Source organism: Lethenteron reissneri, chromosome 52 (genome assembly GCF_015708825.2).
Source record: "Lethenteron reissneri isolate LAM-NWPU_2019-01 chromosome 52, ASM1570882v1, whole genome shotgun sequence".
In the NCBI taxonomy this organism is placed as follows: domain Eukaryota; kingdom Metazoa; phylum Chordata; class Hyperoartia; order Petromyzontiformes; family Petromyzontidae; genus Lethenteron; species Lethenteron reissneri.
Window position 1 is genome coordinate 6,998,029 of NC_083830.1, and position 71,511 is coordinate 7,069,539.

The window sequence follows — 71,511 nt, forward strand, 5'->3', positions numbered from 1 at the left end:
CCAGACGTAGATGCCACGGGTTCTTCATGTTCTGCAGATGTAGATGCCACTGGTTCTTCATGTTCCGCAGACGTAGATGTCACGGGTTCTTCATGTTCTGCAGATGTAGATGCCACTAGTTCTTCACGTTCTGCAGATGTAGATGCCACGGGTTCTTCATGTTCTGCAGATGTAGATGCCACGGGTTCTTCATGTTCTGCAGATGTAGATGCCACTGGTTCTTCATGTTCCGCAGACGTAGATGGTAATTCCCTTTGGCGCTCGTGTTTCCTCTCAACTCTCTTAAAAAAACACTCGGTCCGAACAGACAACTGGACATACAGACAGGTTTGTTCCTATCTCTGAAAGTTCGTAAGTCGAACGCTCGTAAGTAGAGGAGTCCCTGTATATTATTTCGTTTTCAAGGCCACGGAAACACACACACGGTTTTAACTGTGACGAATGTGTCGAGTTTTACTCGAGGCAGATAAGAGCGATACCACAACGACAAACAAAACCCCGACACCGCTCGAGAGAAGCCGACTCGAGTCTCCTCCACGCCGCCGTGGTTCGCGAGAGTCGTCCCCCACTGGGGCAATGAGTCCACCACTAGGGGAGTCAGTCCACCACTGGAGGTGTGAGTCCACCAGTGGGGCAATGAGTCCACCAGTGGGGCAATGAGTCCACCAGTGGGGCAAAGAGTCCCCCACTAGGGCAATGAGTCCACCAGTGGGGGAGTGATCCCACAACCGGGGGATGGCGAGTCCGCAACTGGGGGTGTGGGCGGGGGAATGGTCCCACACTGAGGGAGAGTGAGTCCACAACTTGGGGGGGGGGGGAGGTGCCACAATGGGGGGAGTGAGTCAACTGAGGGGGGGGGTCCCACAATGGGGGAGTGAGTCAACTGAGGGGGGGGGGGGGTTCCACAATGGGGGAGTCCACTGAGAGGGGGGGTGGTCCCACACTGGGGGAGTGAGTCAACTGAGGGGGGGGGGTCCCACAATGGGGGAGTGAGTCAACTGGGGGGTGTGGGTCCCACACTGGGGGAGTGAGTCAACTGAGGGGGGGGGGGGGGTCTCACAATGGGGGGAGGGGGTCCCACACTGGGGGGGGGGGGGGGAGTCCCCCCCATCCCCCCCCCACTGAGGGAGTGTCAAGTCCCCCAGTGGGGGGGGAGGGGGGGTAGTAGTTCGTGAGTCTGCAACTGGCGGGACGGGGCGACTCACCGAGGCGCGGCGTCGCGCCGCGGCCGGGGATGAGAAGGAGGTGGTGGAGGTGGTGGAGGTGTTGGTGGTGGTGCTACTCACTTGCTCGGCCAGCACGTGTCTCGTGTGCATCGCGTTATTCCGCATCAGCACGAAAGCCTCGGTTAGACTCCGGGTCGCCATGGCGAGCGCGGGGTTCGGGAATCAAAGGGAGGGAGAAGACAACTTCGCGGGGTGGCGAGGAGGACTGGGAACTCGAGGACGGAGAGAGACTGGGACCAGCTAAAGACTGAGATTAACGACTATGGGACTTGGGGGTGGGTAACCTGGGAGGACCAGTAACCGAAATCTCGAACCCCAATGAGCCGTGGACTGGGAATTCGCGCTCAATATCTCCCTGGTCGAGGACTGTCAGCTCGGCACAAGACTTTAGAGACTAGAAACTGGGTCCTGGTGCTGAACCCCCGGGTCATCGGGAGCCCTAGGGGACCTGGGAACAGCCCTAGCAGCCTGGTCCCCTTTGCGTCTGGGGGGTCTTAGAACCCCGGTCTTGGGGTCCTACTCCTGGAGACTTTAGGATAACGAGAATCCTGGGGGGGGGGGGTCCTTGACCCTTGACCTGGACCAAGGGTCCTCCTAATCAATGGGGTTATAGGTCATAGAATCCCGGCCCTGGGGGTCTGAGCGTTCTAAGGTCGTCAACCTGCTCCTAGAATCCCTGTCGTGGGGGACGGGGGCCTGATTCTGGGGGGCCTATGGGATCCTGGGGGGTCTTGGTAAGTCCTAATCCTGGGGTCGAAGGGGTCCGATTGACTGGGGGGGTAGGAGGAGGAGGGGGGGTCCACCCCGCACTGACCAGCGTGGTGAGGTATCGTCCCCTGCGTGTTCCGGGAGCAAGATCGATTCTTTCCGAGAGATTCCTGATCACCCTGCGATCTTGGGGGTCCTGGGGGTCCCGGTCCTGATCCCCCCCCCCCCCGGTCTGCCGATCCTGGCCGCTTGTACCCCCGATCCTGGCCCCTTGTACCCCCGATCCTGGCCGCTTGTACCCCCGATCCTAGCCCCTTGTACCCCCGATCCTGGTCGCTTGTACCCCCGATCCTAGCCCCTTGTACCCCCGATCTTAGCCGCTTGTACCCCCGATCCTGGCACCTTGTACCCCCGATCCTAGCCCCTTGTACCCCCGATCCTGGCCGCTTGTACCCCCGATCCTGGCCGCTTGTACCCCCGATCTTAGCCGCTTGTACCCCCGATCCTGGCCGCTTGTACCCCCGATCCTGGCCGCTTGTACCCCCGATCCTGGCCGCTTGTACCCCCGATCCTGACCGCTTGTACCCCCGATCCTGGCCGCTTGTACCCCCGATCCTGTGAGGGGGGACCCCGTTCCGGTCTCTCTCCCGTCAGCTAACCCGGTTCTTGGGGGTAGGCGGGGGGGATGTCCCGCGCGCGTTACATTTCGTAGCCCGCACAGGCGCCTCGGTCGGCGTGGGAAGCGCCACCCCCGCCACCCCCCGCCACCCCCATGAAGGTCACGTGCGCGGCTGCGGACCAATCGCAGCGAGGCATCGGGTGGCGCTCTAGTCGCCTATCCGCGCTGGGAAATCTGGGAAGGGCGATATCTCGTGACGTCACGCGACCGTGTGTGTGTGTGGAACGTTTATTGACTCGGTGACGTCATCGCGTCCGTGTGTAACTTTTTTGTCTCGGTGACGTCACGCAACTGTGTGTGTGTGTGGAACGTTTTTGTCTCGGTGACGTCAACGCGACTGTGTGTGTGTGGAACGTTTATTAACACGGTGACGTCATCGCGCCCGTGTGTAACTTTTTTGTCTCGGTGACGTCACGCGACTGTGTGGAACGTTTTTGTCTCGCTTACGTCATCGCGACCGTCTGTGTGAAACGTTGTCTTGATGACGTCATCGCTACCGTGTTTGGAACGTTTTTTGTCTCGGTGACGTCATCGCGCCCGTAAAACGTTGTCTCGGTGACGTCACAGCACCCGTGCAACGTTTTCTTGTCTCGGTCGACGTCACCGCGCACGCGATGGCTTCGTGACGTCACCGCGGTGCGGTTGCGTAATCACGCGATGGATTTTTGTTTGAATCGATTGGTCGGTGTGGGACCACCAAACAGCCTCCGTCTTTGGTCGTCGAGTTAATGAAAACAAAAGCATCTGTCAGTTTAAGGGGCCGTCCATAAATGACGTCACGCGATTTTGGACGATTTTTTACCCCCCCCCATCGTCACACGGCGTCACAAAGTCAGACCCCCCCTCAAATATGACGTCACAAAGCTCTGCCCCCCCAAAAACATGCTTCAAATCGCTTTAAACTATTGTCATAGCGAGAATGATCGAGAAGGGGGGCGTGGCCTCGGTCGGTATAAAAGGGAGATGCGCGGGAGACTCGGGGCTGTTGCAGTGGGGGGTGTGTGAACGTGTCTACAGTAAAGTGCCATCTCAAGAGAAGTGTGTCAAGTAATCATTACATGAGTAACGCCTGGGCCACGTTCTGTTTACGTGACTCAAACCCTACTAATTGGCCGTGTCGGCTGGTGGCGGGTTTAACAACACATTTACATTTACGCGATCTAACCCAAAAAAAAAATAACCTGTAAAAACTGTTTTTCACTATAAATCCTTTATATGCGTGGCATCGGGGCGGCTAGAGTCCTCTCGTCCTCTGGCTTGAGATGGCTGCCACCTATGGGTCAGATGATTGTCTGGCAGCATTAAACAATTGGTAATTAAATATTTAAAAAATTTCCCCTAAACAGTGTAAAATTTTAGAATTTTTTTTTCACTAAAATGCATTGTCACGCACAACGAGTCTGTGCGCAAAATGTCAGCTCGATTGGATCACGGGAAGTGGGTTAAAAAACGACCGAAAGATTTGCACGGTCCTAAGCAAGCAAGCGAACTTAATATAAAGGATTAAAAAAAAACTCAATTATGGAAAACATAGCCACTTCCGTGCCCTCGTCGAGGAGGCCGCTCTCCTAGCTTACTTTTACATGCTAATTTCTCACATTAACATCATGCTAATGTTTCGATTTAAAGCTTTCGTGACTGCAGGGATTCATCTTCTTGGTACTTTCGGTAAAGTCACGTAGAAGGGAAATAATAAAAATAAAACATAAAAAAAAATTATCATGACGTTTCGGCCACAACGCAAGCAGCCGTCTTCAGGTGAAGAACAGGTCTGACAGACGCTGTCTTTCCGACAGACCTGCTCTCCACCTGAGGACGGCTGCTTGCGTTGTGGCCGAAACGTCGTGAGAATTATTTTATGATGTTTTATTTTTATTATTTATTATTTCCATTCTACGTGACTTTACCGAAAGAACCAAGAAGATGAATCCCTGCAGTCACGAAAGCTTTAAATCGAAATTTAACTTATAAAACCATTCCCCGTGTTTGGTGCACATGCCGTACAATGTTTCGAATCGACGGGAGTATAGTTGGACTTACGAACAGGCCTCTGGGAACCGAACTCGTTTGTAAGTAGAGGAGTCCCTGTATCTTGAACTTCTTTCGCACCGTACGTAGCCAACCGTGCCGATCGCAGGTGCGGGGCAAGGACAACAAACTGAGCAGCAGACAAGCAATGGAACGTGTCCCGGAGAAAGCACGCCCACCGGGGAGATGGAGCGATAACTAAAATCAGCTCGTAGGTGCAGGAAAGTTCCTGGGCGGATTGCTACACTGCAGAATCGCGAGAGGCGGACTTGGGGAGGCCTCCGTCCAGCAGTGGACTGACCGTGGCTGACGACGATTGATGATGACACAAGCAGCGGGTCGATGTTTATTCCGTCAGGGTAGAACGCGTGAACACATTCGGGGGGGGGGGGGGGGAAATCACATTAACAACAAATGTCTGCTTCACTTACAACTGGGGTCGCCGCGATAAGGATTCTTCACAATACGATACGATATTGAGTCCCACAATGATGACGATGATAGCAGCAATCTCCCATGGCGGTACGGTCTGTTCTCCTACAACGCGTGTTTTGATAATGCGATTTGGATATAACGCGACAATTGTATTGGGGAATGCATCTTTTTATAACGCAAATTTAGTGAACAGATCTACGTCACGCGTGTATAAGCGGTAGTACGGCTGCCTTCAGCGTAGCATCACACAAGGTGGGATGCTGCTGGATGCTTCTAGATGCTACCCACGAGGGCTGTCATTGTTCAGCCTGCGTATGCATCTCACGTCTGTGCTTTACCCGACATAATATATTATTTATAACGCTTTTTTCCACAGCGCGGTGTTCTTCAGGAACGTAACCACCGCATTATAGGAGAAGAGGAAGCTTAAATGTAAACCATTGCATCGTATTGCGATCCCTCTGTACAATGCCAATGTTGTGTCGTACACCCCTCCTCCACCCGACACAGCTGAATCATCAGCTGTCTGGGGTTGATAAAATGAAGTTGTCCTATGGACAGATTCGCCTCCCACCATAAGGACGTGGAATTTCGATCTCTAGCTCAGGGCTGTAAACAGAATTAAAGCCACATCAATGCATGCGCATTTGAGCCAGGAAATTACTTTTGACTTGAATTTAAATAACAGCTGTTTATTTGGACCTTCAATCATCGTTCACAACGTACGATTTCGTAGCCAACATCGCAATTCGTAATTTATTTTCGGGGTTACGTAATGACCTGCTCAAATTTGTGTCGCAAGATCCTCCACCACCCGACACAGATTATATTGTCAAATTCAATTGTCACGCGTACGAGCGTCGGACGTGCCAAATATTTTATTGTGAGAGAATCGTTCTCCCACGTACACCGTGAGCTGAAACCATGATAATTTGGGAATAGGGCTAGGAATAGAGCTTAGGGACATTCGACCTCGCAGAGGGGTGGTGCAGCAGTTAGTACGCTGCGCTCGGAACCCAGCGGACCCGAGTTCGATACCAGCTCACGAGAAATAACGGTGGCGAATATTTAAGCCGCTCCTGGGCCTCCCCTCAGTCGACTGGGCTTCAAATGAGTACCTGGTGCTGTGTGTAAATCATCAGTAGTGGGGGGTGTGGTGCTGGCCACCCACCCCCTCGTGCGCCGTGCCGACCTTTATAGGTGTTCGCTAACAGCACTTGAAGGCTGTTAAATGGGAATCTGTGTCTGCGTGTGCGCACATTAAACGGGCGACACTGGCGGTGGGTTTTCCCATTTACGTAAGGAAGCTGTTGGGTTTACATTGAAGTATCCTTACACCCTTGCCACGTGCCTCTCCTGGATTGGTGTTGCCCTTGGTGTTGCGCGTCGCACCACCATGACCACCCACGCGGTGCAGACACCGTCGAAACGTCGTAACGACGAAACGTTGTGACGTTTTTTGTGTGTGTGTGTTTAACTTGTCGGCCCTTCCCCGCACCTCCGATTTGCACGGTTGGCTACGTACGGCGCGAAGGAAGTTCAACATACCGTAACAAACACACGTTAGCAAGACGCAAATACGGACAGGTCGCTGCGTGGCTTCCCGCCTGAAAGAAAATAAAACGAATCCGAAAAAATAACAAACGATTTTTCGCGTTTGCAATTTCAATCGTGCTTTTTTTTTTGATCAGCAAGTGAAACAATTACGAAAGTAAACGAGAGAACAACCACAACGACACGACGACAATGCGGCCAAGCGGACGATGGGATCGGCACGGAATCGGCGCGGAATCGTATCGAACGAGAAAAATCGCGGGGGGCCCCCCCCCCCCCAATAAAACCCCGGCGACCCCCCACTCGACGCACCGATTTGTGAATCATCGATGACGCCGCCGCCGCCGCATGGACCGGAAATTAGGGGCCCCCCCTTGTGACGTCACCGCTAAGCAGGCTGGCAGGCGAAGGTTCGGCCTTGCCATCAGAGGGTCCACGGAACAAAAACCACTTGGCACGGTGGCACCACGACACAGGGGTTTTCTATACCAGCAATAAGGATGATAAATATTCTACTTCTTCTTATTATTATTTTAGTTAATCGCAACACAGTCATAAAGAGGAACCCACGTGGGCCAGGCGTGATATGGTGGGTGCAATAGCACGTCACCTCACATTTCCTCCCCACCCTGCCCCCTCCCCCCCAAAATAAAATAAAAACGAGCAGCGAATGAGTGTTGAAATGTAGTCCATGTGGTTGTTTATTTGTCTGTGTGCCTCGTGTGCCGTGTCGGCCTTCATAGGTGCTACTCGCTAACAGCACTTGCTCCAACAGTCTGTTAAAGGCTATACAGGGGATCTTTTTCTTTGTTTTTGTGTTCATATGTACTTTGTATACATATGTGCGTGTGTGTGTATATGTGTGTGTGTCTATAGCGCTGTATAGGACCTTCATCGATGCTCGCGAACAGCATTTAGTCTTTCTGTGTGCGTGTGTGTATGTGCAATTAGTGACGATGGGAGCGGTGGCGCAGCGGTTAGCACACTGGGCTGCGAACTCGGCGACCTGAGTTCGGTTCCCGCTCACGGCCCTTAACAGTGACAGCGAATATCTCAACCGGTCCTGGGCCTCCCCTAGGTCGACTCGGCCTTGCTAGAGTACCTGGTGCGGTGTGTAAAACATCAGCACTGGGGGGAGACAAAGGTGACCGGGCGTTGATCTTAGCCGCCCCACCCCACTGTGCATTGTAACAGCACCAACAATCTGTTCAACGCTAAACAGGGGGATGATCTTGCACGTGTGTACGGATGTAAGTTTGCGCGCGTGCGTGTGTGTGTGCGCGTATATGTCCGTGTGTTTGTGCGTGCGTGCGTGTTCATGCGTGTACGTTCAGCAGAGCCCCCCCGCATACTCATCGTCCTCCTCGCCCCCCCCGCCGGGGGAGGTGGCCCCCGCCTGGGGCCCATCGCCCCCCCCGGACCCGGCCAGTGGAGACTCCACTTTCCTCTTGGACGGCACCCCCACCACTTGCAGACTCCGCGCCAGCTTGGTGTACTGTGTGCACACGTCACCCAACGTCAAACACCCATCGCCACCACCATCATCGCCACCACCACCATCATCATTGCCACCACCACCATTATCGCCACCACCACCATCATCGCCACCACCACCATCATCGCTACCATCAGCATCGTTGCCATCGCCACTACCACCACCATCGCTACCATCAACATCGTTGCCATCGCCACGCCCGTCACCACCATCATCGCTACCATCAGCATCGTTGCCATCGCCACCACCACCATCATTGCTACCATCAGCATCGTTGCCATCGCCACTACCACCACCACCACCATCATCGTTACCATCAACATCGTTGTCATCGCCACGCCCGTCACCACCACCGCTATCGCCATCACCGGACTGACAACTAACAGCACCATCGTCATTACCACCACCCACCACCATCAACACTCCTGCCACCACCACGACCACCATCACCCTCCCCCCATCAACCACACCCTCACTACAGCCAGCATTAGCACCATCATCATTACTTGCACCACCACCGGCGTGCAAGTGCTGTGCGTGTGAACCCTGTGTGTGCGTGTGTCCCGCGTGCCGTGCGTGTGTACTGCGTGTCCGTGTGTGTGCTTGCGCGTGTACTGTGAGTGAAGAATGTGCTGCGTATGTGCCCCACGTGCCGTGCGTCTAGTACGCGCGTACTGCGAATGTGCTGCATGTGTGCTGCCGTGCGCGTGTGCGTGCGTGTGTGCGCGTGTGCTGCCGTGCGCGTGTGTGCGCTGTGTACGTTGCTGTGCGTGTGTCTTTGACGCGCGTACTGCGAATGTGCTGCATGTGTGCTGCCGTGTGCGTGCTGCGTGCGCGTGTGCGCTGCGTGTGCGCGCTGCGTGCGCTGCGTGTGCTGCGTGTGTGCGCTGCGTGCGTTGTGTGTGCTGCGTGTGCGTGTGTGCGCTGCATGCGCTGCGTGTGCGCTGCGTGCGCTGCGTGTGCGCGTGTGTGTGTGCGCTGTGTACGTTGCTGTGTGTGCGTCTTTGACGCGCGTACTGCGAATGTGCTGCATGTGTGCTGCCGTGTGCACTGTGTGCGCTGCGTGTGCGTGACGCACGTCGTTGTCCATGTACTTGAAGAGCGGGGAGCTACACACGGCGAAGACGGCGTCGGGGTCCTGCTGGTCGAACGCCTCCAGCAGCTGCTCCAGCGCCGCACAGTCCTCGCTCGCCGTGAAGCCCGGGATGCTGCGCCACAAAGACAAAGGTCGCGAATAGCACCTACGAAGGCCGACGCGGCACACGAGGGGGTGGGTGGCCAGCACCACGCCCGACCCTCTGTAGGGTGCCCTTTGTGAAGTGCGGTCTGTAGGATGCGGTCTGTAGGATGCGATCTGTAGGGTGCGGTCTGTATGGTGCGGCTTGTACGGTGTTCCGTCTGCACGGTGTTCCATCTACACGGTGTTCCGTCTACACGGTGCCGTCTGTATTTCATCTGCTCACCTGTAGCTCTCCCGCACGCACTTCTCCGCCGCGACGTAGTCGTTGCGGTGCAGGTGAACCAGCACTTGGGAGATGGTTTTCTGTGACGGCACAGCCACGCATCGCAACATCACCACAACGTCGCCGCAGCATCACCACAACATCACCATCACCGCAGCATCTCCGTAGCATCGCCACAACATCAACATCACCGCTGGATCACCAAAGCACCACCGCAACATCACCGCCGCATCTCCATAGCATCACCACAACATCAGCATCACCGCATCATCGCTGTCGCATCACTGCAGCATCAACGCAGGATCGCCAAAGCACCACGGCAACATCACCGCAGCATCTCCATAGCATCACCACAACATCAACATCAACGCAGGATCGCTAAAGCACCGCCGCAACATCACCGCAGCATCTCCATAGCATCACCACAACATCACCGTCACCGCAACATCACCACAAGGCACGGTGAGCTTTCTCCCGGTTCTCCGGTTTCCTCCCACACAAAGATAAACTCTCACGAATAGAATTCAATACACGGCCAAATATCCCAACGCAGCAAGACCCCGTTGAAAATCATCTCGAGACTCGAGGGAGGGAGGGAGGGTGGGGCAGAGGTCACAAACGGGTTTTGATTCCTTACCCGTACCCGGCCACACCACGGTCGCAAACGGGTACCCGTACCCTACCCGATACCCGGCTACCCGTAACCGGCCGGGTATCGGGTAGGGTACGGGTATCGGGTACCTGATTGCGACCTCTGGGATGAAGCCATGTTGCAGGCGCGGGTGGGTTGATTCTAGGAACTTGAATTGTGAAAAGAGACAAGACGTTGGGAAATGAGTGACAAACGGTTACTCACCAGTGACTCACGGCCTACCCGTACCCGTACCCGGCCGCACCAGGGTCGCAAACGGGTACCCGTACCCAGCCGGGTACGGGTAGCCGGGTATCGGGTAGGGTACGGGTATCGGGAACCCGATTGCGAACTCTGGGGTGGGGGGAAAAGGTGTGAAATGAGTGGGGGTGGAATGGAGGGAGGGAGGGAGACAGCCACCTTGTTGCAGGTGGCGTAATTCTCAAGGTCGCGACACATGAGCTTCTCCTTTTGCAGAGACACAACCGCCTCGTCCAGCCTGGACAAGGAGACGCGGGGAGCACGGACGCAAGGGGACGTGGGGATACAGCGGACACAGGACACACACAGGGGGACATGGGAACACATAGTTATAGGACAACGGTTGTACGGTGAAACAGGACCATAGTGAAATAAAGACATGGGGGCGCAGAGACACGGAGGCATAGGGTTGCACAGGTTCAGACATATGCAACGGATGTGTACATTGCACGCTCGTGGGCATGTGCGTACGTGCGCATGTCTGTGTACATGTTTGAACGTATGTGTGGACATGTGTACACGTGTATATGCGTGTTTGCAGGGGTGGTTGTACGCGTTGGGGGCACAGGTGGTACATCAACCAGTCATCTCAATCAACCCATGGCACCTGGGGGTCTGTCCCCAAGACCTCCTGCCACCAGCGAACCTTTTAAACTTCGGGTGATAGCCTTAAAGTACACCTAGCCTGGTACAGGCGCCGTGGTGATTAGTGGCGAATGGCGGCTGGTGTTGTTCTTGTGTATACGTGTGTACGTGTGTGTGTGTGTGCAGCAAACCGAGTTCGATTCCTGCTTCACAGGCCAACATCGGTGACGAATATCTGAACCGGTCCTGGGCCTCTCCTAGGTCGACTCGGCCTCAAATAATTACCTGGTGTGCTGTGTAAACAGCAGCATTGGGGATCTTTGTCTTTGTATGTCTGCGCGTCGGATGGGGAGCTGGCTACCCACCCCTTCATGTGTCGTGCAGGCGTTAATCGGCACTCGCAAAAAGCCCTTGCCCCAACAGTCTGCTAAAGGCTATGTGGGGGGGGGATCTCTTTGTCTTTGTGTTCACGTGTACCTCCCTCCTCGCACCAGGAGCCGCGAGATCCGGTCCAACATTTCTGCAGCTTGGCGCATCCTCTCCTCATTCTGACAAGAGATGGACACGCGGGGGGGGGGGGGGGGGGGGCACGCGGGGGGGGGGGGGGGGGTCACGTGCGGGGGGGGGTCACGTGGGGGGGGGGGTCACGCGGGGTCACGACCTCCAACTGGCACATCCCCGGTCTAACACAGACACTTCACCCACTCTACCGCACCCCACATCCCCCCCCCCCTCTCTCGACACCCCTCACCATTCATTCCTCTCCTCACCCCATCACTTCACCCCTCACCCCATCTCTTGACCCCTCACCCCTCACCTCGTACACCGCCCCTGCAGCCCGGAACAGCTCGATGGCCTTGTCCAGATTCACAGTCTCCACCAGCCTGGGGGTCAGAGGTCACGTGTAGTGTATCCCGGCCGTCCAGTGTGTGTGCGCGTGAGTGAAGCCCAGCCGTGTGCTATGAGTAACCACCCAGATGTGTGTGGCGTAACCCAGCCGTAGCCCGGCTGTGCGCGAGTATGTCCCACCTGTGTGTGTGTATCTCAGCTGTGTGGCTGTATCCTGGCCGTGTGTGTGTTTCCTGGCTGTAGAACCGGTTGTATGCCGGCTGCATGTGACTGTGTGAGTATGCCCAGCTGTATACTGGCTGTGTGTGAGAATACCCTGGCTGTATGCCGGCTGTGTGTGTGTATATCCTGGCTATGTGTGCACATGTGTGTGCACGTGTGTGTGCACGTGTGTTTGTATCCTGGCTATGTGTGCACGTGTGTGTGCACGTGTGTGTGCGTGTCTCGGCTGTGTGCGTGCATGTCTCGGCTGTGTGCGTGCATCCTGGCTATGTGTGCATGTGTGTGTGTGCGTGCACGTGTGTGTGTGCGTGTCTCGGCTGTGTGCGTGTATCCTGGCTATGTGTGCATGTGTGTGTGCGCGTGCACGTGTGTGTGTGTTTCGGCTGCGTGTGCACGTGTGTGTGCACGTGTGTGCACGTGTGTGTGTGCGTCTCGGCTGCGTGCGTGTGTGCGTGCAGCCTGCAAGCCGTACTTGCCGGCGCGCTCCAGCGCGATGGCGGCAGTGTCCGGCGTGCCGTTCTCCAGGTACATGGTGCTCGCACGCTCAATCAGGTCCACGGCCTCGGGCAGACGCTGCATCTCCTGCCACGCGCACGCACGCGCATGTGCACACGCGCAATACTAAAGACAAACATCCCCCTTCAACAGACTGTTGGGGCAAGCACTGTTGGCGAGTGGCAGCTATGACGGCCGGCACAAACGCGGCACACGAAGGGGGTGGGTGGTCAGCACGACGCCCGACCGCCTTTGTCTCCCCAATGCTGATGTTGTACACATTGCATCAGCTACTCATTTAAGGCTGAGTCGATCTAAGGAAGGCTCAGCACCGGTTCGGGTGTTCACCACCGATGTCGGCCGCGAGCGGCAATCTCGGCTCAGCGGGTTCGTAGCGCAGTGCGCCAACCATTGCGCCACCGCTCTCCCACGCAAGCACTCACGCACACACACGGGCGTCGTTACCTTCAGCATCATCCCCGCCTGTTCGTACGCCCTGCGACGAGACGCACAAGCACACAATCAACAGGCGTCGGTGTTCACCGCAGCCATTAACAACTACACGCCGCCGACCAGATAAACATTTGCGATTCGGCGCCGCGATCCCGCGTGAAGAGCCATTTCCTCGCCTCGTGTCGTTCGCCGCGCGATTATTTCCCGTCTCGGCTGGTGTGGCCGTGGTGGGGTCGCCGCGAGAGCTTAGAATGCGACGCTGGCGGGGTTTTTTTTTTGGTGCGATTTAGAAAAACAAAACTGTTCCTTTTGGGGCAATTACACGTTACCCGTTGCAGCGCGTCGCGCGTTCGATCACGATGGCGCGAGTTAACCCGGTTAAAGAGAGTGGGGAGGGAGGGGGGGGGTAGGAGGAGGGGGAGCGGAGCCGCTGCCCCGAACAAGCTGGGGCGCCGCGGTGGGGGTGAGGTAGGTATTTAAGGGACGGGTGACAAGGAAATGAAGGGGGGTATAACCAAATGACCCTCAAATAAAATAAACATAAAAGGCGGCTAATGAGCGTCCGTACTTCCCTTCCACCCCTCCGAGCCCGTCTCCTGTCTGGTGGCAAGGGGCTATACGCCTTGTCGTCGGTCCCCGTCTCCCGCTCCTCCATCCAGCTAGCTAATTTCAGGTGTGGTATGAAGGGGGGGGGAGTGCAATCTGTCCTCATATTCCTCCACCTTGCCCTTGAGTTTATGGCTCAGATGCTCCATACCCACATGTGCGAGAGGCGTACTACAGGCGTTTGATGTGAACTTCAATTTCCATCGACGTAAACATCGACTCCGCGCGTGCATCACGAGCCCTAGTAACTCATCTTCTTGGTTCTTTCGGTAAAGTCACGTAGAAGGGAAATAATAAAGTAATAAAAATAAAACATAATAAAATCATTCTCGCGACGTTTCGGCCACAACGCAAGCAGCCGTCCTCAGGTGAAGAACAGGTCTGTCGGATTATTTCCCTTCTACGTGACTTGACCGAAAGAACCAAGAAGATGAATCCCTGCAGTCACGAAAGCTTTAAACCCTGGTAACTCGTTTAGTCATCGGCCTCCTAAAAATGCCCTGGTGCTAACCTGGGCTGCCCCTGGGGTCTGCTGTTGTTGGTGCTGGGCTGTTGCTGCCCTGTCTGCCCCAATGTCTCGTTGATATTGTTGGTGCTGCGCTGGCTACCCTAGGTCTTGTTGTTGTTGCTGCTGTCCCAGCTGCCCCTGTGTTTGTGCTGTCCAGGCTGCCCCTGGGTCTTGTCGTTGTTGCTGTTGCTGTTGTGGTTGGTGCTGGCTCAGGGCTGTCCCACAGCATTGCTCTCTCTCCTCTATTCCATGTTTTTTCTGACCCCACCCCCCGGCACACACCCACACATTCTATGATGGATTGAGCCAACCCCACACCCAAACAGGGTTTGAACTCGCGACATTCCGACTGCGAGCCACTCACTCCACCACTGGGCCACCCGGCCGGATTGTTATACAAATCATCGTTCCTGTCGTTGTCGGGAATATAACAACAATGCATCCTTCACAAATCCGTCTATCCGCATCAAAAAATTAATTTCTTACACGACCCAATCTTACACGACGGCCTTTTTGGCAAAGCATAGTTTTAGGCGCATTGTTTCAAGACAAGCAAACTCTGGACCGGTGGTTTAAACTCTGACCGTATCATTCCAGTAAGTTTGAGGCAATGTTACAAATTGGCATGTTAATTTGCTGTAGGTGCATTGGTCGAAAGGTTGAGCTTTTTAAATTCTTTATATTAAGTTCACTTGCTTGCTTGCTTGCGCGCTTACAACCGTGCAAATCTTTCGGTCGTTTTTTAACCCACTTCCCGTGATCCAATCGAGCTGACATTTTGCACACAGACTCGTTGTGCGTGACAATTTATTTTCTTGAAAATTTTTTTTCCAAAATTTTCCACTTTTTAGGAAAAAAAGTTTTCATATTTAATTTAGAATACCAATGTGATAAAAATGAAACTCTTACTCAAGAAAAACAGAAATGAATAATAAAATAAAACCGATGCCACGCATATAAAGGATTTATAGTGAAAAACTTTTTACGGGTTAATTTTTATATGACTGCGGGGGCTGCTCGTGATTGTCCGAGTCCACCTGCGACCCCGTACTTGAACTCGGGTTCTGCCACATATCAGGTGATGAGAGCTTTGACCGCAGCGTGAGTAGCAGGCAGCATGTTGAGCGTCCGAAGTGGATACTTACTTTGCCGAGTGGAAGAGCCTGAGAGGTGAGGTTAAGGATGAAGGTTCACGTATAGGAATGCACTTAACGAACAATATCATTTGTTATAAATGTATTAAGCTGGCACGGGTCAGGAGGGATGGGTGGCTTTTTTCCACTGCACGAAGCCTCGCTGTGCCATCAACGTCACACGTGACTGGAAGACACGTGAAGTTGACGTGTCGACGCTCTGTTTACATTGTACGTCACAAGATGCCTTGTGAGGCCAGCGTAGCACGGCTCGGTTCTGGCTCGGCTCTGCAAACGGCCAGCGGTGAAAAGTCACCCATGCCGTGCCAACTGCGTGCTGACATGGCGCAGATTCAAAGTTCAAAGTTCATTTATTAGGTATAGCCCTGTGAGCCATTCGGCTCTTGAATCGGGTGCAACCGCAACAAACAAAAAACAAAACATGAACAAGAAAACATATTAAAGTGAATATGTGCAAACAGAAAATCCAAGAAAAGACAGCAAAATATTGCAGAAAAAATCACCGTACACCAACCCTGTGCAAATATCCCAGTGGGATGCAAGTCAAACAACAACAACCACAAGACCAGTGGAGAAGGGTTATTGGTGAGCGAGGGCGGGGGGAGGGGGTGGAGGGGTGGGTTACCACTCCCATCAGCGCGAGCGTGGGTTGTGGCCACCGGGCCGAGCAGGATACGCTTGGTTGAATTTGTGGGACTGCGCCTCCTTGAGGTAGGCCTCCTTGGCCTGATCGTACTGCTTGGCGTTCTTAAACGCCACCGCTGAGACACACACACACGCGTGCGCACGCACACAAGAACACAAACACAATTACACACTCACAGGACAAAGACAACGATCTCCCGTAGAGTCTGTAACAGACTGTTGAAAGGTACATGAGGGGGTGGGTGGTCAGCACCACGCCCGACCGCCTTCGTCTCCCCAGTGGCGATGTTCACACACCGCACCAGGTACTCATTTGAGGCTGAGTAGACCTAGGGGAGGCCCAGGACCAGTTTAGAAAATCGTCACTGGTATTTCCCGAGAGCGGGAATTGATCCCGGGTTGCCGGTTTCGTAGCGCAGCGCGCTAACCGCTGCACTACCGCTCCCCACGAGTAATAGAACACACGTGTACACACACAGACAGATCCCCATGTAGTCTATAGAGGCTGTATGGGGAGGGGGGGGAACTGCGAGCACCTATGAAAGCCGGTACGGCGCACGAGGAAGTGAAAGTTGAAGCAGAATTAGAAAAGCTGAAAATTTATACTGGAGAAATTACATGAGCTATGACGCTCTTTTTTCACAGATGTCCAGTAGTTTTCACACATGTCCAGTAGAAACAATGGTGCAAGTTTCTTAAATCCACCCACCCCACCGCCTGTTCACCCAGTGGTATGAATGGGTACACAACAGTTAAGTCAATGTGCGGCCATATCGCGTGTGCCTCTTCCTCCTAAAAATCAATCTCCAATTATGGAAATCTGACTTTTGGAATCGGCAATCGATTGTGAAAATAATCGATTACAGCTATGCAGATTATCAGTTAACAACCCTTGGCAGTGGTTGATGTCAGCAGTCAATGTAGGTGTCTGCGTCAAGGGTTTGGATCAGGCGTAGAGGTCAGAGGTTTGCGTCAGGCAGGGGTCGAGGTCAGAGATATGGGTAAAAAAACAACTATATTTTGTAGTAGGTTTTTACCCTTTAAACTGGTACAAAACTGACACCTTTATACAAGGCATCATGTTTGCAATAACCGCAACACAAGCAGTCAAAATGCAAACAAAAATAAACAACTCTGATAATGGTAATGATATGCACTGTCCTTGAAGTTGATTGGTCCACACCCGAGACAGCTTTCCTTAGAGCCTAGTCTCACATAGTGTTGGACCAGATGACGCCAAAAGGCGTACAACTCAAAAACAGTGCACTACTACTATATTTTGCCACTGGTAAAGGAGGTCTCATAGTGTAAAAAACTATATTTTGGTTTTGCCAGGTAAGGCGCACTGAGCTGTACAACTCTTTTTCAGCAGCGACCTGGCCACAAATGATAACTCAACGAAGTGGCTTATCACGTGGACATTTATAGCAGCCAAATACTCTGAACGCCACGTTGATTCTACATGTGTAGGGGGAAAACTGGAGGGACCCAGAGAAAATCCATGCGACCACGGGGAGATAAACATGCAAATTGTAAACATACAGTAGGTCGTTGGGGTCAGGATCGAACCACGACCCCCTTGTATGATCAGGTAAGGTAGCTAACATCTCGCCACCGTAGGTCACGAGTTGAGGTCGGATATAGGGGTCAGGTTACCACCTGCTTTGCTGAACTCTGAAGCGGCTCCGTCGTAGTCCGGCTTCCACTTGAGGAATCCAGTCTTGAGACTAAGGAACAAGGGGTAGGGGGGGTCATGGGGTTACAGGGGGTCACAGGTCAACTATGGACATCATGTCATGGCCGGCCAAGGGCAATCACGTAGGTCAAGCCAGAAGGGAGTAATACTGGTAGGAACCTCCTGGTTACACCAGCCCACAGGGGATTATTGTGTCCGTCCGTCGTGCATCCAAAAATGGGAGGGGTGGGGCTGGTTGGAGAGGGGAGGGTGGGGAGGGGCTGAGTGGGGAGGGTGGGGCTGGGTGGGAGGGGCTGGTCACCCCGTGGTGCCCTTATAAAACTCAACGTTTAACCTACTCACACCGGCTTGTGCCCGCCCTCACAGTCGGGCATATTTGCGGAATACACCACGCCGCCGTTGACCCTGGCTATTGACCGAGCAACCCAACGTTCCTACCAGCTCCCTCCGCAGGAATGTGTTTTCTCACTGAACATATTCCTGTAGGTGGCAAGTGACCGGTTGCCACAGCCATAGCGAAATGTCATACTGGATGTGGTGTGCCGGGTATGGAAATACTCTCCCGCACGGGGACAGTCGCCGTTAAGTGACTGTGACAGACACAATCAGTCACACGGGGGAACTCACTATCAGCCACTGTCACTCACACAGGGTCAGTTACAGGCAGTCACATAGGGTCAGTCATATAGGGTCAGTCACATAGGGTCAGTCATATAGGGTTAGTCACACAGGGTCAGTCATATAGGGTCAGTCACATAGGGTCAGTCACATAGGGTCAGTCGCTGTTACACAAGATCAGTCACTATCAGTCACACAGTCATTGAGTCACATAGGGAATGTCAGTCACACAGCAACAATCACTATCAGTTACAAAGGGCAATCACTCAGTCATACAGGCAGAGTGACTATTGGTTACGCGGGGTCAGTCACTGACAGTCACACATACAGCGTCACTGACAGTCACCTAGGATCAGTCACTGACAGTCCGATCAGTCACTATCGCTTCCACAAGATCAACCACTGTCAGTCACACACCGACAGTCACACACCGACAGTCACACACCGACAGACACTGACAGTCACCCAGGATCAGTCACTATCGCTTCCACAAGATCAACCACTGTCAGTCACACAGACCGCGTCAATGACAGTCACACACCGACAGACACTGACAGTCACTGACAGTCACCCAGGCTCAGTCACTATCGGCTCCACAGCATCAATCACGCGGGAAGCATCACCGACAGTCATCCAGGATCAGTCACTATCGCTTCCACAAGATCAGCCACTGTCAGTCACACAGACAGCGTCACTGACAGTCACACACCGACAGATACCGACAGTCATCCAGGATTAGTCACTATCGCTTCCACAAGATCAGCCACTGTCAGTCACACAGACTGCGTCAATGACAGTCACACACGGAGAGTCACTGACAGTCAGGCTCAGTCACTATCGGCTCCACGGGATCAGTCACTGACAGTCAGAATCAGTCACTATGGGTTCCACAGGATCAGTCAGCATCAGTCACACAGGAAGCGTCAATGACAGTCACACACCGACAGACACTGACAGTCACTGACAGTCACCCAGGATCAGTCACTATCGCTGTCTACAAGATCAGTCAGTGTCAGTCACCCAGGAAGCATCACTGACAGACAGGCTCAGTCACTATCGGCTCCACGGGATCAATAACACGGAGAGTCACTGACAGTTAGATCGGTCACTATCGCTTCCACAAGATCAACCACTGTCAGTCACACAGACAGCGTCATTGACAGTCACACACCGACAGACACCGACAGTCAGATCAGTCACTATCGGCTCCACGGGATCAGCCACTGTCAGTCACACAGACAGCGTCACTGACAGTCACACACGGACAGTCACTGACAGTCAGATCAGTCACTATCGGCTCCACGGGATCAACCACTGACAGTCACACACCGACAGACACCGACAGTCAGGCTCAGTCACTATCGGCTCCACGGAATCAGTCACTGACAGTCAGAATCAGTCACTATGGGTTCCACAGGATCAGTCAGCATCAGTCACACAGGAAGCGTCAATGACAGTCACACACCGACAGACACCGACAGACACTGACAGTCACCCAGGATCAGTCACTATCGCTTCCACAAGATCAACCACTGTCAGTCACACAGACAGCGTCACTGACAGTCACACACCGACAGTCACTGACAGTCACCCAGGCTCAGTCACTATCGCTTCCACAAGATCAGCCACTGTCAGTCACACAGACCGCGTCAATGACAGTCACACACCGACAGATACTGACAGTCACCCAGGCTCAGTCACTATCGCTTCCACAAGATCAGCCACTGTCAGTCACACAGACCGCGTCAATGACAGTCACACACCGACAGTCACTGACAGTCACCCAGGCTCAGTCACTATCGCTTCCACAAGATCAGCCACTGTCAGTCACACAGACAGCGTCACTGACAGTCACACACCGACAGTCACTGACAGTCACCCAGGCTCAGTCACTATCGCTTCCACAAGATCAGCCACTGTCAGTCACACAGACCGCGTCAATGACAGTCACACACCGACAGATACTGACAGTCACCCAGGCTCAGTCACTATCGCTTCCACAAGATCAGCCACTGTCAGTCACACAGACCGCGTCAATGACAGTCACACACCGACAGATACTGACAGTCACCCAGGCTCAGTCACTATCGGCTCCACAGGATCAGTCACCGCCAGTCACACAGACCGCGTCAATGACAGTCACACACCGACAGATACTGACAGTCACCCAGGCTCAGTCACTATCGCTTCCACAAGATCAGCCACTGTCAGTCACACAGACAGCGTCACTGACAGTCACACACCGACAGTCACTGACAGTCACTGACAGTCACACACGGACAGACACCGACAGTCAGGCTCAGTCACTATCGGCTCCACAGGATCAGTCACCGCCAGTCACACGCGGGTGACTCAGTCACCCTCCCTCCCTCCGCACCACTTCTCCGCGCTCGCCAGATGCTCCAGCGCCTCGTTGATCTTGCGGTCCGCCATGGCCTAGAGACAGAAGCGGCGGTGGTGGTGGACAAGGTGGTGGACGAGGGGTGGACGAGGGGAGACCCCCGGCAGGACCCGGGCGGTTTGCGGGGGGCGGCGGTCGACTCCGTGATGGGGGGGGCGGGGGGGGCGACTTCTCAATCCCTTCCACACTGCGGCGGCACGCGATTGGTCGAGACACATCCCCCCCCCCCTCACGTCACGTGCTCTTCGATCCGGGGCTGTTGACGTTGGGCGAGAGCGCGCGGGATTGGACGCCGGGCCCCCCCCCTCTACCTCACCCAATATGGCCGCCAGCCGTTCAAGGCGGCGGCGGGGGGGGAATCTCCCGAAGACGTCAGGGCGTTCCCCGTAGTAAGATGGCGGAGATGAATCGCTGTAACGTTGCCGCGGTCCCCCCCCCCCCCCCCCGTGGTAAGATGGTGGAAGCGAATCGGCTGTGACGTTTCCGCGGTTCTCCCCCCGTGGTAAGATGGCGGAAGCGGATCGTTGTGACGTTGCCGCAGTTCCCCCCCCGTGGTAAGATGGCGGAAGCGGATCGCTGTAACGTTGCCGCGGTCCCCCCCCCCCCCCGTGGTAAGATGGCGGAAGCGGATCGCTGTAACGTTGCCGCGGTCCCCCCCCTCCCGTGGTAAGATGGCGGAAGCGGATCGCTGTGACGTTGCCGCGGTCCCGTGGTAAGATGGCTTTATTTGCAACCGCCACCCTCCACGTGACTCTATGTCACGTGATTATACTGAATCAATCACGTGCATCGGCATTTAAAGGGCAACACTGGACAGGCGACGTTTCGGACAATGGCCCTTCCTCGTAGCACATATATGATGAGACAGTTTTAGTGAGTTTCTCTCGTAGTATAGTAATTTACCAATACAAAAATGTGTTTACTTAGTAACAGGTTCGCCTTACTCAATAGCTACTAATAATTATGTAAATATGTGGATATTTAACAAACTGTTTGTCGGGAAACAGTTTGACAATGTCATTCTCACCATGGGGACCTCATTTGCCAGTAAAAATATGATAATTGGTTTTTTACCCTTCTATCTGGCAACAAAACTGACACCGTTTTGGCGTCATCTGGTCCAACCCATGTGAGACTAGGCTCTAAGGAAAGCTGTCTCGGGTGTGGACTAATCAACTTCAAGGACAGTGCATACATTATCAGAGTTATGTCTTTTGTTTGTATTATGACTGCAGGTATTGCGGTCTATGCAAACATGTGTAAAAAGGTGTAAGTTTTGTTGCCAGATAGAAGGGTAAAAAACCAATTATCAATGCCATTCTCATTAGGACCCCGTGATGTTAACAAAGTGCAGCCTCCAACGCTTACCATCATCCACTCCATCTGGCCTATTTATCTGCGATGAAGGGCCATTGCCCGAAACGTCGCCTATTCTATATATTTTTTCTCCTTTTAAGACCACACACGGAGTGTTATTGATGAGCGTGTTGAGTTTAATGTTAAACGCACGTGGAGGTGGATAATTCACGATGTAACACAATTTTTGTTCCTGGGTAGTAAGTGTTGTTTTCTAATTGCTTATGCCTCAAAAGTGTAGAAAATGGCTATTATTCCCCACAAACTTTGCTTTTGTGACCAGGACTTTGTGAAGCAATGACACAAATGCTCACGTTTTCTCTTTGAATATAGGTACATTTAAAAATGTCACTGTCCTGGTCAAAAAAGAAAAGTTTGTGGGGAATAATAGAAATTTTCTACACGTTTGAGGCAAAAGCAATTAGAAAATAACACTACCCAGGAAAAAGAAATAAATATATTTGTTACACAGTGTTATGAATGCAGTGGATTACTAACTTTGCGTGTGTGTCTTGATCACAAAAGCAAAGTTTGTAGGGAATAATAGCTTTTTTTTTTTACTTTTGAGGCATAAGCAATTAGACAATAACACTATGTTTTTTTCGGTAAAGTCACGTAGGTAAAAAATTCAATAAATTAAATCACGACGTTTCGGAGGCAACACAAGCTTCCGTCTTCAGGTGGAACCGTCACAGCAAAATGACTGTATCACTACCCAGCAACGCGGTCACGTGTAATCAAGCTGTGGAAGATAAATCGACTTAACACCTAAATGGACCATAACATAATAACCGACTGCTCCAGCTGCGGTCAGTTCATTAAATGTGACGGATTGGATTGGTTTTGCTGCGTTGCGTGGTCATCCGATGAGTAAGCGTAATCGATTGGATAAGTTGGTGCAGTATGACAGGTGATACGTTAGGGGCCGTCCATAAATGACGTCACGCACCTAGGGGGGTGGGGGTCAGACATTTGTGACGATGTGTGACAAGGGGGGGGGGGGGGGGTTTGAGAAATGTGACGTCACATAAAAATGCGCAACTTTAAATACATATAGACAACACGTTCTACTTAATTAAATCGACTTTTAATAAATGTTTTCTCATATTATTGGTTCTTTCGGTAAAGTCACGTAGAAGGGAAATAATACAGTGATACCTCGGTTCACGAACTTAATTCGTGAACTGACTCTGGTCGCGAACCGAATTGGTCGTGAACCGAGGCACATTTTCCCATAGGGTTCAATGTAAATACGGTTAATCCGTTCTGACCTTTTTTTTGGTTTTGAAGCACAAAAATATGAAACAAATTACAATACACATTAGTACTGTACAGTATAGTAATGTATAAAGAGAGAACACTAACCTTGCTTGAGATGACTTCAGTAAGCACTCAAACGGGTGAACTGTACAATACAGTAAGTACAGTATTGTACAGTACAGTAGTACAGTACAGTACTGTATGTGCTAAAAAGCACACCAAAAAGCAAAAAGTCACTGAAAGTGTCTTCACAGTACTCACAGTACTTCTTTCTGTGTCTCTTCTTCTCTCCACGATCTTCCTACAGGAAGTCACGACCATGTGACAGCCTGGAAATAGCATTAAAATGGCCGTGGCTCCTGTTCGTGAACCGAAGCGGAGTTCGTGAACCGGAGCATATTTTTATGAACTTTTCTGTTCGTGAACCGAGTTGTTCGTGAACAGAAGCGTTCATGAACCGAGGTATCACTGTACTGGTAGGAACGAAGTGAACCAGCCTACTATAGATTATATCGTCCGTCGGTCCGATGTCCGATTACGTGTAGCAACATCGCCCCCTACTGCAAACACTTGGCAGGACCCTACAAAAACCTTTAGACTCAGTGAGGCTTTCCTGGCTAAACAAGTGTAACATTCCCTTATTATTCCCTGAGATAGGTTTTAATTAAAACATTTAAATAAAAAATTCACTCGCAGCGGCCTAAAGCCTACAGCTAGGCCTAAAGCCTAGAACTAGGCCTCAAACTCTCCCTTCGTATCGTACACCCGCATGTGTGAAAGGGAGTTAATGTTTAACAATGTTACATTCCCTGATGTTTTTAAATAGAAACATTTAAATTGAAAGCTTTTACATAAATAATTTAAACATTTAAATTAAAAATTAACTCACAGCGGCCTAAAGCCTACAGCTAGGCCTAAAGCCTAGAACTAGGCCTCAAACTCTCCCTTCGTATCGTACCCCCGCGTGTGTGAAAGAGAGTTAATGTTTAACAATGTTACATTCCCTTATGTTTTTAAATAGAAACATTAAAATTGAAAGCTTTTACGTAAATAATTTAAACATTTAAATTAAAAATTAACTCACAGCAGCCTAAAGCCTACAGCTAGGCCTAAAGCCTAGAACTAGGCCTCAAACTCTCCCTTCGTATCGTACCCCCGCGTGTGTGAAAGGGAGTTAATGTTTAACAATGTTACATTCCCTGATGTTTTTAAATAGAAACATTTAAATTTAAAGCTTTTACATTAATAATTAAAACATTTAAATTACAAATTAACTCACAGCGGCCTAAAGCCTACAGCTAGGCCTAAAGCCTAGAAGTAGGCTTCAAACTCTCCCTTCGTATCGTCCGATTAGGTGTAGCAACATCGCCCCCTACTGCAAACACTTGGCAGGACCCTACAAAATCCTTTAGACTCAGTGGGGCTTTCCTGGCTATACAAGTGTAATAATACATTATATTTATATTCTTTGGTTATTCGTTCCTACCAGCCCACCCCGCAGGGTCCTGTTAAAATAATAAAAATATAAAACAATAAAAATTCTCACGACGCTTCGTCTGCAACACAAGCAATCATCATCAGGTGTGAAATCCACAGCAAGAAAATTTGAACAAAAATGTTTTCTCCTTAATGTGGCAGTGCCACATTAAATACGCACTACAATGACAATAGTTTACATCGATTTGAAGCATGTTTTATTTTGGGGGGGGGGGGGGGGCAGAGCTTTGTGACGTCATATGTGAGGGGGGTCTGACTTTTTGTGACGCCATGACGAAGGGGGGGGGTCAAAAATCGTCCATAATCGCGTGACGTCATTTATGGACGGCCCCTTGGCCGTGAATCTCATTTGGGTGGCCGTGTTGGTGAGAGCGCGGTGCGCTAATCACTGCGCCACCGCTCCTCATTGTAAAGTGTCACGTGACCCGAGCCCCCGTGGGGGGGGGGGGGGGGTGATCCCGCGCCTTTCCTAGGGAATCGATTCATCTTAATCGGCTAATAACGAATCCTCGTTTTCGATTAATGCATTATAAGCTGCGATAAGAATCGATACATTGTTCGACACAAGAATCGTTTAATCGATGCGTACGGTGCCGTTGCGGGTTACCGTTTATAATCGTGAGGTAAACTGTGATTAAAACTTAAACAGAGAATTACAACGTTACTCGCATGATTCATCTATCAGTTTGCAAAATATAAACAATATTACGAGTAACATCTTTCAATGTTTTTTTAAATTGAATTAACTTTATTTTAATGAACGCTAAATGTAACTTTTGTACAACTTTGACGTGTAAAATGTGTGGTCATTACATTTAATATGAACATCATGCAATAGTACCTGTATAAATAATAACTGTATTCCAAACCGACTCAGCCCATTATCCATCGTGGGTATATATAAAATTAGTACGACTGTGGATAGTACCACTGATTAATGTCATAGGAATGTGGAATTTCCACCACCGACTTGACATTTACATTCCCTTCTAGATTTGAAGCTTTCGTGACTGCAAGGATTCATACTCTTAGGTTTTTTCGGTAAAGTCACGTAGGTAAAAATAAAAAAAATCAAATAATATAAATAATAATAGAAATAAAATAAAAAATCACGACGTTTCGGAGGCAACACAAGTCTCCGTCATCAGGTGGGAAACGTCAGCTAAATTTACCGAAAAAACCTAAGAGTATTTATATTCCCGTATGCGTTTGTGCCTATCCAGCACTGCTCATTTGACAAATCCACTGCTGTACGTACGGGGGGGCATGACCATACTTCACCACGTTGGTCAATGCGAGTTTGTTGAGTGCCGATAATTAATTACAGGGTGGTCCAGATGTCTTGTGACCCCTATTTAATTTTCTAAACGTAATTTTTAAAAGTAAGGTTTATTTAAAACAAATAAATATGCAAAGGATAAAAAACATGTTTCGGGTTAGCTAATTGGGGGTCGCACAACAATTGATTTTGTTGCACTGCCCTAAGCTAACCACCACATATCCTCCTTCCATAGAAATATACATCCTTGTGTTAATTGTAAAATTATGACAAACCGTGCATCCCCTCCATAATTATTTGCACACTATAATGTCTCTGATTTGTGTTCCCATCCATGTGCTAAATTAAGGCTGATTTTTATAACCAAATCATGCAGAATTTGTAGCTGTGCACTGTTTTCTTTCGCTTTCAGAGAGAGAAAATGATTCTGAGGGGCAGAAAATCGCAGACAAGTGGTAGTAAGGCAGGCAAAACCACCGCCAACAATTCCCCAACCTCTGGTCCTTTTTTTTGGGATGTTTGGCCAATTCAGAATCAAAATATTTATTGCGACTGGAGGAATCCGATGAGCTATGAAGCTCTTTTTCACAGATGTCCATTTCCATCAATGAGTTAGAAGAATTGTTTTTTTACCCTTTCTGGCAATAAAACAGTTGTGTTAAGATGTTAAAACACCAAACATAAACCTATTGCAAGGAATCCTGTCAGCATTAACCACACATACTTGTGGTAAACATGCAAACAAAAACATGCTCTGGTAATATATGGCATTGTCTTTGAAACTGATTGGTCCGCACCAGAGACAGCTTTCTTTAGAGCCTAGTCTCAAACAGTGTTAGACCAGAGAACGCCAATAGGCGAACAGCACAAACACAAATGCCCTCATAAATCCACTTTCTGTACTGCTATCAGGCTGGCAAGCAAGGTGATGGGACATCGACATCGATTAATAGCGAGGGAGCTTCACGAATGTATGATAACCATATTCTTAGTTTTTTTTTGGTAAAGTCACATAAGTAAAACATTAAAATTAATAAAAGTAAAATAAAAATAAACGCACCTTTACATCATCCGCACCTAGTTTACACAACAAAGGCTTATTCCTAACAGCGTGCTTCAGCCGCACCGAACCTCACAAAAATAATATTCAGGGCCTACCTTGGCTCCTCCCACCCTCAACCAGTATATATACAAATACTGTTTCTTGGAATTTCTCTCACTTGATACAGCTATCGTGCTGTGACGGTTCCACCTGAAGACGGAAGCTTGTGTTGCCTCCGAAACGTCGTGATTTTTATTTTATTTTACTTTTATTAATTTTATTTTTTTACCCACGTGACTTTACCGAAAAAACCTAAGAATATGAATCCTTGCAGTCACGAAAGCTTCAAATGTATGATAACCACCAACCCACTCCTCCACCAGTGCTGCATTAGGGATGTGTGCAAACAATTTATGGAATGGGTCCTGTCATCAGGATCTTTGGCCACTTCCATCTAATGTATTGGGAGGCGGTAACAAAATTACATAACCTGAAATATTTACTCTCGTGATTTGTTTTATTTTTATATATTGCAGAGAGCCAGCCGTGTGTAAGCAAGGGCAGCGGGGCATCTCGGAGGTCATGCAGGGCACCAGGGCGTCGTCGCTCTTCTTCCTGAGCCTCCCCGAGTTTGACCGCTTGGTCAGGACCATACTGACGCTGGACCTGCCGTCTCACCCGGGTCCTCATGACGACAATCGGGCACAGCAGATCCTCCGATGCCGGTCCGTGACCTCGGACTCCACAGAGGACAAGAATTTACATTTATCTAGCCCGATGGCTCGGCAGTAGAGCAAGTGGCTCACAATTGGAAGGTTGCAAGTTGAATAACTTGATAGCCTATTTAAAGCTTTCGTGACTGCAGGAATTCATCTTCTTGGTTCTTTCGGTAAAGTCAGATAGAAGGGAAATAATAAAATAATAAAAATAAAACAATAAAATAATTCTCACGACGTTTCGGCCACAACGCAAGCAGCCGTCCTCAGGTGAAGAACAGGTCTGTCGGAAAGACAGCGTCTGAATGAGACAGCATCTGAATGAGACAGCGTCTGAATGAGACAGCGTCTGAATGAGACAGCGTCTGAATGAGACAGCGTCAATCAGACGCTGTCTTTCCGACAGACCTGTTCTTCACCTGAGGACGGCTGCTTGCATTGTGGCCGAAACGTCGTGAGAATTATTTTATTATTTTTATTTTATTTTATTATTTCCCTTCTACGTGACTTTACTGAAAGAACCAAGAAGTTGATAGCCTATCATTCCTCCCGGGGTAGATAAAATTAGTAATGGGTTTTTGGGAAGTGAAAAGAAGTGAATGTATTTGTCTCATGAATGTGGAATTTTCTTCACCGGCTCAGGATTGTAAACAGGAGATGACTGCCACCTCAATGTTTGTTTGAGCAGAAAATCACTTGGGGCGTTCGATAATTACCTTTTACAAGCGGTGTCTGGAGTTCCAATCTCCATCTAATTCATCACATTGTTGGTGATCATGCATGATTTGTTGTTAACTGTCAACCAGCTCTGTAGCCGTCTCAAGGCGAAAATGTACCGTAAAGCCAACAAAGCACAGCCTTAGCGCCTTCATGATAGCATTTGTGCTATAAGAATGGCGCATATACCAAATGTATTGATTAATTAATTAATCATTCACATATCGGAACTTAAATTTCGATTTAAAGCTTTCGTGACTGCAGGGATTCATCTTCTTGGTTCTTTCGGTAAAGTCACGTAGAAGGGAAATAATAAAATAATAAAAATTAAACATAATAAAATAATAGCGTCAGACGCTGTCTTTCCGACAGACCTGTTCTTCACCTGAGGACGGCTGCTTGCGTTGTGGCCGAAACGTCGTGAGAATTATTTTATTATGTTTTATTTTTATTATTTTATTATTTCCCTTCTACGTGACTTTACCGAAAGAACCAAGAATAAGATATCGGAACTTACTGAGAACTCATTGGAAACCATGTCTGTTCTTGCAAGCGAGACCCGGTTTGTCTTGTGTTGCTTAGGGAGCTGCTGTTTCTCAACCCAGAGGTACTTTCAGCCCCGCTGCTTAACACAACAAAAAATATCATCATCGTTACATCCGTAAGTGGACAACATCCTCACAGCACACAGCAACGTACAACCGTACAGTCTGATTTTATATTCGGGCTGTTGTTTCCACATTAAGTGATTACCAGTGCATGACTTTCGGACCCAGTAATTCTAAAAACTTTATAACCATATTTTAGGGCGCCGTGGTAGCGAGATGTTAACTACTTCGCCTGGTATACCGGAAGTCGTGGGTTCGATCCCGACCCTGATGCCTGTATATATGGAGTTTGCATGTGGTCGCGTGGATTTTTCTCTGGCTCCTCTGCTGTTTCCCTCCACATTTAGAATCAACGTGCATTTAGAGTATTTGGCCGACATACATTTTCACGTGATAAGCCACTTCATTAGGCTATCAATTGTGGTCATGTCGCTTATGAAAAAGAGCTAAAAAGCTCAGTGGACCTTACCTGGTAAAATAAAAAGTTTAGTTTTATATAGAATTTTAATGTGGGGAATGCATTGTGAGCAGCAGAGGGCAGTGCAGAACAGCATTGGGTGTTTGATTTTTTAAAATGATTGTTGTTTTTTTTCCGTCAGATAAGTTTCCTAAAGTCTGGAAAAATCCAGGGATTCGTGCAACGCGTCAAGGCGAAGGTGAGATATATTCTGGTGTATGTGTGGGTAGCGGTGGTGTAGCAGTTAGCGCACTGCACTATGAATCCGGCGAGCTGAATTCTATTCCTGGCCACGGCTAAAATCATTGGTTACGTCGACTCGGGCTTAGATGAGTACCTGGTGCAGTGTGACTCGGCATGGTGCGTGCCACACCAACTCCTTGTGTGCTCTTCCGGCCTTCATAGGTGCTCACTCATCACACTTGCGCCAACAGTTTGCTTTAGGCTTTTAGGGATATTTGCATTTTTTTTCTGTGTGTAAGTATAAGGAATGTGACATTCATTTTAAGAATACAGTATTCCGAGAGAAAAAATATCCCACAAATCGGGCCGAGGTTACAAACTTGAGGATAATTCAACAAAACTTATGTTTTGGATTAATACGAAAGTATGTCACAGAAAATGACATCACCTGTCACTTCAACATGTTTCCCGCCAGAAGTGGTGTCACGTAAAATCGGGTGACATAACTATTGTTAGCACGAAGACCAGGCTAAATGTTTACATTTTACTGATGCAAAAATGCCAAACAACATACGAAATTGTGCTTAAACATCTGAAAACCATACATATTTAGGTCTGAAACCGATCCCTAACATAGATATGTCGAGTAGGTTCAACTGAGCTGCAGACGTACTCTTGGAGGCAACACATTTATTTAACACCAACACACGGGATAACTGCCCCTTAACAGAATAACAACCAATGGTGATGACCACCAGGCTAACTACACTAATTACAATGTAGCTAGCTACTACGGACCGGACCACAGCTCGGGTCCAGGTCCACGTGTTGGAGACTCGTAGAACGATGACGTAGACAAAGGCTTCTTCAGGATGAACAACAACAACCCCGGTCCCACCTGGGGACCCGGTTTATATTCTCTGCGGCGCGGCTGGCTCTGCCCTTGGCCACGACCACCTTACAGAATCCTTGAGACAGATCTGGACCCAGACCACGTGACCACCCCTAGCCCTCACTTGGGGCCCCTTTGTAGACTTAACCGGTCACGTGTCCTCTCGTGTCAACCAGAGCCTTTAGTAACCCCTACGGCCGGCACTCCCACACCCAATCCTGTAGGGCTGTCACTGCACGCCAAGCGTGATGGCATCCAGCGCTATCAATGAGCGCTGACCGAGCCCTTCTAGGGCCGGTACAAAACCCACACCATAGCGGTATCCGCGATGTCGCTACATCGCACACCGTGCCTCTCTAGGGCTGGCACTGTACAGTGACATCCTGCGATGTCACTACACATGTATTTATTGTGTGATGCAGGTACAGGATGTTCAAAGAGCTATGCCGGCCGAGGTGCAGATGTGTCTCACCTACACGCTCATCGCTAGACTAGCGCCAGGGTGGAACAAAGTCGGAGACGTCCTTGTACAAGGTCAGACGCGACGACGGTGCTGGTAGTGGTGAAGATGGTCAAACGCCAATCAGCCAGTACGGGTGTCCCTCGATTTACAAAAGGGATGCGTTCTTAGCAAAAAAAGCGCGTAAAACGAAATGTCGTAAAAACCAAATGGTTTTTACCATTAATGTAACGCAGACAATTAGGGATGTGTTTCGGACAGTCATTCCATAACCTAAGAATATGCACCAATATCACGTTTCACAATTCAAAAATAATAAAGAACATAAATATGAAAACGATTGAATAATAATTAATTGAAAAGAAAAATAATTAATCTTTTCAGGGAACTCACCAAAAGATTTGCAGGTAGGAATGACTGGTAAGGTGATGTGGAGGCGTTACTGTTGCACTGCAGGGAAACTGTGACGCTGTCGTGGATGGATGACGCAGCCCTCCGGGTGCTTCTTGTTTGACCTCATGTCGGGTGCCGTGTTCAATTTTGTTGACACGGAAATTTAATGTATCGCAGACAATTAGGGATGTGTTTCGGACAGTCATTCCATAACCTAAGAATATACACCAATATCACGTTTCAAAATTCAAAAATAATAAAGAACAAATATGAAAACGATTGAATAATAATTAATTGAAAAAAAAATAATCTTTTCAGGGAACTCACCAAAAGATTTGTACGTAGGTGATGTGGAGGCGTTACTGTTGCACTGCAGGGAAACTGTGACGCTGTCTTGGATGGATGACACAGCCTCCCGGTTGCTTCTTGTTTGACCTCATGTCGGGTGCCGTGTTCAATTTTGTTTACACGGAAATTTCGTAAACCGAACGTTCGTAAGTCGAGGGATACCTATACGCTCTTGGTTCTGGGTATGATGATGAGATAGTTGGACGTGCTCCGTAGCACGAAGGGGTTTTCTGAGGCCAGTGGATTGAGAAAGGTTGGAGCTGGTGCAACATTTTTAGAAAATCCATATGGCCGCGCCTAATGCCCAGGACAACGCCTGAAGACATTTTGAAGCCGCTGAAGAAGTGAGGTAAGGTGGCGTTGACGTTGAGGTAAGAATGGTGATGCAATAATCAAGGCGAATGCTGACGATGCTACAAGCCAGAGTGTTTGCTGTGTCCGTGGTCAACATTGAGTGGATGTGCCATGAGGCCCTGATATGGTGGTTGCATGTCTTCAATGCGTTGAGGTTTCGGTTGTCGAGTGAAAATATAAAGTCCAGGGTGATATCGAGAATTGATGATAATGATGGTGGTGATCGTGGCAGTAGTCGTGATACTGATTACGGTGACTGAATGATAATGATTAATATAATGACAAGATGGGGATGGTGCTGATTGTGGTGAATGAATGATGGTGGTGGTGATGGTGATCATAAAAGTACAATGGGTGGGGGGCTTAGTTACGGGTCCCAGACTAGGACTAGTACCTCAGCATTTCCAAACTTTTGAGCCTGCGTGTCAAACCCATAACATTGTCTTCACGTAGTTTTTGTAAAGAGTATTAATCTCCACGTGTGTCGGTAATTGTGCCACAACAGGGAGGGACTTCATGATGAAGACGTGCAAACAAAACGCTGTGGGTAAGTCGGAGAGAAACTGGGTTCATAAATATGAGCGATTCATGAAGTACACTTTATTTGATAGGGGTTTCTTTTGTGTGCAGTCAATCATGTCGAAGCTGACACAAGCAACGAGCTACACTTGAGAACCCTGTTTATTCATAGGTGGCTGAAATCCAGATTCAGACCCAGGATCTCAGTGTTTGCCAGCTTAGTGTCTGAGCCATTCGGCCACCTCTAAGTGGGAAACCCCTTTGAATTTTAAATTCACATATCAACCCAAGGCTTAATTTAATCTGGACACACCACATCCAGTACACCTCTTGTTATGGCTGTGGCTACTCGCCTCGTGCCATCCACTCGAGTCTATCAGCGACCCAGAAAACACCCTGTGAGAATCTTCTTGGTTTTTTTGGTAAAGTTACGTAGAAGGGAAATAAAAAAAATAATGAAAATAAAACATTATAAAATACAATTCTCACGACGTTTCGGCCACAACGCAAACAGCCGTCCTCAGGTGAAGAACAGGTCTGTCGGAGAGACATCGAAATTTTACTCTGTGAGAAATTAAGCCCGAACTCGAAACCCAATACATGTTACGGTATACCTATAAAAAAATGCATTCTCCCCATATTAGTCTCTTCACATACCAAAAGTGTTTTTTAAACAACCCATGGAGCCGCAGGAAATCTTATGCTCATCAGCAAATTGTTTCATCACAAGCAAACTCTGGAGACGAGTTTTGACATTCATTGTTGAATAAACAGAGCCAGGCAAGGACTGTTACAGTAAGGAATGGGTTCCTAGTTTTACGCAAAACCGTATAAAAACATACACAACACAATCGCAAAGCATTGTTGTCCTGGTAATATCCGATTGTCTTGGCCAGGTCTGCAGGTGAATGTGACTGACAAACAGGTGTGCATCGCCATTGACGTATTCACAGTCCGGCTTCCTCCTCCCGCGGTAACCAGTCCTTGCAATAACCCACCACGGTCCACTTTTCCATGTTTACCAATATTCCCCCCACCCAAAACAAAACAGCACATTCGTCTACTACCTTGCCTTGTATACAGGAGGTCGTGGGCTCGATCCCGACCCTGATGCCTGTATATTAGGAGTTTGCATGTTCTCCCCATGGTCGTGTGCATTTTTTCCTGGGTTTTTCGGTTTTTGCCCCCCTGCATTTAGAAACATGCTTTGAGAGTATGTGGCTGCTATTCATTTCCACATGATAAGCCACTTCATTAGGCTATCACTTGTGGCCAGGTTGCTTCTGAAAAAGAGATACATAGCTCAGTGGACATTACCTGCTAAAATAAAAATAGTAAAAAAAATGTAATAGGTGTAGAATTGTGAAATGGCTCTTCTTCATAGGACACAGAGAGCCCGTATAAACAGAGTGAATATAAGAGTTGGAGACTGCATGATAAATAAATGTTGAAAATGTTTCCCGATGAACAGTTTTTAAATTGGCGTATGAACAGTTACACGAACAGTAGCTCTGGAGTAACAGACAAACCCTTCAACGGTCAAAAATATATTGCGAAATAAACTAACGTCTATTAAAAGTTACATTTCAAAATGTTGCTGCCACATTTTATTATGGGTAACTATATTGAATTGAGCTCAATAAAACCATAATACACTCTACCCCTCTGACCTCCCTATGTGCGGTGAAAAAGGGTCGTTGCCCAAAATGTTGCATATTATAGAAATCTTAGTTTGCTTTGTAAGGCAGTGTTATTGATGAATACGTTGAGCTAATTGTGCCAACACAGAGTCACCAGATTATTTCTTACATAATCCACTTAATAATGCATTTCTGGGCCCAATTAATATTTCAATAACATTTCAGAGTCTCTGGAGAAATGTTCTGATCATAGGGACTATTAAATGTTTAAATTTCCTGTCTTGCATGCAGGATAGAGGAATTTACAGGCGGCAATTTGAAAGCAAGTTTTATTCAGTCTCTTTGGACATTACTATCCAATTTAACTGAGAAAATCAAACATATAGTGTACCACATTTTATTGGTCTTTACACCATTCAAACAAAGGTTAAGAAGATACATGCTTCACGAACCTGATTATTGGTGAACACACAGTACGCCTTCCACTAGATTTCCGAGCTCACTACCTGAAAAAGCTGAAAGTGCTTTGAGCGAAACGTAATCATATGTTGATGTTTAAATCAGTCACGAAAAGTACTAAGCCACCGGTGAGCAAATATATTGATCAGAATTCTATCAATAACGATTGGCACATAAAATAAGTCTGTGAATATGACAAGCGTGTGTGGTGGTGGAGGGTAAATGACTAGGATTTTGGCATGAAATTACCACGTGACCAAACCCAACAACAATATGCATCATTATATTGGCAACGGAAACCTAGGTTTTACTTTGATGATGAAGCTGAAGACGATGATGATGGTACATTTCTTGCTTTCTCACCTCTGCAAGCTAGAGGATTTTGACATCTCCACTGCGGTCATTCAGAGGTTCCTGGCATCAGACTTTGCAACCATATCTCCTGCCTCTATCTTCAGCCGCTGGTGCTATGTTCTGCCAAGGTGTGTATGCGTTGGGGATCCAGTCATCACCATTATCATCGTCATTTGATGTCCTCTTGGGTATGGCTGGATGAATAGGAACTTATAAGTCTCTGGCTATTGAACGGTGGCACCAAAGCAATTCATCAACTGACAACCAACACTGTTGAATGACTAAAGCAGCTAGACAGAAAATTTGTAACATTTGTAACCGTATAAAAAAATCACTTGCTTATCTCTACCACATGCCATATGAAAAAAGACGCCTGGTTAATTAAAGTGTGTTCATAAATGTGGGTGGAGCTGTGGTTAACACATTGCACTAGCAACCTAGGACCTAGCAACCTGAGTTTGATTCCTGGCCATGACCCGCATCAATGGTGAGTGATATTTTATAAAGGGATTTTTCGTCTTGTGACATGACGCCGATGGCATGATTGAAATACGTTTTGGGGTGATTTTTTAAAAAACAACTTTTGTGTTTGTGCCTCCTTTCAGCATGAAGAAAGGCGAGATTGTGTCAGTCACTCACGCACTCCTGCCCAAGAGTTCTCTACAATCCTACAATGACCTGCGCAAGCACTGGAAAAATATGGTACTTCTTTGGCAGTATACTCTTAGGTTTTTTCGGTAAAGTCACGTAGGTAAAAAAAAATATTAATGTAAATAAAATCTTAAATCACGACGTTTAGAAGGCAACACAAGTCTCCGTCATCAGGTGGGGCCGTCACAGCTAAATTTACTGTATCAAGTGAGAGTCTTTGGCAGTGTTTTCTCAACGAAATTAGTGATGTGGTGGCCGCCCTATCATCCGTGTTTCCCTCCTTTGCCTGGCACTCTATTGTCACATGAAAGAAACAATGATCAAAAACACCTCCTTGAAAATGTTTTGGTTCTTTGAAAGTATTTTGGGTTCTAGTTGTTGGTGAGCTGGGAGGTGAGTCTCTGTGTCTCGCCTAAGGGGAGCAGTCGTGCAACGGTTAGCGCGCTGCGTTACAAACCCGGCGACCCGAGTTCGATTCCCGCTCACAGCCACCATCAGTGACGATTATCTGAATCGGTCCTGGGCCTCCCCTAGGTCGATCTACTTTAAACGAGTACCTGGTGTGGTGTGTAAATATCGCCACTGAGAAAACAAAGATGGCTAAGCGTGGTGCTGGCCACTCATTCCCTCGTGCGCCGTGCTAGCCTTCATAGGTGCCACTCGCTAACAGCACTTGGCCTAACAGTCTGTTAAGGCTATACGGGGGTTCTTTGTCTTTGTGTGTCACACCTGGTGTGTGCGTGTGTGTGTCACACCTGTGTTTTACTGGAATAGCACGGCTACCGCCTGCCGCAAGAAGAGCAGGACCGGACCATTTATTGCCACATCAACTTCAAACTCCTTGGAGAACGGCTCTTCAGGTAAGACGAAAAATACGATTCCAAAACTTTTTGAGCTCCCTCCCACGGAGGCTCGTATGGTAGCAGCGGCGTGAGCAAGCAATGGCAGGGCTACACCTTTACTTGTTATGGTTGTTTGAAAAGGAGCTGGCGTGCAGTGGTTCACGTGCTGCACTGTGAACTCAACGATGTGAGATGGATTCCCGGCCATGGCTAACATCGGTGGATATGAGTGGTTCGAGAAGAATGAAATGCAATGACGCGAGATTAGATGGTGACGACGAAATTCATGAAGATGATCATAATAATCATAGTAAGCTTTGCATTTTTATGGCGCTTAAATAGCACTGCAACTCAAAGCTCCTTACATGATATCTCACCTCAAACATTCCAAGAACACCCCCAGTGGCAGCTGTCCCTGTGCGGCATGTCTGCCAGTAGGGGTGGGGGGGTGGGGGCAGCGGTGATTGCTATGTGTAATCCCAATTGAATAATTTGCAGATAACTTTTTAAAATGGACAAATTTGTACCGTGACGCCATCACCCATTGTCATACTCCTTTCGAATGAGACCACAGGATCTTTAACGTCCACAGTGAAGCAGATGGCGTGTAGAAGTTATCATGAATACACCCGCAGTATTTACCAGGGCGATCTTCCCTATTTGAACCACGAACCTCTGCAACGAAGGGCGAACACGCTACCGCTGGGCCATGCCGTGATCACCAACAACAACAACACCAACAACAACAACCGCCGTTCACCACTAAGGCGGCGACGTCACCGCGGCACCTGTGCCATGCTGGCGTGCAATCTGACCCCACGTCAAGTGTCGTTAGGGCCTTCTGGCAGGAGATCACGGAACAGACCTAGGTGCCGTGCTCCTCTTCCCTCCTCTCTCCCGCACAGCTACCCGCTGTGGTCCCTGCGCAGTGATGCGGTGCAGTTTGTGGGCCGCGGCGATCACGGCGGCGTGCTGAACACCTTCCTGGGCGACCTGCACAACCGCCTGCCGGCGATGTGTGGCTTCCCCATGCGCCTGACCTCCTCGCCCCTTTACTGCACGCCCGAGCTCTCCTCCGTGCGGCTGCGGGTGAGAAACAGACTCCCTTAGTTTCCTCCCGCTGGCACGTCCTAACTGAGCCAGCTCAGGGAACGCCCCTCGAGGTACCGGCAAATTTCCACAGGCTATTTGCAGTGCCGGATTAAGCTAGTGCGGGGCCTGTAGCATATGTTATAAAGAGGCCCTAAGTAAAAAAAAAACACAAATATTAAAACACAATTTATTGTCTTGCATAGTAAAGTAATTGCATTTTTTTATTTTCTATACAGGCAGATAATACGACAAATCGCGAACCTTAAACACCCGGTCGTTCATAAAAATTGAAGGCAGCATAGTACTATAGTAATAGAGCAAGTTCAGAATCACTGAACCGGAATTTATAGCTTGAAAGCATTTAACGCGGGGCCCTTGAGAGTGCGGGGCTCGTAGCATATGTAGCTACTTTTGCTCCTGGGATAATCCGGTACTTGCTATTTGTCGAGTCATGCCACAAACCCAAATACGCTGGCCGCACTTGGTATCTAAGTGTGGTTCAGGCCTATACAGTGCCAGGCGTTAGGGTTCATGGGCACCCTGCGATGATTTGGACGTCACCTTGTCATCTACTCACGTCTTGACCCGTTCTGTGTGTGTGAGGTTGTTTTTGTTTATTCTTTACAGGAGACTCACAGCTCTCAGCCGGTGAATCTGTCAAGTAATCCTCCTCCTTCCTACAACAGTACTCCCCGCTTCTTCTCTTCCCAATTGCAGCAGTCGTCCATCCCGTTAAACCTAAATCTCTGCGAGTTTGCCAAAATGTTTGCAAATATAAGCTCTCCAGTTTCCACATCCCCTCACTCGCAGCAGAACCGTAGCATAACCACAGCACAGCAAAAGCCGCAATCCGATGATGTTGCTGCTAAGCTTACAAGAACATCATCATCATCTTTAACATCATCATCAACATCATCATCGTCGTCACCATTGCAGCAGAGGCCCAAGCCACAAAATGGGTGGGTGGCATCATCTTCTCAGGGGCAGTTAGGCAAGCCGAGGATGTGGCAGCCGGGCTCAGGGTCGGCCATTATGAGCGCCACGCAGCCGCCAAGTCTGTTGGACAAACCGCGCACGCTGCTCGGACTGCCAGTGTTCGGCGCGAATGCGGGCGACGCATTCCTACCGATCTTCAAGGGCGGTTTCAAGACGAGCCAGCGTCCTGCGGGCAGGTCGGAGCCACCAAAGAGGATGAACTTCATGCAGCACGTGTTGTCTGGGAAGGACGGTGGAAGTGGTGGCGGCGGTGCCGGTTGTGGCGGTGGCGATGGAGGCGGTGAGGGTGGAGAAAGTAGCGGACGAGTGGAAAAACCAAAATTGTTTGTCCCCACGTTCTCGAAAGTCAAAAAGCAGGTGAGGAAGCTGGTGAAGGAGGGAGCGCACGGTTAGCGCTGTCAGAAGTTCGTGGCTGACTGGCGCAGCACGCAAGGGAGCGGGTTCACCAATTGCGGTAGTCTACGGCGGACTCTGGGATTGGTAGTGGAGTAGTTGGGTGACGCGTTGCGCTATCAATCTGTTTCTTTCCCGGGTTTGATTTCAGGCCGCAGATAAAATCAGTGGCGAGTACCGTCTCCACACAGGTTTGGTTCTTCCCCCACTTTACCGACCTGCACTAACCCGCATGGTGAAGTACGGCCTAACAACCCCTATGCCCGACACGCTATTATAGAGACCCTCACACAGATGTGGATTGATATAAAGGGACTGTAATTACAATTATTTTATTATAAATATGTTTGAGGCAGGAGCTAAGCCCTGTTGAATGTAACCACCCACCGCCTATGACACCCGCCCATACGCTAACAAACAACCCCTATGCCCGACACGCTATGATAGAGACCCTCACACAGATGTGGATTGATATAAAGGGACTGTGATTACAATTATTTTATTATAAATATGTTTGAGGCAGGAGCTAAGCCCTGTTGCATGTAACCACCCACCGCCTATGACACCCGCCCATACGCTAACAAACAACCCCTATGCCCGACAAGGTATGATAGAGACCCTCACACAGAAGTGGATTGATATAAAGGGACTGTGATTACAATTATTTTATTATAAATATGTTTGAGGCAGGAGCTAAGCCCTGTTGCATGTAACCACCCACCGCCTATGACACCCGCCCATATGCTAACAAACAACCCCTATGCCCGACACGGTATGATAGAGACCCTCACACAGATGTGGATTGATATAAAGGGACTGTGATTACAGCTATTTTATTATAACTATGTTTGAGGCAGGAACTAAGCCCTGTTGCATGTAACCACCCACCGCCTATGACACCCGCCCATACGCTAACGAACGCTGTCACATGCCCCACCCCGCCCCCACTCTTGTGTTGGTACAGCCCGTGAACAGGACCGTCCCGACCATGCCAGACAAACCAACGAGGCAACAGGGGGGGGCGACTTCCCCAGCCAACGCTGTGGTGACGACGAAACCAATCCCCGCGAGTCGCCCTCTGCCGCCCTCCTTCACCGCCACCACGACCGCCTCTCCCGACGAGACCGTCCCAACTCGCGACGCAGTCGGCCCCGCCGCCTGGCAGAGGCTGGGGTTGCTCCCTGTCGGAGGGGCATCTGGTCGTGGGCTCCCCCCCAAACTCTCAACACTTACAAAGCCCAAAGTCGCACCGGCCGACTGCTCTACCGCCGCGGTGAAGAGGAAAGCGCTGGCGCAAGTGAGCGGGGTGTTAGTCGCATGTGTTGCCGACAGCCAGAGGTCGCAATCGGGTACCCGATACCTGTACCCTACCCGATACCCGGCTACCCGTACCCGGCCGGGTACGGGTACGGGTACCCGTTTGCGACCCTGGTGCGGCCGGGTACGGGTACGGGTAGGCCGTGAGTCACTGGTGAGTCACCGTTTGTCACTCATTTCGGGTAGGGTATGGGTAGGGAACGGGTACCCGTACCCGGCCGGGTACGGGTACGGGTCGCCGTTTGCGACCCTGGTGCGGCCGGGTACGGCTACGGGTAAGGAATCAAAACCCGTTTGCGACCTCTGCCGAGGGCTGTGTTTCGCCGGTTTTAGTTGTCGGCGAACACGACGTGGTCCACCAACCCCAGCCTGAAAAAGCTGCGGATCGCAGGTTGTGTGCCGCCACAAACAGCGTTCACGCTATACTTTCACCAAAAGCGTTTGAACTAATTTCTCGACAATTCCCAAAGGAGCAAAAAAATAAAAAATAGACTTTACCCTTTTCGGCAGATGTTCAAACTCATTTCTAGAGAATTGATTTTAGTGTTCAGTTTGTTGTCCTTCTCCAGCACCTCCCATTAGCACGGTTGGCTACGTACATTGCTAAAGAAGTCCAACATACATACAGACACCAAATAGACACCTACACTTGCCTGTTATTTTTTCTACCATAATCTAGATACTGGCAAAAAAAAGTTCCAAAAGAACCGTTTTGGATGTTATAGTTTCCACTTAGCTGAAGTGTCGGCCTCCAAGGAGGCTAACGTTGATGCGGCGATACACCACACCGAGTGAGCGAGCGCAATTATGTGTGCGGGGTCTGCGTGTTTGCGAGCCAGGTGCAAGATACAGAAGCCAAGCCTAAGAAATCTCGCCCCAAGCCGACTGTACAACAAGTCAACGTGGAGGAGATGGCAAGTAGTGACCAGGTATGGTGATCACTCAACTCATGCACTCGGTCACTCCCTCAGACACTCACTAGGTCACTCGCTCGCACACTCACTCGGTCATCATCCTTACCACTATCACCACGGTCATTGTCAACACCGCTACCGCCGTCACCACTGCCAACAATGCTGTGACCGCCACCGCCGCCGCCGCCATCACCACCGTGATCACCCGTCTCTCTCCCCCCACCCGCGCGTAGCTGAGCAAGGTGAACGCCGTGACGCTGCTCTCATGGCTCAAGGGCCGTGGGGTTGCCGCTCGCTCGGCCGACAGGAAGGAGGAGCTCATCAGGAAGGTGGTTGCATCCATCAACAGCGGCAAGGGCAAGAGCAACAAGGGCAGCAATGACAGCAACAGCATCAGCAAGTTCTTTCCCGAGATGTGAACAACCTGCCACGCGTTGGTCTAGCTTGAGGGAGCGACCAGTGTGTCAATGTTCTTAGGTTTTTTCGGTAAAGTCACGTAGGTAAAAAATTTAAATTAAAAATAATAAAAGTAAAATAAAATAAAAATCACGACGTTTCGGAGGCAACACAAGCCTCCGTCTTCAGGTGGAACCGTCACAGCACGATTGCTGTATCAGGCAATCGTGCCGTATCGGCAATCGTGCTGTGACGGTTCCACCTGAAGACGGAGGCTTGTGTTGCCTCCGAAACGTCGTGATTTTTATTTTATTTTACTTTTATTATTTTAAATTTTTTACCTACGTGACTTTACCGAAAAAACCTAAGAATATGAATCCTTGCAGTCACGAAAGCTTCAAATTCAGTGTGTCAATGTTGGTCAGTTGAGCAAAACTCATCTTTACGCTGTGGATACGTTGCGGTGTCTTGTGAGCGTAAGGACGGATGAGCTACGATTCGTATGCACGACGTGTGGCGGCGTAGTGACTCAACCTGGGTTTGGATTTCTCCCGAGGTTAACATCAGCCGTGAGCGATGTCTGAAACGGTCCCTTATCTTGCCACGTTATGTTCCGAAACCTGACCGAGTTGCTCACCTTACACTCCCTCCTTGTTTGTGCATGCGTGTACCACCCATGGAGTTCAATGGCTGTTCAGTTACATTTGAGATAGTTGACTCTGCCTACACAGGTGTTTTCAGGTTGACGTTTCAATACACCAGAGTTCTGCTCGGGTGTTGATTGCTATGGAGCATTGCGTTCGGAAAGTTTGTTGCTTGAGACCTGAGGTGGTAGGGTGGTGGCGCGGAGACTCGGTGGTCAGAGACGCTCACCCGGCACAGCCTGAGAGATCTCGAGCTCAAATTTGGGTTTGAACCTCCCACCCGTGATTACAGCAGGTTTTTTTGCCTTTGGAAGTGTGCGCAGGTGATCGACTCTTTTGGTGCTGTCACTTCTTTTCAACGTGAATAACCACTTGGCCACGATACTGTTAATCATTATCAAGATGTCATCATGGCCAAAACTGCTGAATCCACCACCGCACCTCATCGTCAATGTTATCTACCCTCCGCTAGATCCTGTAGCTGCTGCGCAGTAGAGACACACAGCGACCTCCAAGATCAGCCCTGATACTCGTCCACCATCTGCTCTTAAGTACACTCACAAAGCCCCACAGACTCACACAGAGACCCATAGCTCTGACATAACAGTCTCCCAACATCTGATGTTATATACACTCATACAGAGTTCCACAGACTCACACATAGACCCACAGACTCCCACAGAAATCCACAGACTCACGCAGAGACCTACAGACTCGCACAGAAACCCACAGACTCACACAGAGACCCACAGACTCGCACAGAACCCCACAGACTCACACGGAGACCCACAGACTCACACAGAGACCCACAGACTCGCGCAGAAACCCACAGACTCACACATAGACCCACAGACTCGCACAGATACCCACAGACTCGCGCAGACTCACACAGAGACCCACAGACTCGCACATAAACCCACAGACTCACACATAAACCCACAGACTCGTACATAAACCCACAGACTCACACAGAAACCAACAGACTCCCAAAGAAACCCACATACTCACACAGAGACCCACAGACTCTGACAGAAACCCACAGACTCACACAGAGACCCACAGACTCGCACAGAAACCCACAGACTCACGCAGAGACCTACAGGCTCACACAGAAACCCACAGAGTCGCACAGAAACCCACAGACTCACACAGAGACCCACAGACTCGCACAGAAACCCACAGACTCACACAGAGACCGACAGACTCCCACAAAAATCCACAGACTCGCACAGAAACCCACAGACTCACACATAGACCCACAGACTCGCACAGAAACCCACAGACTCACACATAGACCCACAGACTCGCACAGAAACCCACAGTCTCACACAGAGACCCACAGACTCGCACAGAAACCCACAGACTCACACATAGATCCACAGATTCCCACAGAAACCCACAGACTCACACATAGACCCACAGACTCGCACAGAAACCCACAGACTCACACAGAGACCCACAGACTCGCACAGAGACTCGCAGGCTCACACAGACACCCACAGACTCGCACAGAAACCCACAGATCTGCCCTGGCAGTCTCCCAGTGTCCACTCTGAGGTTTCCTCTTCCCTGTAGGCACCAAACTCGTAGTCACCGCTCCCAATGCCGGCGTCTTGGCAATCGGCTCTCAGCCCTCCCCCCCCCAATCCTGCACACGCGTACCACGTTATAGTTGTCTCACCTGTAATCGTTCTGCTACGCGTGTGTGATTCGTCAATAAATTTCCCAAAAAATATCTTGTCCTCCTCTTGCAATAACTCTGCCAATCGCCTGATGGCCTCCTCTCCCCAGTTCTGTTTTTGCAACTCACATGTCTTAGAAATGTAACTGCCTCTTTGACGACTGCAGGATATTCAACAGCCGTATTCAGGATTGTAGCGATCGATATCGTGATGAATCAAATACGTGACAAAAAAAATCGCTTCAATCTCCAATCTGGCATTTTCTTTAAGTGGCAGGTTGTGCAACTGGTTGCAGAGACGCCCACATTTCGGACGCGTGCAACCGAGTTGCGCAACTGGTCTCTACGGTGTGGACTCGGCCGAATGAAACGGCGAGTGGATAAAAATCAAACTCTCAGCAAGACTATGAAAACCTTCACAAAGTATTGAAGAAGGCTGATCGGGATCAAAACTGACAGAAAAACGAGCAGGGTGGAGAATTTTCAATTTGAAGCTTTCGTGACTGCAGGGATTCATCGTCTTGGTTCTTTCGGTAAAGTCACGTAGAAGGGAAGTAATAAAATAATAAAAATAAAACATAATAGAATTCTCACGACGTTTCGGCCACAACGCAAGCAGCCGTCCTCAGGTGAAGACCAGGTCTGTCGGGGAGACAGCTGTCTCCCCGACAGATGGCTGCTTGCGTTGTGGCCGAAACGTCGTGAGAATTATTCTATGTTTTATTTTTATTATTTTATTACTTCCCTTCTACTTGATTTTACCGAAAGAACCAAGAAGATGAATCCCTGCAGTCACGAAAGCTTTAAATCGAAATTTAACCGCCTCTACGGGGAGGGATTCCACATAACTTTGAGATCCTTCAACAAGCTCCGTGATAAGAAGGCTCAGCTAATCGAGTCCTCTTGATATGCAAATTCTTTTGTCAAGGCGCCCCTTTCCCCCCCTTCCAACCCAGCTTAAATATATGCTCCAAGCATGGTGCTGTTTCATTCAGACGCTGTCGCCTCGACAGACCTGGTTTTCACCTGAAGACGGCTGTGCTTGCGTTGTGGCCGAAACGTCGTGAGAATTATTTTATTATGTTTTATTTTTATTATTTTATTACTTCCCTTCTACGTGACTTTACCGAAAGAACCAAGAAGAGGGTGGAGAACATTTGGAAAGCTGTTCGCTGGGGTTGATTAGCGCACTGCACCCTTGGACCCAAGTTCGATTCCCTGCCACGCCCTGACGTAGAGAATTGCGGTCCTGGGCATTTCCCGCCAACTTCACCGCAGCCGCACCACTGAGCAAGGTGGTGAGGTGTTGTGCAACAAAAATAACCACGTGGACACCAGGGTCACCAACAGTGGATGGATGGGGGGGGGGGGGGTAAGGTGGCAATTTTTCTTCGGGACTCTCCACACAAAAGAGGGTTTCGCAACGGGTCCGTTGTGTTTGTCGCTAGTTATTAAACTAAACTAAAAAATTCTAGATTTGAAGCTTTCGTGACTGCAAGGATTCATATTCTTAGTTTTTTTCCGGTAAAGTCACGTAGGTAAAAAATTAAAATTAATAAAAAGTATTTTACTTTTGTATTAATTTTAAAAAGTATTTTACTTTTTATTAATTTAATTTTTTTACCTACGTGATTTTACCGAAAAAACCTAAGAATATAAACAAAAAAATACCAGGTAAGCCTCAAATGAGTACCTGGCGCGGTGGGTAAAAATCGCCACTGGGGAGACAAAGGCGGCCGGGCGTGGTGCTGACCACCCACCCCCTCGTGTGCCACAGTGCCGGCCTTTAAACACGTGCACGCTCACGGAACTTGCCCCAAAAGTCTGTTACAGGCTATAAGGGGGGATCTGTGTCTTCGTGGCTCGTGATGAATTGGGATTTGGGAGTAATGTTAAATAACACTGGTCAACACACTTTTTAAATCCTTTATATTAAGTTCACTTGCTTGCTTGCGCGCTTACAACCGTGCAAATCTTTCGGTCGTTTTTTAACCCACTTCCCGTGATCCAATCGAGCTGACATTTTCCACACAGACTCGTTGTGCGTGACAATTAATTTTCGTGTAAAATTTTTTTCCAAATTTTTTTTCCAAAATTTTACACTTTTTAGGAAAAAAGAATTTGATATTTAATTACCAATTGCTTAATGGTGGCAGACAATCATCTGACCCATAGGTGGCAGCTATCTCAAGCCAGAGGACGAGAGGACTCTAGCCGCCACGCATATAAAGGATTTATAGTGAAAAAAAAAAAAACTTAGTTTTTACAGGTTGATTTTTTTCTGGCATAAGGTATTCCAACGGGTTTAATGTAATTTTGGGGTGCTGATTCCAAATCTGGCATCAGTTTTCGTCTATCACATCAGGTTTTTGAGATATCAAATATTGCATTTTCAATAAAAACTGCAGAAGAAAAATATTAAATAAATGTGGATATCTACATAAAGTGATATTATAAACACACTATCCTAAAAATACAGCACCATATTTTAACACTAAAGCAGTCACTGACTCGCAACAACTTGCAATCATAAGTGACAGAGTTAATTTCGGGTAAAATCAATGAAAATATGGTATGCCGATAGCATAAAAATGAGATGTGATAGAGCAAATCTGAGATCAGATTTGGAATCAGCACCCTGAAATTAGTCTAAAACAGCCGCAAAAGTCCAGGCCAGAATTTGTTGACCAGTGTATAATCGGTTAGTAAATCGAGCGGTGGCGCAGTGGTTAGCGCGCTGCAGCTATGGCCACGTGAGTGGCGAGTGACATCTGAACCGATCCGCCCCCACCCCTTGTACGTCTGCACAGTGTCCCCATGTCTCAATTGTATGTCTACATGTACGCATAAGGGTTTTGTCTGCCTGCCTACCTGCTCGTCTGCATCTACGTCTCAATCTGCGTGTCTCGCTGCCTGTCCAACCTACCTGACCGTCTGCATCTTATTCAGCACATTCCTGCGGAGGGAGCTGGGAGGAGCGTTGGGTTGCTCGGTCAATGGCCAGGGTCAACGGCGGCGTGGTGTATTCCGCAAATATGCCCGACTGTGAGGGCGGGCACAAGCCGGCGTGAGTAGGTTAAACGTTGAGTTTTATAAGGGCACCACTGGGTGACCAGTCCCTCCCCACCCAGCCCCACCGCTCTCACCACCCACCCAGCCCCACCCTCCCCACCCAGCCCCTCCCTACCCAGCCCCTCCCCACCCTCCCCACCCAGCCCCTCCCCTCCCCACCCAGCCCCTCCCTGCACGACGGACGGACACAATAATCCCCTGTGGGCTGGTGTAACCAGGAGGTTCCTACCAGTACAAAGGGTTTCGGGTTAGATCTTTGTCTTCTGTTGTGACGTAGGGGGCACGTGTTAATATATCCACTCGATGCCCTGTGTCTGACGTCAATATCTGGTGCTGAGCAGTGCCGGACTAAGCTAGTGCGGGGCCTGTAGCAAATGTTATGAAGGGGCCCTAAATAAATAAAAAACACAAATATTAAAACACAATTTATTGTCTTGCATAGTAAAGTAATTGTATGTTTTCATTTGATATACAGCCAGATAATACGACAAATCGCTAACCTTAAACACCCAGTCGTTCATGAAAGATTGAAAGCATTTAGCGCGGGGCCCTTGAAAGTGCGGGGCCCGTAGCTACATATGTAGCTGCTTTACCGAAAGACCCAAAGAATATGAGTGAGTTATATGTTGGGTGAGATGGTGAGTGAGTGAATGAGAGAGTTACATATTGGGTGAGATGGTGAGTGAGTGAATGCATGAGGTAGATGTTGGGTGAGTGTGGGTGAGTGAGTTAGATGTTGGGTGAGATGGTGAGTGAGTGAATGAGTGAGTTAGATGTTGGGTGAGATGGTGAGTGAGTTAGATGTTGGGTGAGAGTGTGGGTGAGTGAATGAGTGAGTTAGATGTTGGGTGAGAGTGTGGGTGAGTGAATGAGTGAGTTAGATGTTGGGTGAGATGGTTAGTGAGTTAGATGGTGGGTGAGTGAATGAGTGAGTTAGATGTTGGGTGAGATGGTGAGTGAGTGAATGAGTGAGTTAGATGTTGGGTGAGAGTGTGGGTGAGTGAATGAGTGAGTTAGATGTTGGGTGAGATGGTGAGTGAGTTAGATGTTGGGTGAGAGTGTGGGTGTGTGAATGAGTGAGTTAGATGTTGGGTGAGATGGTGAGTGAGTGAATGAGTGAGTTAGATATTGGCTGAGATGGTGAGTGAGTGAATGAGTGAGTTAGATGTTGGCTGAGATGGTGAGGGAGTGAATGAGTGAGTTAGATGTTGGGTGAGTGAATGAGTGAGTTAGATGTTCAGTGAGATGGTGAGTGAGTGAATTAGTGAGTTAGATGTTGGGTGAGTGTGTGGGTGAGTGAATGAGTGAGTGAGATGTTGGGTGAGATGGTGAGTGAGTTAGATGTTGGGTGAGTGAATGAGTGAGTGAGATGTTCGGTGAAATGGTGAGTGAGTGAATGAATGAGATGTTGGGTGAGATGGTGGGTGAGTGAATGAGTGAGTTAGATTTTGAGTGAGATGGTGAGTGAATGAGTTAGATGTTAGGTGAGACGGTAGGTGAGTGAATGAGTGAGGGAGATTTTGGCCAGCACCACGCCCGGCCGCCTTTGTCTCCCCAGTGGCGATGTTCACCCACCGCACCAGGTACTCATTTGAGGCTGAGTCGTCCTGGGGAAGGAGGCCCAGGACCGGTGCAGATAATCGTCACTGGCGTTGGTCCAGAACCTAACACACACACACACGCACATACACGCAAACACACACACGCACACACACGCATGCACGCACGTACCGGTCACGAAGCATGCGGAAATTTGACTCTGCCTGTTGTAAAGTTTCACTCTGACGCCCTAAATTTGCATTCACTTCCTCCATTTCGTCTATTTGTACGTGTGTAGGGTGTGTGTGTGTAGATGTGCGTGTGTAGATGTGTGTGTGTGTAGAGGTGTGTGTGTAGAGGTGACAAAGACCTCCGTGTAGCCTTAACAGACTGTAGGGGCAAGTGCTGTTAGCGAGCACCTATGAAGGCCGGTACGGCACACGAGGGGGTGGGTGGCCAGCAACACCACGCCCGGCCGCCTTTGTCTCCCCCAGTGGCGATGTTAACTACGCACCAGGTACTCATTTTAGGCCGAGTCGACCTAGGGGAGGCCCAGGACCGGTTCAGATAATCGTCACTGGTGTGCCGTGCCGGCCTTCATAGGTGCTACTCGCTAACAGCACTTGCCCCAGCAGTCTGTTTAAGGCTATACGGGGGACCTTTGTCTTTGTTATATGAACGAAGAGCGGTGGCGCAGTGGTTAGCGCAATGCACTCCTAACCCAGCGAGCCAAGTTCGATTCCCGCTCACGACCGCCAACGCAATCGGCGACGATCATCTCTGAACCGGTCCTGGGACGCGCCTCCAGGTCGACTCAGCCTCAAATGAGTACCTGGGGGAGACAAAGGCGGCCGGGCGTGGTGCTATCGCCCTCGTTGCGCCGTACCCGGGCCCTTAATAGGCGCTCGCTAACAGAGCACTTGCCCTGACAGTTTGCAAAGGCTACGCCTATCGGGGGACCTTTGTCTTTGGGGCGGTGAAGCCTCGACAATAATTTGTCGACATTGGCCTTCAAATGAGTTAAAGAGTCCGGCGGGGGACTGTCTGTTTGCTTAAACGCGTTAATATTATAGTCTATGGTTCTTTCGGTAAAGTCACGTAGATAGAATATATAAAAACAATAAAGTAAGAAAAATAAAGTGACAAAAAAATAACAATGAAGAAAAATAAAGTGACAAAAAAATAACAATAAAATAAGAAAACTATAGTGACTAAATAATAACAATGAAATAATAAAACTAAAGTTAATAAAAAAAATCACGACGTTTCGACCGCTTGTTTTGCGATCGAAACGTCGTGATATTTATTATTATTTTTTATTCACTTTATTTTTATTATTTTAATATTATTTTTTCTATCGATGCGACTTGAAAGAAAGAACCAGAGAAAATGAATCCCTGCAGTCACGAAAGTTCTAAGTCACGTCAATATATTTAAATCCTTGATCGTTTCTGCGTAGATTAAACATCGGCCGTACTATAGGATTTGGAGAAAGGGGGGGGGGGGTGTAAAACGTCCGCGTGCCCGACTCCTTTGCCTGATGACGACCGCTGGTGTTGCGATCGAAACGTCGTGAATTATTTCATTTTATTTCTGTGACTTTACCGAAAGAATCAAAGAGTATAGAGTAGGGGGGGGGGGGAAGAGATCAAATTGTGACAGATTGATGCGTGTCAGTCATCTCAATGGGTGGCCCCTCACTCACAGGCGCGCTCGCTAAAAACTTCCACTTGCCCGCAGCATCCTGCGCAGGCTACCTGGGGCACCTTTGCCTTTGTAACCTCCTCCTCCACCTCCACCTCCTCCTCCACCTCCACCCCCCCAACACTCACCACGACCCTGCTCAGTTTCCCGACAACGTCCACAAGTGCAGGCGTGGCGACTCGGAGCCACCCCCCCACCCACCACCACACCTGTACAGGTGCCAGGTGTGTGTGTGTGTGTTTTATTAGAGCAGTGCCTTGTCTCTGTGTGTGTGTCTCTCTCTCTGTGTGTGTTTGTGTGCTTTATTAGTGCCTTGTCTCTGTGTGTGTGTTTGTCTCTCACTGTGTGTCTCTCTCACTGTGTGTGTTTTATTAGAGCAGTGCCTTGTCTCTCTGTGTGTGTCTCTCTCTCTGTGTGTGTTTGTGTGCTTTATTAGTGCCTTGTCTCTGTGTGTGTGTTTGTCTCTCACTGTGTGTCTCTCTCACTGTGTGTGTTTTATTAGTGCAGTGCCTTGTCTCTCTGTGTGTCTCTCCCTCTCTCACTGTGTGTGTTTGTGTGTTTTATTAGTGCAGTGTCTTGTCTCTCTGTGTGTGTCTCTCTCTCTGTGTGTGTTTGTGTGCTTTATTAGTGCCTTGTCTCTGTGTGTGTGTTTGTCTCTCACTGTGTGTCTCTCTCACTGTGTGTGTTTTATTAGTGCAGTGCCTTGTCTCTCTGTGTGTCTCTCCCTCTCTCACTGTGTGTGTTTGTGTGTTTTATTAGTGCAGTGTCTTGTCTCTCTGTGTGTGTCTCTCTCTCTGTGTGTGTTTGTGTGCTTTATTAGTGCCTTGTCTCTGTGTGTGTGTTTGTCTCTCACTGTGTGTCTCTCTCACTGTGTGTGTTTTATTAGTGCAGTGCCTTGTCTCTCTGTGTGTCTCTCCCTCTCTCACTGTGTGTGTTTGTGTGTTTTATTAGTGCAGTGTCTTGTCTCTCTGTGTGTGTCTCTCTCTCTGTGTGTGTTTGTGTGCTTTATTAGTGCCTTGTCTCTGTGTGTGTGTTTGTCTCTCACTGTGTGTCTCTCTCACTGTGTGTGTTTTATTAGTGCAGTGCCTTGTCTCTCTGTGTGTCTCTCCCTCTCTCACTGTGTGTGTTTGTGTGCTTTATTAGTGCAGTGTCTTGTCTCTCTGTGTGTCTCTCTGTGTGTGTGTTTTATTACAGCAGTGCCTTGTCTCTGTGTGTGTCTCTCTCTCTCTGTGTGTCTCGACACACGAACGCAGATCTACGCTTACATCGACAGATATATATACACTCTGGTGTGTTTACCAAACACACACTCACTCACACACACACTCACGTGTGTTTACCACGCACACACTCGCTCACACACACTCACACACACACACTCACGTGTGTTTACCACACACACACTCACACACACACACTCACGTGTGTTTACCACACACTCACGTGTGTTTACCACGCACACACTCGCTCACACACACTCCACACACACACTCACGTGTGTTTACCACACACTCACGTGTGTTTACCACACACACACACTCACACACGTGTGTTTACCACACACACACACCACCGAATTGGGTGTGTGTGGGGTAACAGCATAACCAACCACGAGTGGCGTTTTGTCGTCTTTCGTCTCAGCCGAGTGGGTCCAGGAAGACTTCGCCTTGACTGCACAAGCCACATTACTGTGCAAGGTGTGTTTTACCACACACACACTCACGTGTGTTTACCACACACTCACACACTCACGTGTGTTTACCACACTCACACACTCACTCACGTGTGTTTACCACACTCACACACACTCACGTGTGTTTCCCACACACACACACTCACTCACGTGTGTTTACCACACACACACTCACGTGTGTTTACCACACACACACTCACACACGTGTGTTTACCACACACACACTCACTCACGTGTGTTTACCACACACACACTCACTCACGTGTGTTTACCACACACACACACTCACTCACGTGTGTTTACCACACACACACACTCACTCACGTATGTTTACCACACACACACACACTCACTCACGTGTGTTTACCACACACACACACACTCACTCACGTGTGTTTACCACACACACACTCACTCACGTGTGTTTACCACACACACACTCACTCACGTGTGTTTACCACACACACACACTCACTCACGTGTGTTTACCACACACACACACTCACTCACGTATGTTTACCACACACACACACACTCACTCACGTGTGTTTACCACACACACACACACTCACTCACGTGTGTTTACCACACACACACTCACGTGTGTTTACCACACTCACTCACGTGTGTTTACCACACACACACACTCACTCACGTGTGTTTACCACACACACACACTCACTCACGTGTGTTTACCACACACACTCACTCACTCACGTGTGTTTACCACACACACACACACTCACGTGTGTTTACCACACACACTCACTCACTCACGTGTGTTTACCACACACACACACTCACTCACATGTGTTTACCACACTCACACTCACTCACGTGTGTTTACCACACACACACTCACTCACGTGTGTTTACCACACACACACTCACTCACGTGTGTTTACCACACACACTCACTCACGTGTGTTTACCACACACACTCACTCACGTGTGTTTACCACACACACACACTCACTCACGTGTGTTTACCACACACACACACACTCACTCACGTGTGTTTACCACACTCACACTCACTCACGTGTTTACCACACTCACACACACTCACTCACGTGTGTTTACCACACACTCACACACGTGTGTTTACCACACTCACACACACTCACTCACGTGTATTTACCACACACTCACTCACTCACATGTGTTTACCACACACTCACACACTCACTCACGTGTGTTTACCACACTCACACACACTCACTCACGTGTGTTTACCACACGCTCACTCACTCACGTGTGTTTACCACACACACACTCACACACGTGTGTTTACCACACTCACACACACTCACTCACATGTGTTTACCACACTCACACTCACTCACGTGTTTACCACACACTCACTCACGTGTGTTTACCACACTCACACACACTCACGTGTTTACCACACACTCACTCACGTGTGTTTACCACACTCACACTCACTCACGTGTTTACCACACTCACACTCACTCACGTGTTTACCACACACTCACTCACGTGTGTTTACCACACACACACTCACACACGTGTGTTTACCACACTCACACTCACTCACGTGTTTACCACACTCACACACACTCACGTGTTTACCACACACTCACTCACGTGTGTTTACCACACACACACTCACTCACGTGTGTTTACCACACTCACACTCACTCACGTGTTTACCACACACTCACTCACGTGTGTTTACCACACACACACTCACACACGTGTGTTTACCACACTCACACACTCACGTGTGTTTACCACACTCACACTCACTCACGTGTGTTTACCATACTCACACTCACTCACGTGTGTTACCACACTCACACTCACTCACGTGTGTTTACCACACTCACACTCACTCACGTGTGTTTACCACACACACACACACTCACTCACGTGTGTTTACCACACACACACTCTCACGTGTGTTTACCACACTCACACTCACTCACGTGTGTTTACCATACTCACACTCACTCACGTGTGTTACCACACTCACACTCACTCACGTGTGTTTACCACACTCACACTCACTCACGTGTGTTTACCACACACACACACACTCACTCACGTGTGTTTACCACACACACACTCTCACGTGTGTTTACCACACTCACACACACTCACGTGTGTTACCACACACAGACACACTCACTCACGTGTGTTTACCACACACACACACTCACGTGTGTTTACCACACTCACACACACTCACGTGTGTTTACCACACACACACACTCTCATGTGTGTTTACCACACTCACACACACTCACGTGTGTTTACCACACTCACACACACTCACGTGTGTTTACCACACTCACACACTCTCACGTGTGTTTACCACACTCACACACACTCACGTGTGTTACCACACTCACACACTCTCACGTGTGTTTACCACACTCACACACTCTCACGTGTGTTTACCACACTCACACACACTCACGTGTGTTACCACACTCACACACACTCACGTGTGTTACCACACTCACACCCTCTCCCGTGTGTTTACCACACTAGCACACACTCACGTGTGTTTACCACTCTCGCACCCACTCCCGTGTGTTACCACACGCTCACACTCTCACGTGTGTTTACCACACTCACACACACTCACGTGTGTTTACCACACACACACACACTCACGTGTGTTTACCACACTCACACACACTCACGTGTGTTACCACACTCACACACACTCACGTGTGTTTACCACACACACACACTCACGTGTGTTTACCACACACACACTCTCACGTGTGTTTACCACACTCACACACACTCACGTGTGTTCCCCACACTCACACACACTCACGTGTGTTTACCACACACACACTCTCACGTGTGTTTACCACACTCACACACACTCACGTGTGTTTACCACACACACACTCTCACGTGTGTTTACCACACACACACACTCACGTGTGTTTACCACACACACACTCACTCACGTGTTTACCACACACTCACTCACTCACGTGTGTTTACCACACTCACACACACTCACGTGTGTTTACCACACTCACACACACTCACGTGTGTTTACCACACTCACACTCACTCACGTGTTTACCACACACTCACTCACTCACGTGTCTTTACCACACACACACACTCACTCACGTGTTTACCACACACTCACTCACGTGTGTTTACCACACTCACACACACTCACGTGTTTACCACACACTCACTCACGTGTGTTTACCACACTCAAACACACTCACGTGTGTTTACCACACACACACTCACTCACGCGTGTTTACCACTCACTCACTCACGTGTGTTTACCACACTCACACACACTCACGTGTGTTTACCACACACACACTCACTCACGTGTGTTTACCACACTCACACTCACTCACGTGTGTTTACCACACTCACACTCACTCACATGTGTTTACCACACTCACACTCACACACATGTGTTTACCACACTCACGTGTGTTTACCACACACACACACACTCACTCACGTGTGTTTACCACACACTCACTCACACACACGTGTGTTTACCACGCTCTTCTATCGCTGCTGCTACGACGCCTCCCAGACAATGGGTTTCACTGTTCGCGTGAACCTCCACTCGTGAGATTCACATCCTCGTCTTGTGTCGGAGCACTCGGGGTTCGAGCGGATACTCACAACCCTGTGTTCAACCACCACAACCACAACCACCACACTGTGTTCCACCACCACCACAACCACACTGTGTTCAACCACCACCACAACAACCACAACCACACTGTGTTCAACCACCACCACAACAACCACCACAACCACAACCACCACCACCACCACAACCACACTGTGTTCAATAACCACCACCACCACCACACTGTGTTCCACCACCACAACCACCACCACCACACTGTGTTCAACCACCACCACCACAACCACCACCACCACAACCACCACCACAACCACCACCACCACCACACTGTGTTCAATAACCACCACCACCACACTGTGTTCCACCACCACCACAACCACCACCACACTGTGTTCAACCAACACCACAACCACCACCACCACAACCACCACCACAACCACCACCACCACCACACTGTGTTCAATAACTACCACCACCACACTGTGTTCCACCACCACCACAACCACCACCACCACACTGTGTTCAACCAACACCACAACCACCACCACCACCACAACCATCACCACAACCACCACCACACTGTGTTCAACCACCACAACCACCACCACAACCACACTGTGTTCAACCACCACCACAACCACCACAACCACCACCACAACCACCACCACAACCACCACAACCACCACCACAACCACACTCTGTTCAACCACCACCACCACCACCACACAGTGTTCAACCACCACCACACTGCAGGTCACAATAACCACTCACTCACTCACCCATCCACTCACCACACTGCGGGTCACATAACCACTCACTCACTCACTCACCCATCCACTCACCACACTGCAGGTCACAATAACCACACACCCACTCACCCATCCACTCACCACACTGCAGGTCACAATATCCACTCACTCACTCACCCACTCACCCATCCACCCTCTCACCACTCTGCACGTCCACCCCACGCCTCTCTCTCCCTGCTTCTTCCTTCGCAACCGCTCACCTCCAGAATCCCCTTCTCCCGACACCACCATCACTCGTCTTCGTGTCTTCCCCCCCCAAGCTCTTAGAACAATCACCCGTTGACACGTGCTACACCCTCCTTATTCACGACTTCGATGACAGCGCTGTTCTGCCCTGGGCTGTTCGACGTCTTTGGCCTCAACAAAGTTCACGTTGCCTACACAGTGCTGTGTATATACGTCTGCCCGGTGCTGATATTGACACAACGCACCGGGTGCTGCTCATTTGAGGCCGAGTCAACCCACGAGAGGCCCAGCCCAGCACTGCCATTGGTGGTCGTGAGTAGGGGTTCGTAGCGCAGTGCGCTAACCACTGCGCCACAGCTGCGCATACTGACTCCTTATATAGCTACACACCCTGTACTATAGAGTCAGTAGTTTCTACTCACTCTATAGTAGTATCTACTGACTCTATATACAGCAAAACCTCGGAGATCGAACGCACCAGAACTCGAACAAATCGGTGTTCGAACGATATTTCCGAACATTTTTTTGTCCCGGAAACCGAACGAAACTCGGAGGTCAAACGGGCAATTTTGAAAAGAGCTGTACGGCTGAGACGCGTATGGCCCAGCGTGCATGACGCTTGCCCAGACAAAGGGGAATCCCCTTCCAAACAATAACACCGCCGCCACCACCACCACCTCACCACCTTCCACTCAAGCCAACAACTCTCCTTACTACAGGTAAAGTTCAATGTTAATTTATTTAATTTATTCCATATATTAATTTATTCCATTTATTGTGTTGCTTGTTTTTTATGATTTTATGCATGTAATTACTGTAAACTTCGCGTACAAATGCTTTGTAACGAGAGATTTCTTGTGTCTGGAACCAATTAATGTAATTTACATTAATTCTTATGGGGGAAATTAATTCGGTGTTCGAACAAATCGGTGTTCGAATGGCCTTCTGGAACGATTTAAGTTCGATCTCTGGGGTACCACTGTACCTACACAACCTATATACAGGATGTTTCAAACAAATTGACCCAATTTCAAAGCGGTATATTTCACGATGGCAACATTTTAGAATTACACAAAAAGTTACAAACGGTTTAATGAGTCATCACGTTTTACTAACCATTTTATAAATGCTTTATGTGCCCTCCACCTGCTGTACGGACAACATCGAGACGACAGTTGAATTCGTCGAAAACGCCTCTCTTCTCTCACGTGTTCCCTCTGAGTTGCGTGGTCGCCCTGTGCTCTTCCCCTTACACAAACAGCCTGCTTCCTCAAATTGTCGGTACCAACGACAAATGCTCTTTGACATTGGCGGATCAAGGCCAAAACGCCGTTGAAACGCACGCTGCACCGCAATTACGGATTCAGTCTCGCTGAACTGCAGAATGCAAAACGCCTTGTGTGTTGCGGGGTCACCATCTTGCGAATGACTGAGGCTAGGGGCTGTTTGTGCGCTGGGAGAGGCATCTAGCGGTGATCGTTTAAAAATCTATGCCCCGCCCTCTCTCTATGCCCTGCCCTCTCTCTATGCCCCGCCCTCTCTATGCCCCGCCCTTTCAAGTGGTAAGAGTTTCATTCATGGGCGGTTCGTGGTTGCAGAGATATAGCGATTTCAAATGGGGTCCGTCTTTTTCAAACACCCTGTACTATAGAGTCAGTAGTTTCTACTCACTCTATAGTAGTATCTACTGACTCTATATATGCCTACGCACCCTACATACAATAGTCAGTAGATATCTACCGACTGACTCTGCACACAATAGAGTCAGTGGATATCTCGCCGTATTTTGTGGCCATGTATATTTCTCTTAACCTTTTTCATTCAGGCCTTGCGAAAGGCTCTCATCATTTAGTTGACAAACAAACGTGCAAACGGAACGCCGGGCTTCAATACTAGGCTGGTTCATTGAGGGATGTCTTCGCCAGGCAGAAATTTTCAATAAATATGTAATAATACTCTCGGAGACGGCTTGTGGAATCGGTCCTTTTATTTACTTATCTCAGTTCACAAGCACTCCCCGTTGCTGGCAGGCAACGGGGAGTGGGCAGGCAGATCGCAAGAGACGCACCGCCACGCGGCACTCGGAGCCCCACTCGCGCGTGGCCCCTCTCTCTCTTCGTTCCTCGTCTGACCACGTGTCCCTCGGCTCTTCCCTTATTTAACGCCTGGGTCACGTGGTACGCTCCAGCCAATCCTTAATAGCCTGCGCTGAATGTTCCAGATTCCCCATCAACTCCCGGGACCACGCCCCTGACTTGTCTTCCCATTGGCTGAGGCCAAGACCAGCAGAACCAATCATCCTAGCTGACATCCCTCGATCACGCCAGGGCTATGCTCCCAGGCTCTCCCCCCATTGGCTGTAGAGCAGGACCGGCAGAGCCGATCACCACGTGAGCCGGACATAGGCTCTCATTACAAATATAATAATTAACCTGATATTATTTTTGTTTACAATGTTTATCTACGATCAGACACGAACAACCACTCCTAGCATTTGTATTTTTCCGCCAAAAATACCCACAAAAATTGTTGACGACTTGATTCAACTTCATCAGGTGTTACTGCTCCAGTACAATTACTGTAGCTATTACACCTGATGACGGAGGCTTGTGTTGCTTCCGAAACGTCGTGATTTAATGTAGTTTTTCTCATGTATTATTATTTTATTTTATTATTATTATTTTACTTACGTGACTTTACCGAAAGAACCTAAGAGTATGAATCCTTGCAGTCACGAAAGCTTCAAATCTAGAATTGATTCAACTTCTTATATTTAAAGACGTTCCCGTCTGGAAACTTTCTCAATTTAAAGATTTCGTTATTTTTTGTATGAGAAAGAACAAAAATGCAATGAACTTAATACTCTACGAGAGGAGTTTAACACGCGGGTTTAAGGTGAAGCTCCTATCTTTTATCGTTTTAAAATTAATCAGATTTGAACATCACAAAATGCGTATTTTTTCATTCAAAACCGCTAGAATCCAAAATATAAAAAAAAAACAAAAGATACAACAATGGTCCTCTCTTAAATTTTATTTGCTGTTTAACGCTCCACCAAACGTAAACCACATGCACAGACACGTTTATGGGGCACTTAAACTCGAGATTTGTGGCTTTTAAAACATCTCGGATTTTCAGATCGTTCCTGTTGTCTGTGTCCTAAAAGCCACCTGACGTACCAGATTTCATCTTTATACCTCGTCGGAAAGTACCCTAGGGGTTTCTGAGACACACATACAGATTGAAGTCGTCATTGATATCGATATATGACGAACGGCAGCAGAAAATCGTCGTCACCGTCACCACCATCACCACCTCGCTCCACTAACTGTGAGACCTTGGCAGGAGCTTCCTGACGAAAAGCCACGTGAGACTGAGTGAGGCTCTTTGCTGCGTTAAAAAGTCTCACTAATAAACTCAGCCGCACCGAACCTCATATATACAAATACTGTGTTCTTGGAATTTCTCTCACTTGACACAGCTATCGTGCTGTGACGGTTCCACCTGAAGACGGAAGCTTGTGTTGCCTCCAAAACGTCGTGATTTTTATTTTATTTTTATTTTACTTTTATTAATTTAATTTTTTTACCTACGTGACTTTACCGAAAAAAACCTAAGAATATCTAAAACTCTCTATTTTCAATGTTACCAGCTAAGGCCCGCTGAGATGTGTAGCTCTTTTTCAGAAGCGACCCGGCCACAAATGATAGCTCAACGAAGTGGCTCATCATCATCATCACCACCACGTGGAAATGTATAGCAGCCAAATACTCTAAACGCACGTTTCTATAACAACAACCCGCCGTTCGCCACTAAGTGGCGAGGACGTCACCACGGTTGCCTGTGCCTGGCTAGGTGCACTTTGAGGCCACGTGAAGTGTCGAAGGCTCGCCGATGGGCACGAGGTCACAGGACAGACCCAGGTTGCCCATGGGTTGATTGGCTGAGATGGCTGGCAGATGCACCACCGGTGCCCACCGACTGTGCCACACACACACACACCAAGACAAATATCCCCCATATAGCCTGTAACAGACTGTTGGGGCAAGTGCTGTTTGCGAATAGCATCTATGAAGTCCGGTACGGCACACGAGGAGGTGGGTGTCCAGTACCACGCCCGACCGCCTTTGTCTCCCTAGCGGTGATGTTTACACACCACACCAGGTACTCATTTGAGGCTGAGTTGACCTAGGAGAGGCCCAGGACCGGTTCAGATAATCGCTATCACTCGTGTTGGCCGTGAGCGGGAATCGAACTCGTGTCGCCGGGTTCATAGCGCAGCGCGCTAACCGCTGCACTATCACTCCCCACGTGTATGTAATGGGTTCCGGAGACACTTGTAGAGGTAACGTCTTTATTGCAATACAACACTCCAACAGTCCTGATACTCTGTTACAGCCTAGGTGCACAGCCTAGGTGCACAGCCTAGGTACACAGCCTAGCGACGCAGCCTAGCGACGCAGCCTAGGTGCGCAGCCTAGGTGCGCAGCCTAGGTGCGCAGCCTAGGTGCACAGTCTAGGTGCACAGCCTAGGTACACAGCCTAGCGACACAGCCTAGCGACACAGCCTAGGTACACAGCCTAGGTGCACAGCCTAGGTACACAGCCTAGATACACAGCCTAGGTACACAGCCTAGATACACAGCCTATGGACACAGCCTAGCGACACAGCCTAGGTACACAGCCTAGGTGCACAGCCTAGGTACACAGCCTAGATACACAGTCTAGGTACACAGCCTAGGTGCACAGCCTAGGTACACAGCCTAGCGACACAGCCTAGGTACACAGCCTAGGTACACAGCCTAGGTACACCACCTAGGTACACCACCTAGGTACACAGCCTAGATACACAGCCTAGGTACACAGCCTAGATACACAGCCTATGGACACAGCCTAGGAACACAGCCTACTCTGGCTACGCTCTGGGGTCCTCCGGCTACAATTTCCCTAGGGGAGGCTAATCTGACCCGACCGAGCCAAGGTGCGGGTCTGGACTCTGGCTTCCTCGGAACTCGCCCTTACAGGGACGTAGAGCCGGGAGTCGCAGAGTCCCACCACTGGCCCTCACAGCGTCCCGGCCCTTACAAGGACAAGTGGGACGAGGGGGTCCAGGGTCCTACTCTGGCTGGTCTTGGGTCTTGAGCTGCGACTGCCTTTTTATGCCTCGTCCCCAACGAGGGGTGGGGTTGTGGGCGCCCCCAGATATCCCACAGAGCACACACAGCCCCCCCCCCCCCCCGTTGGTGGCGCCAAGGGGCTTAACTGTCTGGGGTGCCTGGGATCCTAGCGCCTGGCGCCAAGGGGCTTATCTGCCTAGGATCCCAGAGCCCCCAGCAGCCCCTCCCCTCTTATGGCACTACATATACACCACACACACATATACACACACACACACCATCATACACACACACATATACACACACATCATCATACACTACACACACACAGACCACTTGCCAGCATCGCACGCTCAACCTGTGCTCGGGGTGTGGAGCGCAGGCGACAGCAGGCGGCGTGGTGCTCGTGGTGCTGCTGCTGCTGCTGGTGCTGGTGGTGGTGCTGGTGGTGGTGGATTTGCTGGTGGTTCTGCTGGTGGTGGATCTGCTGGTGGTGCTGCTGGTGGTGCTGGTGGTGGATCTGCTGGTGGTGCTGGTGGTGGATCTGCTGGTGGTTCTGCTGGTGGTTCTGCTGGTGGTGGATCTGCTGGTGGTGCTGCTGGTGGTGCTGGTGGTGGATCTGCTGGTGGTGCTGGTGGTGGATCTGCTGGTGGTGCTGGTGGTGGATCTGCTGGTGGTGCTGGTGGTGGATCTGCTGGTGGTGCTGGTGGTGGATTTGCTGGTGGTTCTGCTGGTGGTGCTGGTGGTGGATCTGCTGGTGGTGCTGGTGGTGGATCTGCTGGTGGTGCTGGTGGTGGATCTGCTGGTGCTGCTGGTGGTGCTGCTGCTGGTGGTGCTGCTGGTGGATCTGCTGGTGGTGCTGGTGGTGCTGCTGGTGCTGGTGGTGGATCTGCTGGTGGTGCTGGTGGTGCTGGTGGTGCTGGTGGTGGATCTGCTGGTGGTGCTGGTGGTGCTGGTGGTGGATCTGCTGGTGCTGCTGCTGGTGGTGGATCTGTTGGTGCTGCTGCTGGTGGTTCTGCTGGTGGTTCTGCTGGTGCTGGTGCTTCTGCTGCTGCTGCTGGTGGTTCTGCTGGTGGTGCTGGTGCTGGGGCCATGCAGAGGACACACGCGGCTGGCTGTGCCGCCTACCGCCTGCGCCACTGGATCACGGACCAGGTGGACGGCGGCAAGTACCCGGGCCTGGCGTGGGAGGACGAGGCGCGCAGCACGTTCCGCATCCCGTGGAAGCACGCGAGCAAGAAGGAGTACAGGCACGAGGAGGATGCCGCCGTCTTCAAGGTGGGGGGGGGGGGGGCGGGAGGGGGGCGGGGGGTGAGGGGGGGTGAGGGGGGGTGAGGGGGGGTGAGAGGGGGGGGTGAGAGGGGGGGGCGAGAGGGGGGGGTGAGAGGGGGGGGCGAGAGGGGGGGGGCGCCAGGGGTGTAGATGTGAACTAGCTCACCTGGTGTGAAGGAGGAGGTTGTGGGTGTCACCTTCCTCTCGTTCCCCCCTCTCGTGCCCTGCTCACCCCCCGCTCACCCCCCACTCATCCCCCACTCACCCCCCACTCACCCCCCACGTGTCTCTCCTCTCGCCCCCCCCTCTCGCCCCCCCCTCTCGCCCCCCCTCTCGCCCCCCCCTCTCACCCCCCCTCTCACCCCCCCACTCACCCCCCACTCACCCCCCACGTGTCTCTCCTCTCACCCCCACTCACCCCCCACTGACCCCCCACTCACCTCACACCCCCACTCACCCCCCCGCTCACCCCCCCGCTCACCCCCCCGCTCACCCCCCTCTCACCCCCCCTCTCACCCCCCTCTCACCCCCCTCTCACCCCCCTCTCACCCCCCACTCCACGTGTCTCCCCTCTCGTCCCCCCATTCACCCCCCACTCATCCCCCACTCATCCCCCACGTGTCTCCCCTCTCATCCCCCCTCTCACCCCCCCCCCACTCTCACCCCCCCCACTCACCCCCATTCACCCCCCTCTCACCCTCCCACGTGTCTCCCCTCTCATCCCTCCTCTCACCTCACCACCCCCTCTCACCCCCTCTCACACCCCCACTCACCCCCCACTCACCCCCACTCACCCCCCTCTCACCCCCCCACTCACCCCCCACTCACCCCCCTCTCACCCTCCCCCCTCTCACCCTCCTCTCACCCCGGCAGGCGTGGGCCATCTTCAAGGGCAAGTACCGAGCGGGCGAGGACCGTGCGGACGCGAGCACGTGGAAGACGCGTCTGCGCTGCGCCCTCAACAAGAGCCCCGACTTCCAGGAGCTGAGCGACCGCAGCCAGACGGCGAGCGGCGACGCGTTCAAGGTGTACCGCATCCTGCCCGAGGAGAGCACCACGCGATGTGAGTGTGCCTCTGTGTGTGTGTCTCTCTCTGTGTGTCTCTGTGTGTGTGTGTCTCTGTGTGTGTCTGTGTGTGTCTCTGTGTGTGTCTGCGTGTCTCTGTGTGTGTGTGTCTGTGTGTGTCTCTGTGTGTGTCTCTGTGTGTGTCTGTGTGTCTCTGTGTGTCTCGCTGTCTCTGTGTGTGTCTCTGTGTGTCTTTGTGTGTGTCTCTGTGTGTGTCTGCGTGTCTCTGTGTGTGTGTGTCTGTGTGTGTCTCTGTGTGTGTCTCTGTGTGTGTCTGTGTGTCTCTGTGTGTCTCGCTGTCTCTGTGTGTGTCTCTGTGTGTCTCTGTGTCTGTCTCTGTGTGTCTCGCTGTCTCTGTGTGTCTCTGTGTGACTCTGTGTGTGTCTCTGTGTGTCTCTGTGTGTCTCTGTGGTGTGTCTCGCTGTCAGTAGTGTGTCTCTGTGTGTCTCTCTGTGTGTCTCTGTGTGTGTCTGTGTGTCTGTGTGTGTGTCTTGCTGTCAGCAGTGTGTCTCTGTGTGTGTATCTGTGTGTCTCTGTGTGTCTCTGTGTGTCTCTGGGGTGCCACGGTGCTGATATGGTGAAACCGGTCTTGAGTGTTTCCTTGCGTTGCCGCACAGCGCCGTCGAACGTGTTCGCTCCCAGAAGAAAGGTGTCCGTGTTGATCGGATGCGAAAATTAGTTTTTAATATGTATCTGTTTACTTTAAATGTCTTCATGTTGAGAGACAAATATGGGAAGGAGGAGGAGACATTGCTGATCTGTTTCGTGTTCCGATACCAAGGACACTGGAGGCAACGTGGTGGCTAGGAGATGTTAACTCCCTCGCCTGGTACACAGGAGGTCGTGGGTTCGATCCCGACCCTGATGCCTGCTGCTATAAATTTGGAGTTTGCGTGTCTCTCTCATCATCATCACGGTGGCTAGAAGATGTTAACTCCCTCGCCTGGTACGCAGGAGGTCGTGGGTTCGATCCCGACCCCGACGACTGCTGCTGCATATTGGAATTTGCGTGTCTCTCTCTCATCATCATCACGGTGGCTAGGAGATGTTAACTCCCTCGCCTGGTGTGCAGGAGGCCGTGGGTTCGATCCCGACCCCGACGCCTGCTGCTGCTGTATATTGGAATTTGCTTGTCTCTTTCTTTCATCATCACGGTGGTTAGGGGATGTTAACTCCGTCGCCTGGTATACAGGAGGTCGTGGGTTCGATCCCGACCCCGACGCCTGCTGCTGTATATTTGGAGTTTGCGTGTCTCTCTCTCATCATCATCATGGTGGCTAGGAGATGTTAACTACCTCGCCTGGTGTGCAGGAGGTCGTGGGTTCGATCCCGACCCCGACGCTTGCTGCTGTATATTTGGAGTTTGCGTCTCTCTCTCTCATCATCATCACGGTGGCTAGGAGATGTTAACTACCTCGCCTGGTGTGCAGGAGGTCGTGGGTTCGATCCCGACCCCGACGACTGCTGCTGTATATTTGGAGTTTGCGTGTCTCTCTCTCTCATCATCATCACGGTGGCTAGGAGATGTTAACTCCCTCGCCTGGTACACAGGAGGTCGTGGGTTCGATACCGACCCTGATGCCTGCTGCTGCATATTTGGAGTTTGCGTGTCTCTGTCTCTCATCATCATCACGGTGGCTAGGAGATGTTAACTACCTCGCCTGGTACACAGGAGGTCGTGGGTTCGATCCCGACCCTGATGCCTGCTGCTATAAATTTGGAGTTTGCGTGTCTCTCTCTCTCATCATCATCACGGTGGCTAGGAGATGTTAACTACCTCGCGTGGTATACAGGAGGTCGTGGGTTCGATCCCGACCCCGACGACTGCTGCTGTATATTTGGAGTTTGCGTGTCTCTCTCTTTCCCCGTGGTCGCGTGGATTTTTCTCGGGGTTTTTCGCCTCCACGTTTAGGATGGGCGTGCGCTTAGAGTCTTTGGCGTCCGCTCGAAATGTCCACGTGACGAGCCACTTTGTTGAGCTGTCATTTGTGGCCACGTCGCTTCTGAATAATATTGCGACACCTCAGTGGGCCTTCACCTGGTGGAATAGAAATAGTTGATTTGACGCTCCGTGTCCGTTGTCTTCACAGGTGACTGTGCCCGCGACAGCGATGAGATCATGCCGCCAGAAGAACCTGAAGAGAACCAGGAGGTACAGGTGCTCCATCAACATCGTCGTCAACATCATCGTCGTAATCATCATCGTAATCATCATCATCGTCGTAATCATCATCGTAATCATCATCGTCGTAAACATCATCGTCGTAATCATCATCGTCGTCAACATCATCGTCGTCAACATCATCGTCGTCATCAACATCGTCGTAATCATCATCGTTGTCAACATCATCGTCAACATCGTCGTCGTCAACATCGTCATCGCCATCAACATCGTCGTAATCAACATCGTCGTTAACATCAACATCGTCGTCAACATCATTTTCGTAATCATCATTGTCGTCATCAGGACTCTTTCAGGAGGGTCCTGCTACATGGGGGCGTGCGGGTGAGCGTGCGGGTGAGCGTGCGGGTGAGTTGGTGAGCATGTGGGTGAGTTGGTGAGCATGTGGGTGAGTTGGTGAGCATGTGGGTGAGTTGGTGAGCGTGCGGGTGAGTTGGTGAGCATGTGGGTGAGTTGGTGAGCATGTGGGCTAGCGTGTGGGTGAGTTGGTGAGCGTGTGGGTGAGTTGGTGAGCATGTGGGTGAGTTGGTGAGCGTGTGGGTGAGTTGGTGAACGTGTGGGTGAGTTGGTGAGCATGTGGGTGAGTTGGTGAGCATGTGGGTGAGTTGGTGAGCGTGCGGGTGAGTTGGTGAGCGTGTGGGTGAGTTGGTGAGCGTGTGGGTGAGTTGGTGAGCGTGTGGGTGAGTTGGTGAGCATGTGGGTGAGTTGGTGAGCATGTGGGTGAGTTGGTGAGCGTGCGGGTGAGTTGGTGAGCGTGTGGGTGAGTTGGTGAGCGTGCGGTGAGTTGGTGAGCGTGTGGGTGAGTTGGTGAGCGTGTGGGTGAGTTGGTGAGCGTGTGGGTGAGTTGGTGAGCGTGCGGGTGAGTTGGTGAGCGTGTGGGTGAGTTGGTGAGCATGCGGGTGAGTTGGTGAGCATGCGGGTGAGTTGGTGAGCGTGCGGGTGAGTTGGTGAGCGTGTGGGTGAGTTGGTGAGCATGTGGGTGAGCTGGTGAGCGTGTGGGTGAGTTGGTGAGCATGCGGGTGAGTTGGTGAGCGTGTGGGTGAGTTGGTGAGCATGTGGGTGAGTTGGTGAGCGTGCGGGTGAGTTGGTGAGCATGTGGGTGAGTTGGTGAGCGTGCGGGTGAGTTGGTGAGCATGCGGGTGAGTTGGTGAGCGTGTGGGTGAGTTGGTGAGCGTGCGGGTGAGTTGGTGAGCGTGCGGGTGAGTTGGTGAGCATGTGGGTGAGTTGGTGAGCGTGTGGGTGAGTTGATGAGCGTGTGGGTGAGTTGGTGAGCGTGCGGGTGAGTTGGTGAGCGTGCGGGTGAGTTGGTGAGCATGCGGGTGAGTTGGTGAGCGTGTGGGTGAGTTGGTGAGCGTGCGGGTGAGTTGGTGAGCATGCGGGTGAGTTGGTGAGCGTGTGGGTGAGTTGGTGAGCATGCGGGTGAGTTGGTGAGCGTGTGGGTGAGTTGGTGAGCGTGCGGGTGAGTTGGTGAGCGTGCGGGTGAGTTGGTGAGCATGCGGGTGAGTTGGTGAGCGTGTGGGTGAGTTGATGAGCGTGTGGGTGAGTTGGTGAGCGTGCGGGTGAGTTGGTGAGCGTGCGGGTGAGTTGGTGAGCATGCGGGTGAGTTGGTGAGCGTGTGGGTGAGTTGGTGAGCGTGCGGGTGAGTTGGTGAGCATGCGGGTGAGTTGGTGAGCGTGTGGGTGAGTTGGTGAGCATGTGGGTGAGTTGGTGAGCATGTGGATGAGTTGGTGAGCGTGCGGGTGAGTTGGTGAGCATGCGGGTGAGTTGGTGAGCGTGTGGGTGAGTTGGTGAGCGTGCGGGTGAGTTGGTGAGCGTGCGGGTGAGTTGGTGAGCATGTGGGTGAGTTGGTGAGCGTGTGGGTGAGTTGATGAGCGTGTGGGTGAGTTGGTGAGCGTGCGGGTGAGTTGGTGAGCGTGCGGGTGAGTTGGTGAGCATGTGGGTGAGTTGGTGAGCGTGTGGGTGAGTTGGTGAGCGTGCGGGTGAGTTGGTGAGCATGCGGGTGAGTTGGTGAGCGTGTGGGTGAGTTGGTGAGCATGTGGGTGAGTTGGTGAGCATGTGGGTGAGTTGGTGAGCGTGCGGGTGAGTTGGTGAGCGTGCGGGTGAGTTGGTGAGCGTGTGGGTGAGTTGGTGAGCATGTGGGTGAGTTGGTGAGCGTGTGGGTGAGTTGGTGAGCGTGCGGGTGAGTTGGTGAGCGTGCGGGTGAGTTGGTGAGCGTGTGGGTGAGTTGGTGAGCGTGTGGGTGAGTTGGTGAGCGTGCGGGTGAGTTGGTGAGCGTGTGGGTGAGTTGGTGAGCGTGCGGGTGAGTTGGTGAGCATGCGGGTGAGTTGGTGAGCGTGTGGGTGAGTTGGTGAGCGTGTGGGTGAGTTGGTGAGCGTGTGAGTGAGTTGGTGAGCGTGTGGGTGAGTTGGTGAGCGTGTGGGTGAGTTGGTGAGCATGCGGGTGAGTTGGTGAGCGTGTGGGTGAGTTGGTGAGCATGTGGGTGAGTTGGTGAGCGTGTGGGTGAGTTGGTGAGCATGCGGGTGAGTTGGTGAGCGTGCGGGTGAGTTGGTGAGCGTGCGGGTGAGTTGGTGAGCGTGCAGGTGAGTTGGTGAGCATGTGGGTGAGTAGGCGAGCATGTGGGTGAGTTGGTGAGCATGTGGGTGAGTTGGTGAGCGTGTGGGTGAGTTGGTGAGCATGTGGGTGAGTTGGTGAGCGTGTGGGTGAGTTGGTGAGCGTGCGGGCGAGTTGGTGAGCATGTGGGTGAGTTGGTGACCGTGTGGGTGAGTTGGTGAGCATGTGGGTGAGTTGGTGAGCGTGTGGGTGAGGTGGTGAGCGTGTGGGTGAGTTGGTGAGCGTGTGGGTGAGTTGGTGAGCATGTGGGTGAGTTGGTGAGCGTGTGGGTGAGTTGGTGAGCGTGCGGGCGAGTTGGTGAGCATGTGGGTGAGTTGGTGACCGTGTGGGTGAGTTGGTGAGCATGTGGGTGAGTTGGTGAGCGTGTGGGTGAGTTGGTGAGCGTGTGGGTGAGTTGGTGAGCGTGCGGGTGAGTTGATGAGCATGTGGGTGAGTTGGTGAGCGTGTGGGTGAGTTGGTGAGCGTGCGGGTGAGTTGGTGAGCATGTGGGTGAGTTGGTGAGCATGTGGGTGAGTTGGTGAGCGTGCGGGTGAGTTGATGAGCATGTGGGTGAGTTGGTGAGCGTGCGGGTGAGTTGGTGAGCATGTGGGTGAGTAGGCGAGCATGTGGGTGAGTTGGTGAGCATGTGGGTGAGTTGGTGAGCATGTGGGTGAGTTGGTGAGCATGTGGGTGAGTTGGTGAGCGTGCGGGCGAGTTGGTGAGCGTGCGGGTGAGTTGGTGAGCATGTGGGTGAGTTGGTGAGCGTGTGGGTGAGTTGGTGAGCATGTGGGTGAGTTGGTGAACGTGTGGGTGAGTTGGTGAGCGTGCGGGTGAGTTGATGAGCATGTGGGTGAGTTGGTGAGCGTGCGGGTGAGTTGGTGAGCATGTGGTGTCGCGTGCGGCTGAGTGCGACGTGGGGCTGTCAAGGCCCCCGTCCCGGGTGGGTTTGTGAAACGCCCTCAGGTCCAAAGTTCGCTGGCGTGGGGGGTGGGGGGGTGAGCCCAGGAGTCGTCACAATTTCGGGGAACTCGTAAAAGAACTCACGACGAGACGGGCGCGCGGGGCGAGGGCACCACGGGAGAGACTCGCTCTGACTCGCTCTCACGAGTCTCTCACGAGTCTCCCACGAGTCTCTCACGAATCTCTCAGCTCTTCTCCAGGAAGGGCCTTCACTGCCAAGTGCTCTGCAGTACGGGGGGGGGGGGGGTAGGTGACGATCAGAGGTCGCGACCGGGTACCCGATACCCGTACCCTACCCGATACCCGGCTACCCGTACCCGGCCGGGTACGGGTACCCATTTGCGACCCTGGTGCGGCCGGGTACGGGTACGGGTAGGCCGTGAGTCACTGGTGAGTAACCGTTTGTCACTCATTTCCCAACGTCTTGTCTCTTCTCACAAGCGAGCTTCATCCGGCACTGCTCCCGCTCGCTGCCACCGACAACCACTGACGGCGAATATCTGACCCGCTGCTGTGCCTTCCCTAGGTCGACTCAGCCTTGAAAAAAAAGTACCTCCTGTGCGGTGTGCTGCTACTGTGGGGAGACAAAGGCGGCCGGGCGTGGTGTCCGGCCAACCGTTTTCTAATTCGGCTAAATTTTGACCGCGGGCGCCGGGACACACATTGGCCTACTCTTCCTCGACTGACGTCATGGCATCTTTAGCGTCCACGATGAGCGACGCGGAGGGGCGCGTCGTGTGGTTAGTCCACAGTCGGCAGTATTGGGACATTCCACATTCCCATGGCGGAGAGTTGGGGGCGAGTCTATCCAAGGCACAACCACCGTTGGCATCCCCGCAAAGTGGTAGCCATTTTTCGATTTAAAGCTTTCGTGACTGCAGGGATTCATCTTCTTGGTTCTTTCGGTAAAGTCACGTAAAATGGACATAATAAAATAATAAAAATAAAACATAATAAAATAATAAAAATAAAACATATTATTTCCATTCTACGTGACTTTACCGAAAGAACCAAGAAGATGGTAGCTATTTTATCGACCCCGGACGGATGACGACGATGATGATGATGATGAGTCAACCACCCAAACCAGGAAGAGGGGAGACAAAGGTGGACGTTGAGACCACGTGGGGACGTGGGGGGGGGGTGTCAGGCGAAATTTCCGAGATTTAATGATGCTTTCAGTACGGAACCACTGACACACCCACACACACAATGCACGCACGTGAAGATACAGATCCCCCGTATAGCCTCGAACGAACTGTGGAGGCAAGTGGTTTTAATGAGCGCTCGTGAATCAAGGCCAACACGGCACAATGCAAGTGGCAAGTGGGGTGGGCTGACCAACACCCACGCTCGACCGCCTTTAACTCCCGAGTGGCGATGTTTAGACAAGAGAAATTAACCCGTAAAAACAAAGTTTTTCACTATAAATCCTTTTTATGCGTGGCGGCTAGAGTCCTCTCGTCCTCTGGCTTGAGATGGCTGCCACCTATGGGTCAGATGATTGCCTGCCACCATTAAGCAATTGGTAATTA

General features: G+C 50.3%; 4 protein-coding genes across 6 annotated transcripts in view; 2 read left to right on the forward strand and 2 right to left on the reverse strand.

The window, feature by feature from the left end:
• The window catches only part of LOC133355826 (syntaxin-16-like), a 19,444-nt gene extending 17,168 nt beyond the window's left edge, over window positions 1-2,276 (reverse strand). Inside the window, exon 1 of the mRNA XM_061573224.1 lies at window positions 1,287-2,276. Within this exon, the coding sequence (XP_061429208.1) occupies window positions 1,287-1,367 (81 nt within the window). The 5' untranslated portion in view covers window positions 1,368-2,276. The remainder of the gene's footprint in view (window positions 1-1,286) is intronic.
• A 2,727-nt stretch (window positions 2,277-5,003) lies between these two features.
• On the reverse strand, window positions 5,004-20,860 carry LOC133355823 (gamma-soluble NSF attachment protein-like). Its single transcript, XM_061573219.1, has 12 exons — window positions 20,689-20,860; window positions 17,657-17,724; window positions 16,029-16,113; window positions 15,344-15,361; window positions 13,097-13,127; window positions 12,609-12,718; window positions 11,883-11,949; window positions 11,543-11,613; window positions 10,640-10,718; window positions 9,589-9,668; window positions 9,204-9,333; window positions 5,004-8,125 (listed from the first exon to the last, which is right to left on the reverse strand). The coding sequence occupies exons 1-12, from the start codon at window positions 20,742-20,744 to the stop codon at window positions 7,961-7,963; spliced, it is 960 nt and encodes a 319-aa protein (XP_061429203.1). The 5' UTR covers window positions 20,745-20,860; the 3' UTR covers window positions 5,004-7,960.
• A 4,457-nt stretch (window positions 20,861-25,317) lies between these two features.
• Window positions 25,318-41,987, forward strand: LOC133355795 (uncharacterized protein C18orf63-like). Of its 3 annotated transcripts, none has more exons than XM_061573156.1 (15): window positions 25,318-25,448; window positions 27,683-27,871; window positions 29,162-29,240; window positions 29,787-29,843; window positions 31,142-31,253; window positions 32,780-32,821; window positions 33,690-33,766; window positions 35,265-35,374; window positions 35,852-35,948; window positions 36,672-36,757; window positions 37,645-37,828; window positions 38,459-39,184; window positions 40,185-40,517; window positions 41,377-41,466; window positions 41,685-41,987. In XM_061573156.1, the coding sequence occupies exons 2-15, from the start codon at window positions 27,729-27,731 to the stop codon at window positions 41,868-41,870; spliced, it is 2,322 nt and encodes a 773-aa protein (XP_061429140.1). In that variant the 5' UTR covers window positions 25,318-25,448; window positions 27,683-27,728; the 3' UTR covers window positions 41,871-41,987. The 3 variants fall into 3 exon arrangements, with proteins under 3 accessions (XP_061429140.1, XP_061429141.1, XP_061429142.1); XM_061573157.1 differs by lacking the exon at window positions 25,318-25,448 and adding an exon at window positions 25,489-25,973; XM_061573158.1 differs by lacking the exon at window positions 25,318-25,448 and adding an exon at window positions 26,524-26,567.
• Window positions 41,988-63,000: 21,013 nt separating this feature from the next.
• LOC133355841 (interferon regulatory factor 8-like) overlaps window positions 63,001-71,511 on the forward strand; it is a 16,484-nt gene continuing 7,973 nt past the window's right edge. The window contains exons 1-3 of the mRNA XM_061573243.1: window positions 63,001-63,186; window positions 64,054-64,243; window positions 66,336-66,397. Coding sequence (XP_061429227.1) covers window positions 63,001-63,186; window positions 64,054-64,243; window positions 66,336-66,397 — 438 coding nt within the window. The remainder of the gene's footprint in view (window positions 63,187-64,053; window positions 64,244-66,335; window positions 66,398-71,511) is intronic.

What these genes read in the sequence shown, in the direction of transcription:
- LOC133355823 (XM_061573219.1), bottom strand. Translation starts at nt 20,744, where the DNA reads ATGGCGGACCGCAAGATCAACGAGGCGCTGGAGCATCTGGCGAGCGCG. An exon ending in GCGCTGGAGCGCGCCGGCAA is followed by an intron (nt 11,950 to 12,608) that starts GTACGGCTTGCA and finishes TCTGACCCCCAG; the next exon opens with GCTGGTGGAGACTGTGAATC. An exon ending in TCAAGTACATGGACAACGAC is followed by an intron (nt 8,126 to 9,203) that starts GTGCGTCACGCA and finishes GTGTGCACACAG; the next exon opens with TACACCAAGCTGGCGCGGAG.
- LOC133355795 (XM_061573156.1), top strand. Translation starts at nt 27,729, where the DNA reads ATGCAGGGCACCAGGGCGTCGTCGCTCTTCTTCCTGAGCCTCCCCGAG. An exon ending in TGGTGCTATGTTCTGCCAAG is followed by an intron (nt 35,375 to 35,851) that starts GTGTGTATGCGT and finishes GCCTCCTTTCAG; the next exon opens with CATGAAGAAAGGCGAGATTG. An exon ending in TCTCGAAAGTCAAAAAGCAG is followed by an intron (nt 39,185 to 40,184) that starts GTGAGGAAGCTG and finishes GTGTTGGTACAG; the next exon opens with CCCGTGAACAGGACCGTCCC.